The sequence below is a fragment of the Microcaecilia unicolor genome, chromosome 8 (genome assembly GCF_901765095.1).
Source record: "Microcaecilia unicolor chromosome 8, aMicUni1.1, whole genome shotgun sequence".
In the NCBI taxonomy this organism is placed as follows: domain Eukaryota; kingdom Metazoa; phylum Chordata; class Amphibia; order Gymnophiona; family Siphonopidae; genus Microcaecilia; species Microcaecilia unicolor.
In genome coordinates, this window is record NC_044038.1 from 211346217 (window position 1) to 211418305 (window position 72089).

At 41.6% G+C, this 72089-nt stretch overlaps 1 protein-coding gene across 1 annotated transcript; it reads left to right on the forward strand.

Moving 5' to 3' along the window:
- Nucleotides 1-21422: 21422 nt before the first annotated feature.
- On the forward strand, nt 21423-45969 carry CBLN4 (cerebellin 4 precursor). Its single transcript, XM_030213460.1, has 3 exons — nt 21423-21725; nt 26418-26534; nt 45772-45969. Exons 1-3 carry the CDS (start codon nt 21423-21425, stop codon nt 45967-45969), a joined length of 618 nt encoding a protein of 205 aa, XP_030069320.1.
- Nucleotides 45970-72089: the final 26120 nt, after the last annotated feature.

The window sequence follows — 72089 nt, forward strand, 5'->3', positions numbered from 1 at the left end:
CCATGCAAGGTTCCACGTTAGGAGTTACGGAACAAGAAAGGGATCCGGGTGTCGTCGTCGATAATACACTGAAACCTTCTGCTCAGTGTGCTGCTGTGGCTAGGAAAGCGAATAGAATGTTGGGTATTATTAGGAAAGGTATGGAAAACAGGTGTGAGGATGTTATAATGCCGTTGTATCGCTCCATGGTGCGACCGCACCTTGAGTATTGTGTTCAATTCTGGTCGCCACATCTCAAGAAAGATATAGTAGAATTGGAAAAGGTGCAGAGAAGGGCGACTAAAATGATAGCAGGGATGGGATGACTTCCCTATGAAGAAAGATTAAGGAGGCTAGGGCTATTCAGCTTGGAGAAGAGACGGCTGAGGGGAGACATGATAGAGGTATATAAAATAATGAGTGGAGTGGACCAGGTGGATGTGAAGCGTCTGTTCACGCTTTCCAAAAATACTAGGACTAGGGGGCATGCGATGAAACTACAGTGTAGTAAATTTAAAACAAATCGGAGAAAATGTTTCTTCACCCAACGTGTAATTAAACTCTGTAATTTGTTGCCGGAAAAAGTGGTGAAGGCGGTTAGCTTAGCAGAGTTTAAAAAGGGGTTGGACGGTTTCCTAAAGGACAAGTCCATAAACCGCTACTAAATGGACTTGGGAAAAATCCACAATTCCAGGAATAACATGTATAGAATGTTTGTACGTTTAGGAAGCTTGCCAGGTGCCCTTGGCCTGGATTGGCCGCTGTCGTGGACAGGATGCTGGGCTCGATGGACCCTTGGTCTTTTCCCAGTATGGCATTACTTATGTACTTATGACTAACTGAATACTTGTGGAGGTGAATTTCACTGGTGGATTCCTTCCACAACCTGATTAATAATTACAAAAACTGCCTTGTGCACTGACCTCTTTTGTTCCGGGCAAATTGTGTAGTTTAATGTAACTAAGCAGTGTGTATTATTTGTAATACTGAATTTTGATTAGTTATTAGGGGGGCAGCATTATTGCCATTTGCCCTTGGATTATACTTCCTATTAATTTTAGTATGTTTGTTGAATTTTAGTACTCAATACATCTGTTTATTATTAGTGAAACATATTTCATAGTTTGTCTATTATACCATTATCGTATAAGCAGAATTGAAAAGCAAAGAGCCGAATGTAATGGAGGATTTAAAGGATTGCTTTTCAACCATGCTTTGATCGATAATGAACTCTGAAATCTTCCGTCTTTGACCGAAAGTAACTTTTCTTGTAAAATAGATAAGACACAGCTCTAATTAATTTGGTATGTGAGGGAGGGTGGTGCTTTCTTTCGGAATTCAGCCTGGCCACCTGGACTTGGAAAGCATGTGACCACGTTCCCACAGTATGGCTTGTTTACCTAAATAGAGAAGCATTCTGTAATTTTCCTTAGCTCTGAACATGAGTTCTGAGCCTAATAAAAAGGGGAGTTTCTCTCAGTGAAATCGGGAGCTCATCTGTGAGTAATGTACGTACTGCGCAGAGGACTTGTTCCTGGTCTAAAAAGCTCCTGGCTTTCACTGTAACAGGCCCCCCCCCAGCTGATGATAAGAGCCTGGATGATGTAAGGACCAGTGATGCTGTATGTATAGTGTATTATTGCTTCTTTTCCTGGTCTAAGAACTCTTAGCATTGCTTAGATGTAGAGACCAGTGATGTAACGATTGTTTATATAGCTAATCATTCTGTGTATATAGCTAACCATTGTATATATATATTAATCATTGTAGATTTTAGCACCTCTAATAAAGGTTTCATTTATCTAATATGAATCCAAAAGAATCCACGGTAATTATTAAGTAGTCTGTGTCAGTGAGACAGGCTGTAAATCCATAGCAGTACAGCCACTCACTTTTTCATGCGTATATTTGTAAAATTGCTGCTTCCCTGGTGTGTGCTGACAAATATAAAAGCACCCTCTTGCACGTTATTATGCATAGTTTTCAAAAGGCTGTGCTGAAGGTGGAGCCCATTGTAAAATACCTTTGAAATTGAGCAATTCCAAGCGTAACATTCTACAGTGGGGGAAATAAGTATTTGATCCCTTGCTGATTTTGTAAGTTTGCCCACTGACAAAGACATGAGCAGCCCATAATTGAAGGGTAGGTTATTGGTAACAGTGAGAGATAGCACATCACAAATTAAATCCGGAAAATCACATTGTGGAAAGTATATGAATTTATTTGCATTCTGCAGAGGGAAATAAGTATTTGATCCCTCTGGCAAACAAGACCTAATACTTGGTGGCAAAACCCTTGTTGGCAAGCACAGCGGTCAGACGTCTTCTGTAGTTGATGATGAGGTTTGCACACATGTCAGGAGGAATTTTGGTCCACTCCTCTTTGCAGATCATCTCTAAATCATTAAGAGTTCTGGGCTGTCGCTTGGCAACTCGCAGCTTCAGCTCCCTCCATAAGTTTTCAATGGGATTAAGGTCTGGTGACTGGCTAGGCCACTCCATGACCCTAATGTGCTTCTTCCTGAGCCACTCCTTTGTTGCCTTGGCTGTATGTTTTGGGTCATTGTCGTGCTGGAAGACCCAGCCACGACCCATTTTTAAGGCCCTGGCGGAGGGAAGGAGGTTGTCACTCAGAATTGTACGGTACATGGCCCCATCCATTCTCCCATTGATGCGGTGAAGTAGTCCTGTGCCCTTAGCAGAGAAACACCCCCAAAACATAACATTTCCGCCTCCATGCTTGACAGTGGGGACGGTGTTCTTTGGGTCACAGGCAGCATTTCTCTTCCTCCAAACACGGCGAGTTGAGTTCATGCCAAAGAGCTCAATTTTTGTCTCATCTGACCACAGCACCTTCTCCCAATCACTCTCGGCATCATCCAGGTGTTCACTGGCAAACTTCAGACGGGCCGTCACATGTGCCTTCCGGAGCAGGGGGACCTTGCGGGCACTGCAGGATTGCAATCCGTTATGTCGTAATGTGTTACCAATGGTTTTCGTGGTGACAGTGGTCCCAGCTGCCTTGAGATCATTGACAAGTTCCCCCCTTGTAGTTGTAGGCTGATTTCTAACCTTCCTCATGATCAAGGATACCCCACGAGGTGAGATTTTGCGTGGAGCCCCAGATCTTTGTCGATTGACAGTCATTTTGTACTTCTTCCATTTTCTTACTATGGCACCAACAGTTGTCTCCTTCTCGCCCAGCGTCTTACTGATGGTTTTGTAGCCCATTCCAGCCTTGTGCAGGTGTATGATCTTGTCCCTGACATCCTTAGACAGCTCCTTGCTCTTGGCCATTTTGTAGAGGTTAGAGTCTGACTGATTCACTGAGTCTGTGGACAGGTGTCTTTCATACAGGTGACCATTGCCGACAGCTGTCTGTCATGCAGGTAACGAGTTGATTTGGAGCATCTACCTGGTCTGTAGGGGCCAGATCTCTTACTGGTTGGTGGGGGATCAAATACTTATTTCCCTCTGCAGAATGCAAATAAATTCATATACTTTCCACAATGTGATTTTCCGGATTTAATTTGTGATGTGCTATCTCTCACTGTTACCAATAACCTACCCTTCAATTATGGGCTGCTCATGTCTTTGTCAGTGGGCAAACTTACAAAATCAGCAAGGGATCAAATACTTATTTCCCCCACTGTATATGTAATTTAGAGCATCAATTTTCAGGCAGCTCATGAGCCTAACTCTCAAAGTTAGGAGCTTCTATCCTTTGAATAGTAATCCCTTTTTTTATTTATTTAATTTGCTCAATTTGTAACTCATTTAATTGTCTGTTGATATATGAGGTGAAGATCATCAGAATGTAAAATACAGTCATATGGCAGCACAATACCATTATCAGCCTTCTCAAACACCCTATTGAAATGAACATATAAACATACTTGTGTCATTGCCAGAAATAAATGAAAAATGCTTAAGCATGTGGACGAATCAGTGTTTGTAGGAATGATGACAGAGAAAATGCTCATTAGTGCATCTACGATGGCTTATGAAGAAAAGCATTACCATACCGGGACAGACCGAAGGTCCATCAAGCCCAGCATCCTGTTTCCAACAACGGCCAATCCATGTTACAAATACCTGGCAAGATCCCAGAACAGTACAAGCTTCTTCTCCTGTGTGCTCTGAACAGCTTTTCAGTCTTGGATAAATAATCATTTTTTGCGGAAATGCGACCCAAATGCTTGTTGTTATAACACACTAAACAGAACGTGTGTTAATTGATTCCGCTGTCATCATGTCAGACAAGTTCTTAGCTGCACGCATTTCGGAGGACTTTGAAAGCCCTGTAAATCACTATGTTTTGAATGCTGGTTTTAGGTTTCCATCCCACATACAACCATAATTAAGACAGAGAAAGGTCAAATTTTATTTCAGTCTGAAGTAGGGACTGAATGCTTATGAGATGTGAGTGGTTTGAAAGTAACATGATTTGAAGCCTTGACAATGAATTTATTGCTCATAAGGTTCAGATCTGTGCCAATGTGACTGCTTTTGAGCGTGCCCCATATAAGTCCATAGATGTCATGGAATTTTCTGTATACTGATTCAAATATGTAATTAATTCTGTCTATTTCAACATTTCTACTATAATAATTTCCACCGCCAACGTTCTGAAGCTGACTCCGTGGCTTCACTGAAGTGAAGGGTTCGTAAGGTTCGTTAGGTTCGTCAGTCTGTCACCATCTCTCTCTGTCCCGTCCTCGCGTCAAAATGTGATAATGTCGAGGGCGGAACAGTGAGAGGCAAGGCAACCAACCAACATGTTTCCCTGCTCCTTCCCCTGCCTGGGAATCAGCTGCCAGCGCGCCACTCCCTGCCACTTCGGAGCAAGTGGCAGGGAGCGGCGTACCAAAAAACAACAAGCGCGGCACCACAGAAATCCCCCCCTCGGCGCATCACCCAGCCCCCCCCAGCACATCAAACACCCCCTCCCACCCCACCCCCCAAAGCACATCAAACACCCCCTCCCCCCACCCGAAGCACATCAACACCCCCCCGGCGCATCAAACCCCCTCACCACCCGCACATGCCAGTAGTAATGCTGTCTGGCCGCTGCTGCTTATCCTGTTGAGCAGCAGCGGCTGCTACAAAAAGAAAAAAAGTGAAAAATGTTTTTAAACACAGCCCAAATCATTTGCAAATGCTCGAGTCTTAAAATGCCTGTCACGTCACTGCGCGCCTGCAGGGTCTTACTCCAGGGGCAGTGACGTGGAGGCAAGAGGAGGAGCGGCTGCAGAGACTGCATTTTAAGGGCATTTCCGAATGATTTGGCCTGGGTTTAAAAACATTTATCGCCTTTTTTCTTTTTGAAGTGGCCGCTGCTGCTCAACAGGAGAAGCAGCAGTGGCCGGATAGCGTTACCATTTGCAGCTGCGGGTAGAGATGGGGTTTGATGCGCCGGGGGGGGGGAGGGGAGGGTCGCTGGACATGGGGGGTGGGGAAAAGGGTCGCTGGACATGGGTACCTGCAGGGGGGTAGGGGGGGCAGGAGGAGAGGAGGGTCGCTGGACATGGATGGCTGGAGGGGGGGCAAGGGACAGGGAGGTGGGGAGGGGGTCCTGAGACCAGAGAGGTGGGGGTGGGAAGGGGGGCCATGCGAGAGGGGGATGGGGGCTCACACTCACTCACTCACTGTCTCTCACATACACTCTCTCTGACACACTCCCTGTCTATCACACTCTATCTCTCTGTCACATACAGACACTCTCACACACTCTCTCTCTCTCTCTCCCTCTCTCTCTCACAAACACACACACACGCTGTCTCTGTCTCATTCTCTCTATGACACACACACTCCATCTCTCACACACACTCTCTCTCTCAAACATACACACTCCAAGGAAAACCTTGCTAGCGCCCGTTTCATTTGTGTCAGAAACGGGCCTTTTTTACTAGTTAATATATAAGATTCTTCATTTCTTCAACACCAGTCTTTGATCAAACACTCTATTTTGCATAATAGTACCTTCAGAGAAGACATTACATTTCCAGCATATTAGGCTAGATTCTATAAAGGACGCCTAGGCGTATTCCGTAAAGTACACCTACATTTTATAGAATACACCTAAAGTTCCGCACGCTTTATAGAATACGCCCACTGTCCATATGCATGCCTAAATTTAGTCATGGCCAGTTATGCCAAGTAAAACTTGCTGTAAATACAGACATCTAAATTATGTTTAGATTGAGCATATTCTATAGCAATACGCATAGATTTTAGAAATGTCCACGGCACGCTCATGGCCGTGTCCCCTTTTCAACTATGGTCATCACATCACAGAATATACTTAGACAGTTGTGCATGTAAATTCTAATGACGCCAATTAGTGTCCATAATTGTTTATTAAGTAGCAATTATCAGTACTGATTGACTTGTTAACAAATTAAGTTGCGCATGGAAATCCAGAATACGATCAGATTTGCTCATACAATTTAAGTTGCCGTATACAGAATCCAGGAGATAATCCTTTGCTGTTTGATATTTGCCAACAATCAACGGTCCAAAACTTTTTGCTTTTTTACTTTTCAACCTCCCAACTTTTAAGATTTTTAAATTAGTGTCTCTACATTTCAAAACTGAAGTACATAAGTATTGCCATACTGGGACAGACCACAGGTCCATCAAGCCCAGGATCCTGTTTCCAACAGTGGCCAATCCAGGTCACAAATACCTCCTATCCCATGACTCTCCAATTTCCTCTAGAGTCTTTCATTGGCAACTAGAGACACTAAAACCCTAAGAGTTGGAAAGTTGGAAAGTAAAAACTTTTGGACCAATAACGATTGCTGGCAAATCGCATAGGGCAAAGGATTACATGTTGGAAATATGCCAACTTCTCTGAAGGTTATATTATACAAAATAGTGTGTTTGATCAATGATTGGTGCTGGAGATGTGAAGAATTGTATGTACTGAAATACACAGACTTAATTACATATACGAGTCAGATCGATGTGATTGTGGTTGAGTTAATGTGAATTTTCCCTGCATTTGTAGATTGGTCCAATTAAAGTAAATTTATGGAATTTTCTGTGTCATCTGTTGCTGGTGTTTTGCAATTCTAGAGGAAAGGAGGGTATACATATTACAGGATACCATCATGTAAACGCTTGAAAGGTTTTCAAATGCAAACAATATTTTTCAGAGATGGGAAAACAGTAGAACAAGGGTGGCAGACATAGGAGGAACTTCAGGAAATACTTTTTCTTTCATGGAGTAGGTGGTAGATGCTTGGAATACACTCTGTGGAGGTGGTGGGGACAAAATCCTTGACAGAATTAAAAAATGCATGGGATGAACACAGAGGATCCCAATATAATTAAAGGGCACAATAAAAGCAAAATAAAAAATATAAGCTTAAAGAAGGCTATAAGCAATATGGAGATGTTTGACCTATGATTAAATCGATTGCCCATTGAGTACTAAATTGTCTGTGTGTCGGCATTGAATACCTAAGACTTCTGAGGTCTTTTCCTCCTAATTTTTGAATTACCCTTATTTTACCATGGAAGTACTGGAACATAATAAGCACAGGATTAGTGTTGGAAAGACACAATAAAAGCAAGACATAAATGACACTTTGAACAGGACACAGAGGGGTCCAACCTGCAGAGAGAGGCAGGTGCAATTCTGGCTGCCTTGTTGGGCAGGTTAAATAGACTATATAGATCATTAACTGCCATCATTTACTATGTTACTGCATGATCTGCACTAATGATATATCTTATTCAATTATCTTCATTTAAATGGCATGAAAATCCAGTCTACATGAGGAATACTTAATGCACAATTAAAACTGCTGGTGCTTGTTCTGAATTCCTCCATCAGACAAGTCAAGAAAAAAAACTGATATATTTTCAAAGAACGCTTTTATCCTTGCCTAGTTTGCTGAACATACCTGGGTCTACTGACCTCATTCAACCATTTGTTTTATAAAACCATTTTGCTACAGCTGTATAATCTGTATTTTATTTTTTGTCCTGATAGTTTTCTCTTGCTGGGTTGGGCTTCCATGCTGGACTCTGATGCTATGAGCTTTCAGTGACAGCTACTTGGGATTTTTCTCTCCTATTTTACATCTCTACTAACCTGCCTTAGTTCGTTCATTGCAGCGACAGCTTTCAGGTGCCCACATCAGGACTCCTCCCCCCAAAACCTTGCCTATTCTAGTCCCTAACTCCGTCCGCTAGGTGTTGCTGTTGCACAGTGACTATGACTCCACTTCTGAGGGACTGTGAACACCTACTTCCTCAGTATTCGCAACTCTGACCCACCTGACCTGGGAATCAGATCCAGGTCGCTTTGCATGCCATTGCTTCTTTGACACTAGACAAAGCAGGAAAAATATAATTTTATAAGGCATTTTTTTGTGTTTGTCAGTATATCCACACAAACCCCCTCGTTTCTTAAATTTACACACTGACCCACCTGGGATTCTATATATGGTGCTTAAATTTCTGCATGGAAATCAAAGTGTATTCTATAACAATGCACATAACTTAATTGGTTAACTAGCTAATCAACGCTGTTAATTGTATGTTAACAAGCAATTATCAACAGTAATTGGCATTAATTGAGATTTATGTGCACAACTTGCTAAGGGCCCTATTTACTGAGGCGCGCTAACCATGTAGATGCCCATAGGAATATTATGTTACTTTGAATATACTCAACTTCACCTCAATTATATCCTCATTACAGCTAAACCAACAGAGGCACTATCATAGGATCATCAGATCAGCGTACCAGCCTCTATAATGGCTAAGAATTATTGTGAGCCAAGCATTTTTGAAGAGGCAGTATCGCAATCCTCATCAATCCCAATTTTAAATTTTTACTTATTTTTTCATTATAACATTCATTTATATCATTTCTGTTGAACTACAGGGAGCAATTCTGGATTTTTACTTTAAACTCTGTAGAGCCATTCGGCCTTTGGATGACACTCATCTGAATTAATAACATCTGTGTGCCTTTATCTAGTATCTATGTAATAAAGTATACGCCAGGTACACCTCTGATCAGCTGTTTGGCCCGGAAGTTTGATTGACGCTGGAGATGATGTATGGATACTGCGTCTACATAAGCATCCCGGCCATGTTAAAACCGCTGACAAGAAAATAGGGTAGATCAGTTCTCACATGATCGTACATCAGGGCGTTAAAATTTGAATACTAGTGAGTTCTAAATGTTCCTTTATGATTCATTCTGCAGGAGACTACCTTGAAACAGCATCTAGCGAAACATGGATCTATGTCGGTGATAATGGGTCTCCACCGTACATTATCTACTGTGGCTGAAAAGCTAAGTACTAATCTGGAATTTACAGATAATAATAACTTTTACTTTTCTCTACTAAGATGACAACTGATCTGATGATTATTTGTTATATGGTTATAGGTGCGGAGAAGGGCTAGTTTGTCCGGCTCCTTAAGAAGCTACGAGCGAAGCGGGAGCTCGCCGTTGGGCTTGGACTAGTAGAATTTGCCCTAGCACAAACCACAGCTAAGTATTATCTAAGTAATAGTTACACATCGAAGGAATATATGAAATTGATAGATCGATGTATTAGAGGTTTTTCTGACTGATGAGGATTCTCGCCAGCGTGAACTGAATGTCAGACACGCAGAGCAGAGCGGTCAGCTAGTTTAGTTTGAGTATAAACAGCTGTGACCGGGAGTCTGAAGTCTTTTCCTCTATAACCAAATTGCAGTTGCCTTATTAGAGTAAACACTTGTTCCCATCTATATTTAGATAATAATAACGGAAAAATTAGGACAAATGATATCAATACACTTAATAAACATAAACAGAACCTTAATCTTACTGATTGGCTTAGCAGGTTGCAAGATTGCTTGATAAAAGACATCAAGAATTGGACAACCATACCAGAGCAGAGATGCTCTTCCTGGTGAGCACCACTCCAATAACCACAGAGGAAATTAGTCTACAAAAACATATTTTTGACTTCCAAGGTGAACAGCATTATATATAGCTAGGGCTGAACCCACGACCTGGTCTTTGTCTGACAGTCTTAAAATGTTGCTTTAAATCAAAAGTCTAACATATTCAAATGTTCCAATCAATTTACCATCACATATTTAGTAATCTAAACTTAGGAGAGAACTATACAAAATGGAACCTGCAGTACACGATTCTTCAATTTCATTCAATGTTGAGACAAGTATATGAATAATTCATTCCATTTGTCTACTCTAGTCTTCATTTTTATATAGGGACAGTTCTTTCCTTCTGATTTGTTCCATAGTACAGAATGATCCTCTTATACTTTTCCACCTTCTTTGAAAAGCTATGAGAATTGAATTCCTCTCTACTACTACTTAACATTTCTAAAGCGCTACTAGGGTTACGCAGCGCTGTACACCACATACATACTCTATAACAGCCCTCTATCATTATTTCATACTTTCCCCCTTAAATGTCATGGGAAGTCCTTACAATTCCACACGAGTAGCATTTTTAGGTTACAGATCAAAAGGGAAAAAGTTCCCAATCAAAATTAAGCACCTGGAAGAGAAATGGCTTCTCGAAACCCTCTTTCTTCACTGATCTGCTTTGGTGTAGAACATGTGGCCTCTACCCACTAGCAAAGAGGGGCAGTGGCCTTATTACAGTCACCAAGTCAATGAACCTCCTTCTCAGAGAAAAATGTCAACAGGCTCCTTCACAGTCTGTGATTTAAAACTAAGGTTGAAGTCTGGACAAGTGGCTCTACTTCTTACTAACTCAACCCGTTCTCATCTCCACTTTAAATCTGAATTACAGCACTGAAAGTCAGTGAAAATAAGGCAAAGTGGTTGTTCATTTTTCTCCTCATTCAAGGGTCCTTTTATGAAGCTGCGGCAAAAGGGGACCTATGCTTAGCACAGCAAAAAATGGCGTATCACGGAGTGTACTGAGGCATCCTGTGGTAATTTTGCTGTGCCTACTTGCTACCCACATGCTAAAAAATAAGATTTATTTTTTTGGCACAGGGGGCATGTCTGGGGGCAGCGAGTAGGTGTGTACTGAGTTAATTGATTAGCTCAGCTACAATGCCACATGCTGATTAGCACAAGTTTAATGCATGAGTCCCTACCTCCTACAAAATAGGTGGCAGTAGGGATTCTAATGGCCATGAACTAAGTACATATTGCCATACTGGGACAGACTGAAGGTCCATCAAGTCTAGCATCCTGTTTCCAACAGTGGCCAATCCAGGTCACAAGTACCTGGCAAATCCCAAAACACTACAATATATTTTATGCTGCTTATCCTAGAAATAAGCAGTGGCTTTTCTCCATGTCCATTTTAATAACGGCTTGTGGAGTTTTCTTTTAGGAAACCATCCAAACCTTTTTTAAACCACGCTAATCTCATTGTTTTTAATACATTCTCTGGCAATGAATTCCAGACTTTAATTACATATTGAGTGAAGAAATATTTTCTCTGATTCGATTTAAATTTACTACTTTGTAGCTTCATTGCGTGCCTCCTAGTCCTAGTATTGTTGGAAAGAGTAAACAAGCGATTCACATCTACCCATTCCAATCCATTCATTATTTTATAGACCTCTATCGTATCTCCCCCTCGGATGTCTTTTCCCCACTATCTACCCTTCTCCATTGAGAATACTGACCATTTAACCCTACTCTCTATCTTTTAACCAGTTTTTAATTCTCAATAGAACACTACCTCCTATCCCTTGACTCATCATTTTCCTCTGGAGTCTTTCATGAGGTACTTTGTCAAATGCTTCTTGAAAATCCAATATCAACAAACTCATCTTTATCCATATGTTTGTTCACCCCTTCAAAGAAGTGTAATAGATTGGTGAGGCAAGATTTCCCTTTACTAAATTCATGTTGGCTTTGTCTCATTAATCCATGCTTTTGAATATGCTCTGAATTGTTGTTCTTTATAATAGTGTGTTGGCATTATTCAAAAATTCTGAAAATCAGCCATTTTATCCCACCAATGAAAATGGCTTTAGCACGTAGTAATGACTCGCGTAAGTGCGTGCTAAGGCTACCTTTTACTGCTGTTTGGTAAAGGGACCCCTTTGTAAATATTACAACATCACTGTACCATAAAAGTACTAGGATTATGACCCTAAGAGAATCATGGAGAATGAGAGGTTATGATCAAGTTGGAAATCCCCATTCTGACCAATCAAAAGCTATCTGCCAGATTCTAAATATTGCACCTAGCATTCTGCGCTGAAATCTAAGCGTATTCCGTAACAATGCATGTAACTTAATTGACTTAACAAGCTAATCAGTGTTGAAAACAGCACTTAACAAGCAGCAATGAGCACTAATTGCCAATAATTAGAATTTACGCGCACAACTTGCTAAGCGTATTCTGTAATGAACCGCACTTTAATTCTAAAGCACACAGTTCAAAAGGGGCTTGGCCTTACGAGAGGAAATAGGCATTTCACGGACAAATTTACGCACCTTGTTATAGTATATGGTTCAGTCTGTATAAATCTATGTGCAGGGATTTACACCAAGTTTTCATTGGTGTAAATGGAGGCATGCAGTTTTAGGCGTTGGGATATCAACTAAGCGTATTCTAAATACCGCACCTCAAACTTATAGAATGTGCTTAGGTGTAAATGTTTTCCACAAGATTATTTTGTGCTGGGATAGTGCCCCCTTTCATCCCTAAGGGCTAAGGTAGTGGTGTACAGTTGTGGGGAGTGGGTTTTGGGGGCCTCAGCACACAAGGTAAGGGAGCTATGTACCTAGGATCATTTTCTGAAGTCCACTGCAGTGCCCCCTAGGGTGCCCAGTTGGTGTCCTGGCATGTGAGGGGGACCAGTGCACTACAAATGCTGGCTCCTTCCACGACCAAATGCCTTGGAATTGGCCGGGTTTGAGATGGCCGCCATTAGTTTCCATTATCGGCAAAACCCAATGGCGGCCATCTCTAACGCCGGCCATCTCTAAGAGATTTGGCTGGCCCCGACCGTATTATCGAAATGAAAGATGGCCAGCCATCTTGTTTTGATAATACAGTCAGGTACGCCGCTTGATGGGGCCGGCGTTAGAGATGGCTGGCCCCGTTCGATTATGTAGGTATTTTGAAGTAGGTATTTTGAAGCACCTCAGAAAGGGGGTGTTTTCTTTGAACAAGGTAAGTCAGTGAGTAAATATATGCGCATAAATGCCTTTCTTTTTATTTTCTATAGAATTTCCTTTTCTTCTCATGGTACCTCTTCTTTAGGGGTCAGTGTATCCAAATGGGTTGTTTTTGCACGTAAAATCAAAATAATGCTTTTTTTCTCAAGATGACAATGAAAGAATATTGCCAGCTACCACATACAAAAAACATTTCAAACAAATGAAGCCTCAACTGCTTAGGAAGCCTACATAGATGTCATTCCAATATCGGCTTCTATCACAGGTTTCATAGGACACTCTAAAAAAAGCCACAATCGAAAACGAACTCCCTATTATGAAGGAAAAAAAACCTATCGTAACAGCGCTTAAGTGACCAAAAAAAACAGGGCAGACCTATATAACAACTAGCAGCATAGCAATGTTCTACCCAATTGAAGTCCTATATAGAAGCTGAAAAAACAACATACTGTGCACAGTATGGGGCTTGTGGAAATGGTTGGACCTAAATGTACACATGTTTTTGGCCAGTTACACTAGTATTCTATACAGAAGTATAGGCACCTACTTTTTTTTATCGAATAGGGCATGAAATAAGCACCTGCTTAATTCCTCATCCTAGGTACCCTGTTATAGAATTACCCCTTTGGAGGATAATTCTATAAAGGGAGCACCTATTCTTAGGCTCCACAAACATTTAGATCCTGTTTTGTAAAGAAAAGTAGGAGCCTACTTTTCTTTATAGAATACTAGTAAAACATGCCCGTTTGTGACACAAATGAAATGGGCACTAGCAAGGTTATCCTCTGAGTTCCAGCTTGGCCCCCTCCCCTCTGAGTTCCATGCCCCCTCCCTCCCTCTCCTCCCCTCTGAGTTACATGCCCCCTCTCTTCTTTGAGTTCCAGACTCCCGTGCCTCCCTCCCTCTCTCTCTCTCTCCTCCAAGTGGCAGCCCGACCTGCGTTGCCCGGCCTCTTCTCCCAATCCTCCGCCTGCCCCTCGCCTTTCTGCGTGCCGGCCTGAATTTAAACGTTCTTACCTCGGGGTCCAACGGAAGCAGTGAAAGTCGAGCAGGCACGGCACTTCAGCCTGCCTTCCCTTCTGTCTCAGCTCTGCCTCTGGTCTCGCCCTCATTTCCTGTTTCCAGAAGGGCGAACAACGCAGGTCGGGCTTGCACTCGGAGGGGAGAGAGAGAGAGAGAGAGAGGGAGGGAGGCGCAGGGGTCTGGAACTCGGAGGAGAGGGGGTATGAAACTCGTAGGGGAGGGGAGGAGAGGGAGGGAGGCGGACCTGGAACTTGGAGGAGAGGGGGGGCCTGGAACTCGGAGGACAGGGGGAGGGAGGGGGCGATTCTCCTGCGATTGTATCCTCACCTCCAATGTTCTGTGGCTGGCTGGTGCTGGTTTCCCTTCCCTCTCATTGATCCGCCCTCTGACGCCATTACGTTCAGACGTGAGGGCGGACCAATGGGAATTGTGTTACAAACCCAGGCATCCAGACGTAGAACGTTGGAGGTGCAAATTATTATATAGGATTAGTGTAGTAGATCATATTTGTGTCTATATTTTAAGCATAAGCACTTATACTGACCATAGAGCTGATTTAAATGCTAGCACCTAGATTGTTAAAGAATACGCATAAATTATTGTTTTGTTTTATAATATACACATGCAAATGTGTACCTTGCCTTTTTGCTTGCCCAAACTCTTCCCTGCAAATTGTGCACCATTGAATATTGGTTGTACCCACAGAATACCACTTAGTCATAAATTTTGGACTGGATTCAGTAAATGGCACCCAAAGATAGGTACCAGAAAGATATGCACCCAGCTTTGGCTGACCTATATAGAATTTGGAGGGAAAAGGTAATCTACATGTGTATATTTATTTATTAGGATTTATTTAACCACCTTTATGAAGAGAATCATGAAGGTGGTGAATCTCATGTATCTCATGTTCATTTAAAAAAATTATATACCGTACAATCCAAAATGTTCTCTGCGGTTAACAAAATATCCTATATAATAAAACGCACCTCCAATGTTCTGAACCTGACTGCGTGGACATAAGCCTTGAGGCATTCGTGCTTCTGTATCCATCTCCTGAAATGATGACGTCTCCCACTTCCAGGTGCGTCAGCAGCAACAGTGCCCAATCACAACATAGCAGCACGAGCCAACTCCGTCGCATACCTGTGCTGACAGGGGACCCCAACCCCCGACAGCTGAAGTCCTCTTCTTGGCTGCCGAGGCGTTGCTTGCTGAATGATCTGATAAAGTTTCTGTGCGTGCGTCTGACATCAGACGCACGCACAGAAACTTGATCAGACCATTCAGCAAGCAACGCCGGTCAGACGAGAAGAGGACTTCAGCTGTCGGGGGGTTGGGGTCCCCCATCAGCACAGGTATGTGACGGCAGTGGGGGAGGGTTTTCACCGGAAAGTGAGGGTCGAGAGGGTCTTGGCAGGGGGTCCAGGGGTCAGTAGCGTGGATGGGGGTGTTGAAATTGGAGGGAGGGGGAGTCTGTAACTTGGTGTGAGGGGCGTGAGGTGGCCTTGAACTGGAAGGGAGGGAGGGGGGTCTGGAATTCGGAAGGAAGGAAGGGAGAGAGGGAGGGAGGCGCAGGTCTTGGAGGGACAGAGCGAGACAGCGAGGGAGGGTGGGGGATTACCTTGCTAGCACCCGTTTCATTGCCTACCGAAACGGGCCTTTTTTACTAGTATATACATAAAAACATATAATGAACACAATATACTGTCAAATACAAAAACTTCAATAACTAAGGGGCCCTTTTACTAAGCTGTGGTAAAAGGGGCCCTGAGCTAGCGACAGCAGCCTTTTTTGCTGCATATCAGGGTCCTTTTAACGCAGTGGGTAAAAAGGCTGAAAAAGAAATGACCATGTGGTAAGTTTGCACTTGCCGTGTGACCAAGTTGAGGGGAGAGCACTTACCGCCACCCATTGAGGTGGCAGTAAGGGTTCCTTCACCAACCCGGTGGTAACCGGGCAACACACGACACTGCCCGATTACTGCCAGGCACCCCCCCTGCCAGAAATGGCATGCACTGGGGGTAGAACTACCAACAGCTCTCACGTTGGGCCGGCAGTAGTTATGGGTTGCTATGTGACAACCCTTTTGTAAAAGGGCCCCAAAGACATATACGGATCAAGTATTATTATCAGACCTAGAACTTCATAAGTACATAAGTAATGCCACACTGGGAAAAGACCAAGGGTCCATCGAGCCCAGCATCCTGTCCATGACAGCGGCCAATCCAGGCCAAGGGCACCTGGCAAGCTTCCCAAACGTACAAACATTCTATACATGTTATTCCCGGAATTGTGGATTTTTCCCAAGTCCATTTAGTAGTGGTTTATGGACTTGTCCTTTAGGAAACTGTCTAACCCCTTTTTAAACTCTGCCAAGCTAACCGCCTTCACCACGTTCTCTGGCAACGAATTCCAGAGTTTAATTACGCGTTGGGTGAAGAAATATTTTCTCCAATTTGTTTTAAATTTACTACACTGTAGTTTCATCGCATGCCCCCCAGTCCTAGTATTTTTGGAAAGCGTGAACAGAAGCTTCACATCCACCTGTTCCACTCTACTCATTATTTTATATACCTCTATCATGTCTCCCCTCAGCCGTCTCTTCTCCAAACTGAAAAGCCCTAGCCTCCTTAGTCTTTCTTTATAGGGAAGTCATCCCATCCCCGCTATCATTTTAGGCGCCCTTTGCTGCACCTTTTCCAATTCAATCAAATTGCTTCAGTTAAATTACTTCTGCCTATCTATTCTTAATCTTCACCTACTCCATATGCTTGTAAAAAGAGATAAGTTTTCAACTCTCACTTAAACTGGGTGCCAGAAGGCATCTGTAGGAAACAATTCTATAAAGGAACATAGGCACTTACTTTCCTTTATACAATATTAGTGAAACTGCTTAAATATGTACTTAAAAGTTGGGCACAAACCCTTATGCCAGCCATAAAGCTGGTGTGTTAGCAGCTAAATGCTGTAGATATAGCCCACTCTCCCTTTCCCCTCTCTTGGATAACCCATTGCTTTCAATCTGTCTGTCAGAATTCTAGAGGTGATCTTTGACTCTACCCTCACTTTCAAACCCCAGATTGATTCAGTAGTTTAGTCAGCTTTCTACTTCACTGCATCAAATCCGTTCGCCCCTTCCTTTTTCCCACTTCTATTCATGCCCTTATCTTGGCTTTGATAATGTCCCAAATCAACTGTTGTCATCCTCTGTATGCTGGTCTCCCACGTTACTTTATTAAAAGTTTGCAACTGATTCAGTCCACAGCTGTCAAATTAGTTCACCAGGCCCATTGTTTTGACCATGTTACACCCCTTCTTCGTCTTGAACACTGGCTTCCGGTATCTTCACACATCCATTATAAACTACTCTTGTTGGTCTTGAAATACCACTATCCTGCTCCCCCTGCTTACTTAAATAGACTCTTGATCCCTTACTCCTCCGCAAACACCCTCCACACTGCTCTGACAATCTTCTTTGTATTTCCTATCCTTCGGTTTTGCGATTATCCTCCACTCGAGAATCTGCATTCAGCTTCCTTGGCTCCAAGCTTTGGAACTCCCTCCCTTCCTCTCTCAGAACTCCTATGTCACTGCAAGCTTTCAAAATCTTGCTTAAAACCCTCCTTATCACCTCAGCCTTTGATCCCTCTTCCATTTAACCCTTTCCTCATCTTCTTACTTTCCCCCTTCCTTCTTGTTTCCTTTGCCTCCTGACCCTTCCATCTTTTCTCTTCCCACTCCCACCCCCCCCCACCCCCAACATTAGCTGCTTATTAGCTTTGGAGGAGAGGCCTAATGGTTAGTGCAGCAGGCTTTGATCCTGGCAACCTGGGTTCAAGTCCCACTGTAGCTCCTTGTGACCTTGGGCAAGACACTTAACCTTCTATTACCCCAGGTACAAAACTTTTAAATTATGAGCCCCCTAGGGACAGATAAAGCACCTGCATACAATGTGTACAGCACTGCATATGTCTAGAAGTGCTGTAGAAATGATTAGTAGTGGTATTGTTATAAACTGCTTAGCTGTCTGTAAAGGCTTACCTCCCTGTTTACTAAGCCACACTAGCAACTGCCATGCTCTAATTGCTGCATGGCTTAGTAAACAGGGGGTTTAATTTGTGGTATATTTATTTATTTATTTATTTTCAGCATTTGTATCCCACATTTTCCCACACACAAGCAGGCTCAATGTGGCTTACAAGTCAATAAGAAATATGGTCAGGTAAGGGAGGGGTACATGTGTAAAATAAGGTACAAAATAATAAGGAATAAAAAGGTCCTTTGAGGCAATATAATGTAGAATCTATTGAGTAGCATCAGTAGGGTAGGCCTTACAAAACAGATAGGTCTTTAAAGAGTGCCTAAAGTCTCGATGATCATGCAGCGTTTTCACACAGTTCGGTACTGCATTCCACATTTGCGTTCCTAAGTAGGAGAAATTAGACGCGCAGGTGGTTTTGTATTTAAGACCAATGCAACTGGGATAATGAAGATTCATAAAATTATGAGAGGATCTGTTTCTGTTCCTCACCGGAAGATCAAGTAAATCAATTATATAATCCGGGGCGTCACCATAGATTATTTTGTGGACCAGAGTACCAAGCTTGAAGATAATACGGTCCGTAATTGGGAGCCAGTGTAGTATCCGACGAAGAGATGTAACGCTATCATATCTCGTTTTATTGAATATCAATCTGGCAGCAGTGTTCTGGGCTGTCTGGAGTTTTTTTTCAGAAGCTGAACTTTACAACCCGCATATAATCCATTGCAATAATCTAAATGGCTTAATGCCAATGATTGCGACAAGTTACGGAATATATCCCTTGGAAAATAGGGTCTTATACGTTTTAGTTTCCACATCGAATAAAATATCTTCTTTATAATGGCCGTAACTTGACTCTCTAATGTATATCAAAATCCTGCAATAAATAAAAATTCTATAAGTTATGCATGTAAGTTTGAGTCCTTCCCATGCTTTGCTCCTCTCATGTGTATGCCCCCTTGCAAATATGCACTATGTAAGTCAAGTGGGTGTTCATAGAATAGCACTTAGGCAGACTTTTGGCAGTTATGTATGTATGCGAATATGCATAAATGTCATTGTTCTTACCTTGCATAATCAGCAAGTAGAAGTGTGTGGTTATGTTATAGAATTATCCCCTTAGTGACTTGAACTTTAGATGATACCTAAAAGGGGGAAAAAGCATTGGAAGGATTAAAATATAATAACAGGAAGAAAATTAGCATGTAAAGCATCTAGGAAATAAAACATTCTGAGAAGGAGTTCCTTATTATTATATTTTTTAATTTAGAATTTTCGAGTTACACTTCTAAACAGAAACTACAAGAATAATCAAAGACCACATTATGTGAAACAACAATTATTTTCAATAAATAAATCAAGAAATGAGAACATGAATAAATGACTACATATAAGTTCACTACCACAAAAACTTGTCATCACCTTCCTGAAGGTCCCCAATTTCTCCCCCAATGACAATTCTTTATAAGAAATGCTCAAGCTGAATAGGGACAAGCAATTTCTTGTAATGTTTTCAGAAACAAGTCAATGAATGAGATAGAGAAAAAGATTAAGAAATATTTCTTAGATTCTAAGCTGTGGAATTAACGGATCAGCTGGCTGGTGCAATTGGAATCAGGTTTGGTTCAAAACAGCAGATTTCAACTTCCATTGAGTCTGATCTGGAAACCAGTATTTAAGACTGAAAGAAGATACATGAACTTTAGTTATATTTTTGCACTTTGCTCATTAGACTTTAGACCTGATGCAAGAATTATGTCAAATTTGTGGGAATCTGGGGTGTCTGATAAAATGGTCTCTTCTCTCATGTCTCTATTTATTACTCATGTTGTCTCTGTCTTGTCTCCTTCTCTCTCCAGCTGTTTTATTTTCTCTTTTTGCCTCCAGTTCTTTTCTCTAGTCTCCTTCTCTTGCATCTCTTTTCCTGTTTTCTTTCCTCTGGACTTTTTCTTCTGCCTTTTTACTGTTGCTTTCCCTGTTACCCTTTCTCTGCCTGCTATTTTCTGTTCTCTTGCTATTTTTCTTCCCTTTTCTACTATTACTTCCACCATAGCCTTGCTTCTTTCTGCTCTTTTTATCTGCATCTCTTCCTTTTCTCAGCTCTTTTTTTCAGCTGTCTTTTTTTTTTCCTACTAGAGATGTCTCATTTGAATTTTGTCTGCCTCTCTCTATTCCTTTTCAATAGCTGTGTCAGAGTTTCCCAGCTGTAGAATGTGCCAGAACCTAGTCCTGTATTACATCTCTTATGTCGTTATTAGTATGAATTACATTGATTATTGTATATGGACTATTGTATAAAAAGATAAAAGGAAAAATAGAAAAAAGAGCCATCTTTCGTCAATAATGTTTTAAAAATATGATTAAATGCTTTTATCACAAAAGAAGAGCAGTGCCATGAATCATGCATAAATGATGTGTGCCTCTGTCTGTTTGTCTATCTATCTATCTATCTATCGATACAATGTCCAAAGATAATTGTAAGTTGATGTTATCTTTTAGTCAGTTACTTATGTGTGTGTGTGTGTGTGTGTGTGTGTGTTTATATATATAACTCTATTTTTACTTTTTATCTGTCAGAAAAGTTTTCTATTAGGGCAGAAGACTGCATTTTGAAGGGAGAAACTGTGTAAAACCAGCGCAGTATAAAGGGCTGCACTCGTTCAGATAGTTGTTAGCAGGGCTGGCTTATTATGACATAACGCTTTGGGGAATTGTGGCAAGAAACTACGATTTGCAACCACTCTTGGCAATGAAATCAGACACAAGATCTCAGCTCCTGGCAGGCTCATGCAGTTACCTCTGTAATCAATATAGCACTGCATCGAGACTCCAGCAGACGGGGACAATGGTCTGATTGGGAAAATCATGGCAACGTCAAATGTTTTGTTTTTTGGTCTCTTCCATCCATTCTAATAACTCACCTTAGGGCTTTTGGATGTGCTGTAGAAGAAGAAAAGGAGACCAGGAAGTGTGTGTGTGGGGTTGTTTTTTTTTTTTTTTGGGCGCTGAAAGAAATCCTTAAAGGACAAAAGGCAAAGAAGACTTTTGCTTGAAAAGAGAGAGAGAGGGAGACAGAGAGAAAGAGGGAGAGAGCGAGAGAGACAGAGAAAGAGAGCGAGAGCGAGAGAGAACTGGAATCGTGAAGCTGCACTGGTTCACTAAAAAAAAAAAAAGATCTGATCGCTGCTTAGTGTGGAGACTGGTGAGGCGGAAGCATGGTGCGACTGCTGGTAGGCTCGGGCAGGGTGCTGTCCATGGTCCTTACCGTATTCGGCACGCTGGCTCTCCGCACCTATCCCGTCTGGGCACAGAATGATACCGAGCCTATAGTTTTAGAAGGGAAATGCCTGGTCGTTTGCGATTCCAATCCTGCTTCTGATTCCAAAGGCTCCTCTTCGTCTCCCCTTGGGATCTCAGTTCGGGCTGCTAATTCTAAGGTTGCATTCTCTGCAGTCCGGAGCACAAACCATGAACCGTCCGAAATGAGCAACAAAACTAGGATAATCTACTTCGATCAGGTAAAAGGCAAGAACAAACAAACAAACGGTAACAAAGTATCGATTAATTGATCTAAAGGATCCTGGATGATCTGTGTTTTTTTCATTCGATACTAAATACTTTATTATCTCGTTCTTCAAAACTAGAAGCACACAGATTATATACATGCAAAGCAATTTTGCAGGGAATATTTTAGAACGTGACCAATTAGCAAATTGTAAGGGGGGCAAAACCCCCCCTAACAGTTAGATGCTTTTTAAAGGCAGTATTACTTCAAGTGGTGTCCTTAAATTTGTTTGGGGAATAAGAGAGCGTGAAAGACGCAGTGCTTTAGATTACCATAAATTTAAGGAATAGATTTCGCTCAGCTGCTCTTTAGTCTCTACCACTCATTGCTGTTTGCTAAATATTTAATGAATTGTCTTACACATCTCTGACTAAATTAAAATGTGCTGGTGCAGCTAATAAATATTGTTGGTACAGACCATATGCTGAAGTGTAAGTGTCTCTCAGGACTGAGAACCCCAGGCGTGTATATGAGCTCCAGACTATCTTAATTGTGAATGTTCATTGATATACTTACTGCTTGGCTTTAAAACTCTAACTCTAGTGGGGGACAGAATCAACAGCTTTCTTAATGGCAAGGGAGTTTCAAATGTTGGAAACAGGAAAAAAATTAAAATGTCTGTTTTCATGATGTGCAGGTAATTTTGGAAAAGTTTATTCAGTGTACTGTTAGCTGCTGATACCTAATGCTTCTATTATTACTATGGCACCTTAAAGCAGCAAGTGGATCTTTAGTATTAAAGCACACTGTGGTTGGTTGCCATGAAAAATACACATGAGAAAATGGGAAGACTGGCATGAGATTTGTGAACATGTGCACAGGCTTCTTTTGTTGGTATACTGAAAATCTGATGAATTCATGGAAGGTGACAAAGCAGAGATTTCCAGTTTTGAATTAACCATGTTTAATTACATATCTACTTTGATTCCCAAATTTAGGGTATATCACTTTAAATCCTTAATGGGATAATTGTCTTCATAACCAGAGAAATTAAACATTTTCATTGTTTCATTGCTTTTTGAATGGGGAAAAATGATAGGTTCAAAAGAAACACCATTATCCAGTGAACCTCAATTTTAGTTAATTGTCTAGTTAGGAAACCCATTTTCCTTTGTACAGAATGTGGAATTGTAAAGAGAACATAATTCATATGTACATAACTAAGATGCTAATTTCTAAATTATAGCTATCCTTTCTGGGAGGAGCTATATCCTTTGCGCTTCAAAGGCAGTCAGTCAACCCAGTGTACATTGCAGGAGGGAAATGGTTAACTGCTTCTAGACATTGGCAAATAAGGTTATTTACTTAAGCAGTTAATTCACTGAATAATATTTTTCTTTGGGAAAATGAAGAAGAGTGAACTATCTATTAAGGAACAGAATGGAATACTCAAATATATGATACAATAAAACTATAAGGGATAAATTGTATTAATAAGTTACAGGATAAATTATAGGCATAATTGATGTGCCCCTTATATTCTGTTTCTATGCTGTTGAATATCATCTGAGTTAGCATAACTGATTGAAACATGATTGATTCAGGAAGTGTAGACAATGTTTTTCATTTTTGTCATAGTTTCTGAAAAAAGTGTCAAAAAAACCTCATGATATTTATTTATTTATTGATATAGCGTTCCATTTCAATAAATTAAATTCCATGGAAGACAGTGACTATCAGATGCAAAAACACATTATTTTCAGAAATATAAGCATCTGTACACCTTCAATGCAGCTGACTGTGCCCATTCTCTGCAGCCCAATCACTAAAAAACTGTACTATACAGACATTATTAAGAGCCAGACACAGTAGTCATTTTTCCAATGGAAACATAATGGTAATTCTAGAACATGATGAGAAGTTCAAAAGGCGCTTATTTTAAGCCTACTTTATAAAAAACAACATAGGTGCCCATGTGCCTTTTATAAAGTAGTCTCCCAGAATACACTTCAATAGTGCACAAATGCCCACACACAGTTACAGCTGCTCCCAAAAAAAGAATAAATGCAGCTCTGTATGCTGTGTCTTCTATAAAATACAGATGCAAGTCTCAAATCTGCCTCCATTTTATCCAAACTATAGTCCTGTGAATGCAAATGTGCAGATTGTGTAAACGTAGGTGCATTCTCTGCATGGAGTGGAGGAGTAGCCTAGTGGTTAGTGCAGTGGATTTTGATCTTAGGGAGCTGAGTTTGATTCCCACTACAACTCCTTGTGACTCTGGGCAAGTCACTTAACCCTCCATTGCCCCTGGTACAAAATAAGTAAACTGCTTTGAATGTAGTTGCAAAAGCCTCAGAAAGGCAGTATATCAAGTCCCATTCCCCTCCTTAAGTGCCCACTTTTTGCATGTCTATGCAGCTGTGCAATGTTCTAAAAGCCATGTAAAACAGGGTTTACATGCAGAAAAAGATTTATTAAATTACCTTCTATATGAGAAAAATATTTTTCATGTATCTAGCCCAAAATGGAAGACCATTATTCTAAAAAATACTTTATATGTAGCCTGGAGTTGAGGCATAGTCTAGTAGGTCAAACAGATGGCTGAAAAGCAGGAAAGCTCTGGCTTTGCTTCTGCTGCTCTTACTTACACTCTGTGCTTGGGACAAGTCACATCATCATCCACGGTCTCAGGTACAACTTCATTTGTGAGCCCAGTCCCACAGGCAAATAACTTGTGTACTTGATTCTAATTTGTCTTGAGCTCAGACCTGGAAAAAAATGATGAAAGATATATATCAAGCTGAGTGGTACCCACACAATTTTCGGCTCCATCTGTTGATCACCCGGCAAGTGATTGGGCAGTCAGAGAAGATTTTGAGCAGCGTTATCAGGATAATGTCACTGAAACGTTTGGTATGGTCTTGGTGAGCAGCACGTACCTAAGAAGGAGCCACTCTCACCCATATACAGGGCTGGCCCAACCATCACCTAAAACTAGGTGGTCACTTAGGGAAGGAGCTTCAGGGGGTGGGGGGACAGCAAAAAGCATCTGCAGTCAAAGCAAAACAGTAGTCCTGACAGCTACACAAACGAAAAGCATGGGGTGGGGGGAGGGGATTTCCAAATTTACTCAGTTAAATGGCTTTTGTAAATTGCCCTCGTTAGGTATATAGTAAATAAAGTTGAATATTTCAATACACAATGTCCAATTAGGAAACTCCAAGGCATTAAGTTGATCATGATTGTTCAGTTTATCTGAATGTTAAAAGGGGATGTCACAGAGAAAAGATATAGTGGAATTAGAAAAGGCTCAAAGTTGAGTGATCAGAATGATAAAGGGGATGGAACTCCTCCCATATGAGGAAAGGCTAAAGGGGTTAAGGCTCTTCAGCTTGGAAAAGAGATGGCCCAGGGGGGATACAATTGAGGTCTACAAAATCCTGAGTGATGTAAAACAAAAATGAATCGATTTTTCACTTTTTCAAAAAGTACAAACAATAGGGGACACTCAATGAAATTATGTGGAAATACTTTTAGAACAAGTACGAGGAAATATTTTTTCATTCAAAGAACAGTTACGCTCTGGAACTCATTGCTGGAGGATGTGGCAACAATAGTAAGAGTATCTGGGTTTAAAAAAGGTTTGGACTAGTTCATGGAGGAAAAGTCCATAGTCTATTATTGAGGTGGACATGGGGGAAGCCACTGTTTGCTCTGGGATTGGGTTTCTGCCAGGTACTTGTGACCCTGTACTGGCCTCTGCTGGAAGCAGGATACCGGGTTAGATGGCCCATTGGTTTGACCCTGTATAGCTGTTCTTATATTCTAACTGAGAGGGACACAAGGCTGAAGATTCACCTAGGGCACATAATACCCTTGTACCAGCCCTGCCCATAAAAGTGCCACAAAATAACGGGCCCTACCTGATTAATCAATAGGTTGCAGGATCTCATTTAGAAGTTTTTCTAGCACATATTAGATGCACCTCTTTCAGGTGCCAGGTTTAATTGCATATTTTATTTATTTATTTATTTATTCGTTTTTTTCAGAACCATAATATTTTAAAGAAACTAGAATGGGAATTTCTGTCATTCCTATTGTACAGAGAGAATAATTTAATAACAGGTTGCATAGGTTGAGCAGGCAAATAGGCATCTATCATAAACCTGTTTGCACACGTGGAGGCCTACACATGTTTATTTATAAAATAGCTCTAGAATGATGCAGAAATTGTGGTTAAGTGAAGTCATATAGTATGTGCAAGATCATTTTTTAAAATAAAGTTTGCTCACAAATTGTAAATCCACCCATGCTGCACCCAAACTCTGCCCCTGAACAAGGCTACTTCAGAGTCCCGTATGCACATTCTTATCACCACATGCACTTTTACGCATGTATACTGACATATATGCCTGAAAATGCCTTTATAAAATTAACCCTCTCCCCCAATAAAATAAAATATGGATTTTAGAACAATTTGCCACCTTCCTTATACAATTCAAATTTGGATAATTTTAGAGGTTCACCAGAAAAGGTAAACATTATGGAGCAAAATTGTCTGTTTCAGTGTTGTGGAAAAACATGAGACTGGATATTACAGTGTACAGATGAGACAAACTTACCTGTTATGATTTTTTCTTAATACATTTTAAAGTGTGGATTAATGCTACTTATGGTAATGCTTCTGTTTTTTTTTTTTTAGATTTTGGTAAATGTGGGAAACTTTTTCACATTGGAATCTGTCTTTGTAGCACCAAGAAAAGGAATTTACAGCTTCAATTTCCATGTAATTAAAGTCTATCAAAGTCAAACTATCCAGGTGGGTCTTTTCAGTTGCTTATATCTTTAAAGGTAGGTGGAATTACATGAGAGCTAAAGCGTGCCATTGAATTCTACCTTCTGATACTTGGAGGACTGTGCACGATATGAAGGTTGTAAAGAAATTCTAAATAAACGTACGCACGTAAATAGAGTTGTCAGAGAATTAACATGATATGTAACAGAATTTATAACAATGGAGTAATCCTGTTCCTACCTGGACTGCTGAAAAGTACATGCCTACATTTGATTCTGCAAATTTTGCAAAATTTTCATAGTATATGTGTATTTCCTCTTTGAAAAGTAGCTCCGGAAAAGAATCCATATTCTTCATGCAGCTACTCCTGAGCAAAAAGTTGTGCATGCTTTTGAAAGTCAAACCCATTCCAAGACTGCCTGCCCCAACCACAGGTAAAAAAAATATGTATGAAATGGTAGGGCATGCATTCTTTTTACCCAAACATAGGGTGGGCAATTTAATAAAAACCCATTTCTGCCTGTAAGGCACTGTTTTATCCAGGAAAATGATTTGAAAATTACCATCATTGCATAATGATGAAGCTTCCAAGTCTATGTAGATGTGAAGCTTACTGAATGTTGACTAAAATTGACAATTTGATTTACACACACAAAAAAAGATTGGGCACAAGGTTCCTAATCTATGCAATGCTTTCCTTATAGATACACAACCTAAGTCAGTGACAGAGTGACTTTCCAAGCAGTGGCGTAGCTACGTGGGGCCTGGGCCCCCGTAGATTTGGCCCTGGACCCCCCTGCCGACGACCCTCTTGAGCCCCCCTTCCCACCGTTGCCTGCCTTTGCTGGCGGGGGACCCCAACCCCCACCAGCCGAGGTCCTCTTCTTTCCGCAAAAGGCTTCCTTCTGTTTCTGACGTCCTGCACGTTGTACGTGCAGGACGTCAGACTCACAGAATGAAGCCTTGCAGATCAGCTGATCTGTAAGGCTTTGTTCTGTGAGTCTGACGTCCTGCACGTACAACGTGCAGGACGTCAGAAACAGAAGGAAACCTTTTGCGGAAAGAAGAGGACCTCGGCTGGTGGGGGTTGGGGTCCCCCGCCAGCAAAGGTAGGCGACGGCAGGTTGGCGGTGGGAGGGGGTCCATAGGGTCATCAGCGGGGGGGGGAGGGACAAAATTGTTGGTGGTGACGGCGGCGGGGTCGGCAATGGCTGGGGGGTTGGCAGCGCCGGGGGGGGGGGCTAAAATGTGCCCCCTCACCTCGGCCTCTGGACCCCCCTCCCGCCGAAGTCTGGCTACGCCCCTGTTTCCAAGTGGCATTCAATAACTGACAAAGGGACCCTTTTACTAAGTCGTGTAGGTGCATATGTGCATCCAATATGTGTCAATTTTGAACTACCACTGAATGGCCTAGGTGGTAATTGAATTTTTTATGCACGTCCACTAGGCGCGGTGGAAATTTTCCAGCGCACAGCGCTAACCGGGCAGTAATCGGCATTTTACACGCATAGACAATTATCATCCAGTTAATGCGTGAGATTTTACCATTAGGTGAATGGGTGATGGTAAGGTCTCGGGTCCAAAATGGACATGTACTAATTTTTATTTTGCCACACGTCCATTTTCGGCCAAAAAAGGCCTTTTTTGCAGGCACGCTGAAAAATGGACCTGCACACATCCAATACATGCATCTACAGCAGCGCCGGCCATTTTTTAGTGCACCTTAGTAAAAGGATCCCAAAGAGATTGGGTCATTGTGGAAATACAAAGGCCTAATCTTCATTTAGAAGATTTTTAACAAAATATAAAATTTACAGCTATGATTTATGAACACTCAGGTATATTTTAATTGCACCAGCTATAGGAAAATTGACAATACAAGTGGCACCTTATAAACTAACCAATTTATTGAGGTACGAGCATTCGAGGATCAGAATTCACTTCTTCAGATACATCAGAATAGTAGCACTTAAAAGCGGGATTGGTGCCCTAATTGGCAAATATGTACATAAGTGCCAGGCGCTATTCTGCAAACATGGGAGCCCTTTTACTAGGCTGCGTAGGCGCCTAGGCGCATCCAACATGTATCTATTTTGAGTTACCACCTGGATACCATATGGCCCTTGCAGTACTTTCATTTTTGACACGCGTCCACTACACGCGCTGGCAAACATTCTAATTTTTGTTTTCCATTTTTGAAAATTGGTCTTCAGATGGCTCTGAGAAAAAAAAATAATGTTGGTCAATATTAATTGGAGCTGGATTCACACCTGTGACCTGAAAGTGTTCAGTTGAGTGACAGCCTTTGCTTTGATTACAAAAACAAAACAAACAACCTGTTGGCACCTCAGGCTATGGGATAGCCCCAGTAAGTCGCAACTAGCCAAGAAGCAACTGAGTTGGTATTAACAGACTGGTGGTACCCTGGTACTGTCCAGTAAGACCATGGGATTCTAGGAGACTCTGGGGTCGATATTCAGACTGAGAGAGTTAGACCGGATAACTCCCACGGTTGGCGCTGAGCCTGGATGTTCAATGCAGAGACGTTTCTAGTGATTGGCATTGAATATCTGGTTTATTTTTGGCCAGTTTAAAGATAACTGGCTAAGTCAGTATTCAGATTTAGCTGGTTATCTTTAAGCCGGCCAAAGATATCCCATGTTTTCACGCAGCCAAATATAGCTGCTAAACTAGCTGTAAAGATCAGAGTGGATAGCTGGTTATATCGGCCGATATAACTGGTGTACTGTTAGCTGCTAACCAGGGATATTCAGCAGGGGAAAGCCAGTTATCCCCTGCTGAATATCGGTAGATAACTGCTTAAATACTACTTAACCTCTCAGCAGCCATTTTGGCTGGTTAAATAGCTCTGAATATTGGGGGGTGGGGTTTGTTTAGTCAACAGCCTCATTAACTTTGATAGCTGTTTAGATTAGTCAGGTTATTACAAGGCTTGGTGATAAGATAAGGGCTGTCGGGGGGGGGGGGGGGTGGCGGGGCTGCAGCTGCTAGTAGTTGAGTAAGCTAAGGGATCATATATGGTAATCTATCTAGCATCATAGGGTGCCAGAGGAAATTAGAAAAACTCACTTGGTTAAAGAATAGAGGTATGCTTTTCTGAATGCACACATTACGAGACTGGGCATCTAAATGGCAGATGACGTTTAATGTGAGCAAGTGCAAAATAATACATGTGGGAAAGAGGAACCCGAATTATAGCTACGTCGTGCAAGGTTCCACGTTAGGAGTCAAGGACCAAGAAAGAGATCTAGGTGTTGTCGTTGATGACATTGAAACCTTCTGCTCAGTGTGCTGCGGCGGTTAAGAAAGCAAATAGAATGTTAGGTATTATTAGGAATGGAATGGAAAACAAAAATGAGGATGTTATAATGCCTTTGTATCGCTCCATGGTGCAACTGCACCTTGAATATTGTGTTCAATTCTGGTCGCTGCATCTCAAAAAAGATATAGTGGAATTAGAAAAGATGCAGAGAAGGGCGACGAAAATGATAAAGGGGATGGGACGACTTCCCTGTGAGGAAAGGCTAAAGCGGCTAGGGCTCTTCAGCTTGGAGAAAAGGCGGCTGAGGGGAGATATGTTAGAGGTCTATAAAATGAGTGGAGTTGAACGGGTGGATGTGAAGTGTCTGTTCACGCTTTCCAAAAATACTAGGACTAGGGGGCATGCGATGAAGCTACAATGTAGTAAATTTAAAACGAATCGGAGAAAATATTTCTTCACTCAACGTGTAATTAAACTCTGGAATTCGTTGCCAGAGAATGTGGTAAAGGTGGTTAGCTTAGCGGAGTTTAAAAAAGGTTTGGGCGGCTTCCTAAAGGAAAAGTCCATAGACCGTTATTAAATGGACTGGGGAAAATCCACTATTTCTGGGATAAGCAGTATAAAATGTTTTGTACTTTTTTGTGATCTTGCCAGGTATTTGTGACCTGGATTGGCCACTGTTGGAAACAGGAAGCTGGGCTCGATGGACCTTTGGTCTTTCCCAGTATGGCAATACTTATGTTTAATTTTGGTACCTGAAACTTTAAAATGTGCACAGAATGCTTGTACATCCATACACTAATGAAGTAATGCACACACAGTTGATGCATGTGTGTTTACGTCCTTGTGTGCATATGGTGTAGAGGGAATTCTATAAATAGCACTCAAAATTCAGCACCGGAAAAAAAGTGGCGCTAATTGCAATTCTGTAAAGGGCGTGAGCACTTTATAGAGTCGTGCCTAGCGCCGATTCCCATGCCTAACGTTAGGTGTAAAGGTTGGTGCCCAACTTAGATGCTCTGAGGCGGTATTCTATCACTACGCATGCAACCTTCTGAAATGCCCCTGACACGCACCCTTTTGACTTACACGCTAGTAGGGTTAAGTGCCATGCCTTATAGAATAGCGTGCAGCCAGATGCTAGTGCAAATTTTAATGAGTGCCAATTAACTTCAATAATTAGTTGTTAGCATCTAATTATTGATAGTTAAGGACTCATTACTCAATTAAATTGCACACTCGTCTTGGGCACATGCTTCTCAGTTCCAAATATATAAAATCCAGAGAGATGTGCCTAATGGTGAAGCTCCGGGGTATATGTCAGACCTCATGGGTCTACCAACCAGGAACTCTACTAGTTCATCACGTACGTTCCTGAATTTCTATTATCCCAACTGTAGGGGATTAAAATATAAGTTAACATATGCATCCAGTTTCTCCTATATAGGTACGCAAATATGGAATGAATTACCAAAATATATAAAAACAACCCACGACATAATTAATTTCCGTAAACTATTGAAACAACCTATTCACTAATCCATCCTAAATGCCAGCTAAAAAAATTTACACTTGGATCCACACAACACGTAACTTTTATTCCCTAATTGTCCATACTAATTTTGAAATGACTTGAATCTTAATATTACTGATTGTTCAAACAAATGTTTCACAATAGAAGATTGATCCAATTTCTCTTATTTGCTGTTATACAATGAATTTTAGTACATGAATACCTAATCCTCTCTGTCTACTATACTTCAACTATGTATTTATTTTTTTTCCGGAATTGGTACTCACCATTACGGAACAATGTAAGCCACATTGAGCCTGCAAATAGGTGGGAAAATGTGGGGTACAAATGCTACAAATAAATAATAAATAATAAAAAAACTGAATAGGTCAAATTAACATTAACAAATGCTCAAAATGTGAACAAAATCATTTTAAAAGAGCATAAACTGAATTTCATTTTGGCCATTAAAGAATGATGCCCAAATGTGGAAACTAGTATGTACAATGGCAATTCTAGGTCGGCTGCCACCTGGGGCGGATCACCGCTGCACCCCCCCCCCCCGGGTGCAGGTGCGGCCGTCCCCCCAGGGTGCAGCATGACACCCCCCAGCACAATGACACCCCCCCAGTGCATCAAGTCCCCCCTGGCACAATGATACCCCCCGGCACATCAAGCCCCCCCCCCCCCGGGTGCATTCTTGGCTGCTGGGAGCTGTCGGCTCCACTGGCTCCCTGCTCCCTCTGCCCCGGAACAGGAAGTAACCTGTTCCAGGGCAGAGGGAGCAGGGAACCAGCGGAGCCGACAGGTGCGTGGCTGCTCTCTGCACCCTCCAGCAGCGTGCACCCGGGGTGGACCGCCCCCACCGCCCCGCCCTTGGGACTCCACTGTGTAGCAAGCAGTTAAAGGACAGAATGAAAGCGGCAGCTGTTTCAGTTCTGCAGTCATTTGCTAAGGGGCCCTTTTACTAAGCTGCATTAAGCACCAATACATGCGTTCTCCCCCAGATTCTATATAGCGCACCTAGAATTACGTGCGATTCTGTGCACAAGGCGTATTTTATAACTATGCGCGTAGATTAATTGTTTTAACAAGGTGTTAAGCATTGTTAAAAGCTCTTAACAAGCTATAGCGAGCACTAATTGGCAAAAATTGGAATTTACGTGCGTACATTGCTAGGCATATTCTGTAATGTACTGCGCCTCAATTCTAATGCGCACAGGCACAAAGGGGCATGCTTAGGGGTGTGGAAATGGGCATTTTATGGGCGTTCCAAAATCTACATGCGTTGTTACAAAATATGGGCCAGTGCGCATAAATCTACGTGCGGGGATTTATTCCAGCTTTTAGTTGGAGTAAATGGATGCCCATATTCAGTTGCCTAAGCGTATTCTATATACTGTGTGTAAATTTATGAGTGGTATTTAGAATATGCTTAGGTGTAGTTGGCCTAACGCACATTAATTTTAGATGCCATATATAGAATTGGGCCCACTATGGGCCGCACTCAGGTTTCCTCTGGTGCCTGTCAAATATGCACATTTTAAAAAATACTTTTTTTGAGCGGGCATGTCAGAGGGCAGAGAGTGGGCATTCCTGCACTAACCAGTTAGCACAGCTACATTGCCATGCACTAATTAGTGCATGAACCCTTAACACCTATAACATGGGTAGCGGTAAGTGCAATTTGACAAAATAGTTGCAAGCTAATCGCAACATTAGCACATGGCCACTAATAACTGTGATAAAAAATGGCCTTGGTGCAAAGACACTAAGGCCACTTTTTACTGCACCTTAGTAAAAGGACCCCTAAGTTAAGGAGAAGCAGCACCTTTCAGAGGGGTCCTTTTACTAAGGTGCGCTGAAAAATGGGCTGCACTAGTATAGCCACGTGTTTTGGGTGTGCGCACATCCATTTTTTAGCGTGCCTATAAAAAAGGCCTTTTTTAAAATTTTTGCAGAAAACGGACGTGTGGCAAAATAAAAATTGGCGTGCATCCATTTTGGGTCTGAGACCTTACTGCCACCCATTGACTCAGCGGTAAGGTCTCATGCGTTAACCGTGTGGTAATCGTCTAGGCATGTAGAATGACAGTTACCGCCTGGTTTCCGCTGCATTGCCGGAAAATAAAAATTATTTTCCGGCGTGCATAGTGGACACGTGTAAAAATCAAAGTTACCGCCGGGGCTACGTGATAGCTGGGCTGTAACTCCGAATTGACGCACGTTGGGCATGTGTAGACACCTACACGGCTTAGTAAAAGGGCCCCTGAGTTAACCCACCGAGTGCCTTATCCCTACTGAAGCTAATATTAAATATTTTATGGACAGAAGATTATAGGAAAATCCCTGTAGTCATTTTGAAAGCTAAATTTGAATAAATTGCATTGGAAATGAGCAAAACTTTTGTATCATTTGTCAAATAGCATACTGTAATAGCATCCCCCACAGTTATTAAACAGCGAGCTGCTAGAAGAGAATTTTTCTCTTTACGATAAATTGCTTTGAGAGATATTACATTTCTCCTAGATAAATATCTGATATAAAAGGAAATTTAAATGTACTAAATAGTATATTTACTCGGCTCCTAACTTGTGCATTTCACAGCGTGGTTCTGAAATGCATCTGAGCATTGTTGTGGATGATTTAAAGGCAACAGGCGCACATAGTGCATCTTATTAATTTCTCTCCTTTCCCTGGATCAGCTAAATGGGTGTATATGGGGAGGATAGCACATGACCCTACTAAAGTGTATTATTTATGTATGAGTAACTCATTACTGAGAACTGGAAAAGAAAACTCATAAGGACCGTATAAAAAGTCATCATTAACACAAGGAAGTAAATTGCACGTTCTTGGTTATTGACAGTATCAAATGGTGCCTATACAAGTTTATATATCTTTTCTGACACTCTAGCTTATTCCTCTTCTAGTGTCTCAAAAAAATTCTTGTTTTTTTTCCATAACATCTCTCTATTATTCGAAATCCTCTGTAGCAAAGATGTTGCTTGTTTTTCTATTGCAAGGCTGCTCTAGAGTCGACAACTATCAGTCAAAGAGAGAACAGTACTGGACATTTCCTGCAATGTCTCTAGCCTTAGTCTTAGCCATCTGAGTGCAGGTCTTGGGAGCATTACTCACTGACCATCTAAGTTCCTCCCCCCCCCCTTCCACCCCAGCACTTTCTTCCTCTGACGCCTGAAATTTAATTTATATTACTCAACTGGAATCACCCAGCCCTTCCTCCAGCCCTGATTCAAAGCGTGGTCAACATTTAAAGCAGGGGCATAGCCAGACCGGTGGGAGAGGGGTCCAGAGCCAGGCCCCCGTGGCTCCATACTGGCTATGCCACTGATTTAAAGGCAAGGAGGGGATTTTCGATATGACGTCTAAATCCAACTTTGGACCTTTTTTGCAAAAGGTCCAAAAATGCAGTACTGAACATGACCATTTTAAAACCAGAAAAATGTCCAACTGTTTGTTTTGAAAATGGCTAGACATTTTTGTGCTCAGTGCATCTATCTTTTTGGACCATTCTTGCAAAAAATAAATGCCCAAAGAAATAACGCACAAAAACAAGCCATTGTGATGTATGGAGGGCCAGCATTCTTAGTAGACAGCCACTTAGACATCCCTGCAGAGCAGTGGGGCACACTAGGGGACACTGCAGTAGACTTCACATAAAAGATCCCACGTCCACATCTCACTACTACCCCCTAATATTGTATGGTGAGCCCTCTAAAACCCACCCCGATAACTTTCTGTAACCAACTGTACACCACCTCAATAGCCCTTATGCCTGAAGGTGTCACTAATATGTAGGTATAGTAGGTATTTAGTGTTTTTTTGGAGGGCTCACCACAAGTGTACCAGTTAAGGTGGGATATGGGCCTGGGTCACTTTGAGGGGCATAATCGAACGTTGCCGGCGATCTATTTTGGCGGCGACGCAACAGCTGGCTGGAACCATATTATCGAAAAAGATGGCCGGCCATCTTTTCTTTCGATAATACGGTTTGGCCCAGCCAAATGCCAGAATTCGCCGGGTTTGAGATTGCCAGTTTTGTTTTTCAGTGATAATGGAAAAAAATGCTGGCCATCTCAAGCCCGGCGAAATCCAAGGCATTTGGTCATGGGAGGAGCCAGCATTTGTAGTGCACTGGTCCCCTTAACATGCCAGGACACCAACCGGGCACCCTAGGGGGCACTTCTAAAAATTAAAAAAAAATACACAAATAGCTCCCAGGTGCATAGCTCCCTTACCTTGGGTGCTGAGCCCCCCAAACCCACTCCCCACAACTCTACACCACTACCATAGCCCTTATGGGTGAAGGGGGGCACCTACATGTGGGTACATGGGTTTTGGGGGGGGGGGTTGGAGGGCTTAACACTTAGCACCACAAGTGTAACAGGTAGGGGGGGACCTGGGTCTGCCTGCCTGAAGTGCACTGCACCCATTAAAAACTGCTCCAGGGACATGCATACTTCTGTCAGGGAGCTGGGTATGACATTTGAGGCTGGCATACAGGCTGGCAAAAGAGTTTTTTATTTTTTTAGTGTGGGAGGGGGTTGGTGACCACATGTAGGTGCCCACTTCACCCCTTAGGGCTATGGTAGTGTTGTACAGTTGTGGGGAGTGGGTTTTGGGGGGATTTGGGGGCTCAGCACACAAGGTAAGGGAGCTATGCACCTGGGAGCAATTTTTGAAGTCCACTGCAGTGCCCCCTAGGGTGCCCGGTTGGTGTCCTGGCATGTGAGGTGGACCAGTGCACTATAAATGCTGGCTCCTCTTACGGCCAAATGCCTTGGATTTGGCCGGGTTTGAGATGGCCTCCATTAGTTTCCATTATCGGCAAAAACCAATGGCGGCCATCTCTAACGCCGGCCCAAATGTTGAGATTTGGCCGGCCCTGACCGTATTATCGAAACGAAAGATGGCTGGCCATCTTGTTTCGATTATACAGTCGGGTATGCCGCTTTCCAGGGCCGGCCTTAGAGATGGCTGCCCATATAGATGGCCAGCCCCGTTCGATTATGCCCCTCTATATGTATCACTGTACTTCAGTTAGGACCCCTGATGAAGGTGATTTCTTGCCAAAACACTGCAGTATTGGGTTTTCCTCATCCTAAGGTACCTGCTGTACATTAATTCTTATGTGCTCCTGTTTTGGAGGAAGGAAGGGAAGAGAAGGAACAGATATTGACCAGTGGGGGAAGGGAGAGAGAAACGGGGCTGTGCCACAGTGCGGGAGGCAGAGGGATGCCAGACAATCAGCATAGAAGCCTGTGCATTTGACTTGAGAGGCCAGAGCTATGATTAGGGGGGCCTGGACCCCCGAGGCCCCCCCCAGTAGCTACGCCTCTGCCTTTACCACATTCTCTGGCAATGAATTCCAGAGTTTAATTACTCGTTGAGTGAAGAAATTGCCGAAATATTTTCTCTGATTTGTTTTAAATTTGCTACTTAGTAGCTTCATTGTGTGTCCCCCAGTCCTAGTATTTTTGGAAAAAGTAAACAAACATTTCACGTCTACCTTCTCCATTTGGAAAAACTGTGGAGCAAAATGTCTGAAATCGGGGTGCCAAAAATCACCACTTTGACATTTTTGAGAGAAAAACATTCTTTTGCCACCTTATGATGTTTTATGGACGTTTTTTGTTTTCAAAATGAGCCCCATAGTAATCAAGAAGGGCTACCATTAAGGGGGGAAGTTATCAACATGGGCCACCATTAAGATGTGTTATTTTACCACTAACTCATATTATTTTAATATAGTTCCAGTTAATAATAACAGTAAACTAACAACTTAACACTACCCCATGTTTGTAACTGCCCCTCTTAATCTTGAAATCACCGGATGAGAGTGGAAAAAAAGGCAATATTTGAGAGTTTCTAGGTCATGATTTACAGATCACAGGTTTTGGTTCTCATTTAAACGATACTTTAGGGTCAAGCTCAACACAAGTTTAACAATCAGAGTTTGGTGGTTGTAATCCTGAATATGACCTCTAAACCATTCACCCGTGAGCAACACGAAACCCTAGAGTGTTTACAGGCTTGTGGCACCTTTCTTTAGATCAATTAGTCTTTCTTGACTGTTTACCATCTGGGACAGTCACTAGGGTGGGTTTTGAGTTTGAACTGGGCATATAGGTTATGAATCCTCCATTGCTGAGTATGCCGTTTGGCTTTTCCTTTCTCTTTTATGCTTGTTGGCTAAATATTACCCCAAAACTATTTAACTATAAATAAATTCATATTCGTTGCTGAATATCATGGCTCTAAAATCAAACTATCATTTTTAGATTTAGTATTATTACTAAGCCAGGATAATTTCATACTGTGCAGGTTACCCAGGTGGTTTAGTCACACCAGTTGATAACATCGATATCTGGGGATGGACATATAGGGCAAAAGGGCAGAAAGCATTTGCAGTTTAGAAATGGGAAGAATTTTTTTCCATTATCAACTTCATACCTAGCTCCTTTTTAAACCAGGCTCTTAGAACCACACCCAAAAGTGTGTAAATTGAAATGCATGAATGTCCAACAGTTATGAAGTTGGAATAAATGTGTGCATTCTGTAAGTCATGCCCGTGCTAAGTAGAGAACAAAATGAGAGTTGGCAGAGATCTGTAATCTTTAAGCTCCATTACAGGAGCACTAGGGGTCATATTGGTTTTTTTTTGTTGCATTTGTACCCTGCACTTTCCCACTCATGGCAGGCTCAATGCGGCTTACATGGGGCAATAGAGGGTTAAGTGACTTGCCCAAAGTCAGAAGGAGCTGCCTGTGCCTGAAGTGGGAATGGAACTCAGTTCCTCAGGACCAAAGTCCACCACCCTAACCACTAGGCCACTCCTCCACTGTTGCTACTATTTGAGATTCTACATGGAATGTTGCTATTCCATTAGCAACATTCCATGTAGAAGTCGGCCCTTGCAGATCACCAATGTGGCCGCGCAGGCTTCTGCTTCTGTGAGTCTGACGTCCTGCACGTACGTGCAGGACATCAGACTCACAGAAACAGAAGCCTGTGCCTTCTACATGGAATGTTGCTAGTGGAATAGCAACATTCCATGTAGAATCTCCAATAGTATCTATTTTATTTTTGTTACATTTGTACCCTGCACTTTCCCACTCATGGCAGGCTCAATGCAGCTTACATGGGGCAATGGAGGGTTAAGTGACTTGCCCAGAGTCACAAGGAGCTGCCTGTGCCTGAGGTAGGAATCAAACTCAGTTCCTCAGTTCCCCAGGACCAAAGTCCACCATCCTAACCACTAGACCAGTCCTCCCTTCCTGTGCTTTAACCAAAGCAGTTTACATTTATTGCATGCAGGTACTTTCTCTGTCCCTAGTGGGCTTGCAATCTAAGTTTTGTACCTGGGGCGATGGAGGGTTAAGTGACTTACCCAAGGTCACAAGCAGCCACAAGTTCTTAGTCCATTGCACTAACCATTAGGCGACTCCTTCTGGTTTTTGTACAAACTCTGAGAAATGAAATGTGGCCTATCTGTTATTTCTAGGCAAAATGATAGAACAGGCAGTAACTTGGAGAATGGTGATTTTTCAGTCTGGATGATTTGAAGAAGAAGTTGGACGGAGGTTGCAATTCAGTGGCCTATAGTACCAAGGACCATCATATTCTTTTGAAATGTTTCCAGGCATTTGGTATCAGAGGCACAGTGCTGACATGGTTTGAATTATTTTGATTAATAAGGTACAGTGGGAACACATAAAGAACAGAAGGTCTAGGGCTTGGGTATTGCCATGTGGTGCTCCACAAGCATTGATATTACCTTCTTTGCTTTTTAGTATTTATTTGACACCATTATGTGCAGTAATTAGACAATGGGGACTCCATTCCAGGTGTGTGCTGATGATGTGCAAATTTGCTGCATACTGGGTAAGCTAAAGAAAGAAACCGGGGTATACTACAGCAGTGCTTTAAAACGGTGAGTGGGTGGTTGGGATAGAACAGGCTACAAATGAAAGTCCAAAAATTGAAGTTCTTTGAGTCCATAAGCCAAAGGCACTGGACCCAACCCTACTTGTTTCTGGAAGGGTTGTTACTGAAGGAAGAAGCAGACATTTTGGGAACAGTTATTGATCAGAAGTTAACAGTATATAAACAAATATCTTGTGTGTTATGATCTGCCTTTTTGAAATTATGGATAGTCAATTCTTCATTTGTATATCTAGAATTGAGGGATTTACATACAGCAGTATTTTCAGAAGGGGGCTCAAGGTTGGACTATGGCAATGACCTCTATATAGGGTTTCCTAAGTGTCAGGTCAACAGGTCACAGCTAATTCAAAATATGGCTGCAAAGGTGGTGAAGGATCTGAAGGGCCGTGATCATGTGACCTTGGTGTTTGTGCAACCGCATTGGCTGTCTGGATCTATAGGGTACAGTTTAAGACCCTATATATGAAGCTACATACCTCACATTGAACGTGGCTTTTAAATGTGCATTTTAATGATGTGAAAGTAACATGGACAAGTAATGCCTCCTGTGGAAGTGATGTTAATTTTATCATGCTAAGTGCAGGTCGTTTGCCATAGCGCATGTTAAGCTGTTGCATGTTACTAGTCAGACCTTGGTTCCGCCCTGACTCCACCCCTTTCTCTGCCCTATTCTATCAACATATCCTTTTAGCATGATTTTCTTTTTAATGTGTGCGAATTGTCCTAACATATTCTTACCACAGCTTAAAGGGGCTTACCGCGGGACGCATTGAGGCATCCCACGGCAAGTTCCAAATGTGCACCTGCAAACCACATGCTAAAAATATTTTTTAATTTTTCAGGGCGGGGCATGTCTGTGGAGGAAGAGAGCGAGCATTTCTCTGTTAATTGTTTATCGTATCTATATGGTCGTGTGCTAACTGAATAGCACAGCATTAGAATGTGAGTCCTTACTACCTATAAAATAGGTGGTGGTAAGGGATCACGCACTAATTTTTGGTAATGGTCACACGTTAATGGCACTGTATACAGGAGCAACATACTTTTGAATCTTTGCGGTGCCTTGTATTGGATCAGTCGTGCAGTTGGGGACACCGCGGCAATTTCTTAGATGTCTGAGACAAAAAGAACAGAAGTGGATATATTTTTTCAATTCAGTGGAACCCTGAGGACTTAATATAAAGAACAACTGGGTAGCATTTTTTTCTGATTGAGGTTTATACAGTCGGGATCTTTTGCGTCACCATTGGCTGTTTTGGTAGGAGGGATTGCATGATGCAATTCATTTAAATGTTGCTACTGCGGGGCTTTCAGCACCATTTTGAAAGGTGTAGTGGTCGAGGAACAGTGGAGTTCCCCTGATGCAGTAGTCAGTGAAACAGGAGTTCCCTGTCGGGAGTGGATTTCAACTCTTTGAATAAGAAGGTTCTAACATCGGATATAAGAATATCTGATTATTGATGGCTGAGTGGATTTGAGCTAAATACTAGTGATTCCTCTGCAATATTAAGAGATAGTAGAGAATTTCAGACATTGATATGGAACTGTTCATTTTTGGTGTATGCAAATACCTAGCCAACAATAATTGATAATACAGAGAATGCAAATTATTTTTTTAATGTTCTGTATTTTTAAGTGGAGTCTTTTTCAGATCAATGATGGTGTGATTGGTGCTCCGTTTTGAATATTTGGAGCTTGAATAAAGAATCTGAGATACTTTTTCTCCGCTGTTTGGAACTGATTTACTACAATATTATTATTGTTGAGTTGTCTTGCATATCTTATAGAAACATTCTTTTGCTTTTCTGATTTTCTAACAGTAGCACATGGCCATTACTTTGAAAAATGGAAAATCAGCCTCTTTCTGGATGTGGTAAAAAGGCCTTATCACATGGGAAAAACCCACACAAGGGTGTGCTAAGGCCACATTCTACCACAGCTTTGTAAAATGACCCCTTAATGACATTATATATGGTTATGAGTGTTTTTAGGTCATCCCAGGTTCTGCGTTCACACCTTGAGTATTGCGTTCAGTTCTGGTCGCCGTATCTCAAAAAAGATATAGCGTAATTAGAAAAGGTTCAAAGAAGAGTGACTAAAATGATAAAGGGGATGGAACTCCTCTCATATGAGGAAAGGCTAAAGAGGTTAGGGCTCTTCAGCTTGGAAACGAGACAGATAGGGGAGATATGATTGAGGTTCATGAAATGCTGAGTGGTGTAGAATGAGTAGAAGTAAATCGATTTTTACTCATTCCAAAAGTACAAAGACTAGGAGATGCTTGAGGAAGTTACATGGAAATACTTTTAAAACAAATAGGAGGAAATATTTTTCCACTCAACGAATAGTTAAGCTCTGGAACTCCTTGCTGGAGGATGTGGTAACAGCGGTTAGCGTATCTGGGTTTAAAAAAGGTTTGGACAAATTCCTGGAGGAAAAGTCCATAGTCTGCTATTGAGACAGACATGGAAAGCAACGGCTTGTCCTGGGATTTGTACCATGGAATGTTGCTAATCTTTAGGGTTCCAGAATCTTGCTTCTCTTTGAGATTCTTCATGGAATTTTGCTATTCGTTGTGATTCCGGAATCTTGTTTCTGTTTGGGTTCTGGAATGTTGCCACGATTTGGGTTTCTGCCAGGTACTTGTGACCTGGCTTGGCCAATGTTTGGAAAACAGGATACTGGGCTAGATGGACCATTGGTCTGACCCAGTGTGGCTACTCATTTGTTCTTATGTGTTTAAATATATTAAACCTGATATTCAGTGATATTTAACCGTCCAGGAATGACTTCCCGTTGGATAAATAGTGCTTAGCCAGCTAAGCGCTAATATTCAGTGCAAGATAGCCAGTTATCTCTACTGAACATTAGCACATAGTAGCTAGTTGATAACTGACTATATCACGTGACTTAGCCGGTTATCCACAAATATTCAGGCTCTAAGTTTAGTGGGCAAATCGGACCACATAAATAGCAGCCCTATCTTGGTCTGCTGTTAATTTAACTGGCCAGCACTGAATATTCTCATAGCTGGTTAAGTTAGAACCAGCCGAAGAAACCCTGAATATTCAATTCCGGTCACCAGAAACGAGCTGGCATTGAATATCTGGGATCACCGCCTGTAGTGGCATCTAACTGTGCTGCCTGCAACCAGCTGAATATCAAGAGGATTATCTTTAAGGGGGTTGAAATGAGCAGTTACTTGGAAGAAAGCTTTTTCTTGTAATGGACCAGTCCTGTGGAATACTATCCTTATCCTACTTGCGGCTTAAGGAGTCATATGTGAATTTTTGGGAACAATGCAATGCCTTGTCAGCCGCTCCTCCCGGCCGCGTAATTGTCTCTCTCACTTATCCGTGCTGTCTGCTTCCGACTCCACACTCGTCCGTGCAGTTCGCTCTCACTGCCACACAGTTCGGCTAGCCAGGCCTTCCCCCACCGCCTTCTTCAGCAAGGCCTCAAAACAGTTCAACTTAGCTAGGCTTTAAACACAGCCCAGCTTAGCCAGGCTTTCTCTCCAAAGTTCAGCTAGCCCCGCTTTCAAACACCGCCCTCTTCAGCAAGGCCTCAAACAGTTCAGCTTAGCTAGGCTTTAAAGATCCACCACCCTCATTTGTCAACACTTTACCTCTTGACATCCACCCGCTGGATCTCTCCGGACTATTATTCTTTTCTTGATACTTTTGGGCTCCTCTAGAAGTCACTCTTCTTCTCCAGCCACTTCCTCTCCCACCTCCATTTCCTCTTCCACACCTTCTCCTCCTACCTGCTCCAACTCCTCCCATTCCATCCCCCCATTCTCCACCCCCTCCCTCAGGTGTTCCACCCTCTCCTCAGCTGATTCCATCTCCCAATCAGCCCCCACTCCTTTCCTCTCCTGCAGCTCAGGTACTCGTTTGTCCTCCTCTCTCCTATTCTTCCAGGCAGTCTGAAATCTGTGTTCTCTACGCTCCTGCCTCCTCCCCTCCCGCAATGCATTCTGGGATCTGTAGTTTTTCCACTCTGGCTTTTCTCTCTTCCCCCCTGCATTCTGGGCTCTGTGGCTTCTCTGATTCTCACAGCCTGTTTTTTTTTAACCAGGGGCCCCTTTTACCAAGCTGCGGCAAAAGGGGGTCTGCACTGGCGTCAGCGCGTGTTTTTGACGTTCGCTGAGGCCCCTTTTTACTGCAGTTGTTAAAAGGGACATCTTTCTTTTTTTCAGGGAATGGCCAGGTAATACATTTCCACCAGAACTACAAAAGATGTAACCATTAATTTCCTGATTGTTTCAAACTAATCTATTCACGATTGAAGTGTATTATTTCTGACTGTTCAAGCTGATTTATCACGATTGAAGTTTAATCTTATACCTTTTATTTCTCATCACGAAAATGAACTTTCTTCACCTGGATATCTAACCCATTCTGTCATCTCCAGCTTGACTATGTATTTCTCTATTCCGGAATTGGTGATCACCATTACGGAACAATGTAAGCCACATTGAGCCTGCAAATAGGTGGGAAAATGTGGGATACAAATGCTACAAATAAATAAATAATTTAAACTGTAATAATTTTGAATAGCTTCAGGCTCTGTTGGATTTATTGCCTTAATTTCAGTTATTTCATTTATCCATTTGTAACCCACCTATCACATACACTACTAGGTGAGGCGCAGTACATTTAATCTGATCCTGGCTATAGATTCATAGCTTAAAGCAAGGCCCATTACAGAGGTATTTTTATAAAAGGTTTTTTTCTGTATGTAAAAAGTATTTTATAAAAATGTGCTGCCATTTATGTGTAGGCCCTCCTAAGCCATGTTGGTTTGGTGGAGGAGTGGCCTAGTGGTTAGGGTGGTGGACTTTGGTCCTGGGGAACTGAGGAACTGAGTTGGATTCCCACTTCAGGCACAGGCAGCTCCTTGTGACTCTGGGCAAGTCACTTAACCCTCCATTGCCCCATGTAAGCCGCATTGAGCCTGCCTTGAGTGGGAAAGCGCGGGGTACAAATGTAAGAAAAATAAAATAGATACTATTGGAGATTCTACATGGAATGTTGCTACTCTTTGAGATTCTACATGGAATGTTGCTAGTGGAATAGCAACATTCCATGTAGAATCTCAAATAGTAGCAACAGTGGAGGAGTGGCCTAGTGGTTAGGGTGGTGGACTTTGGTCCTGAGGAACTGAGTTCAATTCCCACTTCAGGCACAGGCAGCTCCTTGTGACTCTGGGCAAGTCACTTAACCCTCCATTTCCCCATGTAAGCTGCATTGAGCCTGCCATGAGTGGGAAAGCGCGGGGTACAAATGTAACAAAAATAAAATAGATACTATTGGAGATTCTACATGGAATGTTGCTACTCTTTGAGATTCTACATGGAATGTTGCTAGTGGAATAGCAACATTCCATGTAGAATCTCAAATAGTAGCAACAGTGGAGGAGTGGCCTAGTGGTTAGGGTGGTGGACTTTGGTCCTGAGGAACTGAGTTCAATTCCCACGTCAGGCACAGGCAGCTCCTTGTGACTCTGGGCAAGTCACTTAACCCTCCATTGCCCCATGTAAGCTGCATTGAGCCTGCCATGAGTGGGAAAGTGCAGGGTACAAATGTAACAAAAAAAGACCGTAGGCAGTCCCACTTATGGCAGCTTAATGGCTGGTGTGTTTGGTGTAGCTAAGTGCACCATGCAATTCGCCTATAAGTGCACACCCTCATAGGTACTGACAAAGCAACTTTGGTGCATACTTTATAGATTAGTACCTAGCATTTATGCACAAAACTGCCAATTATGGGCAACTCTAATGTGAATAAGTGCTACCATTTATAAAGTATGAATGACCATGGTGCCTAATAGTAGGCAAAACCAAGGGACCGCGGTGGTGCTCCAGGAAAGGAGGAAGAAACCAAGAGTACATAAAAAGTACTTATTGAAGATGGACCCTACTCGGCTGAGTTAAGGCATCAAACTTCCTTAGGAGCCAATGAAATCTTCAAAGTGGACTCAGTGTGGTAAAAGTCCAAACACATCCGTTATTCAAATAATGGTCCAACACTGCAGCAACATGGAAGCTCATTCTTTGATTAAGAAGATTGTGATTGTGTTTGGACTTTCAACACTGAGTCCACTTTGAAGATTTCATTGACCCACGAGGAAGGCTGATGCCGAAACTTGACTGAGTAGGGTCCATCTTCAATAAATATTTTTTTACGTACCCTTGGTTTCTTCCTCCTTTCCTGGACCACCACTGCTGTCTCCTGGTCTGGTGACTGATTTTGTAGAGGTTTTCTCCTCTTCGCCTAACGGTAGGCACCAAGTTATAGAATAAGGAGGTAACCAGATAACTCTCATTAAAGCACATGAATATGCCTTAATGTCTACTAACCAAATAACACACATTAATAAATCTAGTCCATGCTTTGGGAAAGATGGGATGAAACCTGAATAATCTTAAAGTTTTCAGCAGATTGATGCAAACTTTTCACTAGCATTTTCTGGTGACTTTCTTCTTCTAGGTCAATTTGATGTTGAATGGAAAACCTGTTATCTCTGCCTTTGCTGGGGACAAAGATGTCACTCGTGAAGCTGCTACCAATGGCGTGCTTCTCTATCTCGATAAAGAGGATAAGGTTTACTTGAAACTGGAGAAAGGTAACCTGGTTGGAGGATGGCAGTATTCTACGTTTTCTGGCTTCTTGGTTTTCCCACTGTAAAGTCTGATTTACCTGTGACCTCTTTTGGGTGCGACCAGCCATCACGCTGTTATCTGAAGATCATTTTTCCCATCAATGGATTGATGTTTCTTTATTGGTCTCTTGTGGGTGAACATGGATTCTATTCAAAGCTTCCAGTCCTCTCTGAACTACTCTGACATTTCAAAAGAGAAGTATTTTATTTTTGCGTGTTTAAGTATATTTGGATTCAGACTCAAAGCAGATGCTAAAATATCTATGCCTAATGTCAGAGTTTAAAGTTGCCTGCAAGATTTACAATATTCGGTTTTCCTGTATTGGATCTATGTGGTTCTGCTGACCATATAGGACAAGCGGATTTGCTTGAGTGTAGTAAGACTGGCAACCAGGTTTATAATTTAGCAAATCTGGGTTGCAGACTTCAATCAAGAGTTAGTACATTGCTGCTAGAGACCTGTGTATTGCATATTATTTTCAGTTCGTCATAATGTGGGTTCATTGGAGTCTATTTGCACACATTGTTTTTCCCTTGGGAATTATTAATGAATAAATAGATGAGCTGATTTCTTTTCTACATGTAGTGCAGCCTTATGACATGGGGTGTTCTAACCACTAAGAAAACTACCCTGAATGAAAACCAAAAAAGCAAATGAAATTTAAACCATTAAAGTGTGTTAATTGTTAATGCAAAGAGGTTCATATTTTTCAAACAGAATGTAAAAATATAAGAACAAAAATGGATCGTAGTGTTGACCAAAAAAAAAAGCTACAACAACAACAAAGAAAATAAAACAAAATAAAAACAAACAAAAAAATTGAAAATCAGGACTGCCCTGTAATAAATTTATACACTTATTTTGTTTAACTTCAATGAACATTCTTAATAATAACCACTTCATGAAAAACCCAGGGAAGTTTTTCCTTTGTTCACAGAGCCACTCCATCACCTAAAGATGAGATCCCTTTTCTTTTCTGGTTATACACATGTTTTCAGACATCCCCTTTCGTTAGAGAGAAGGATTGTACCAAGCTATAGTTGCACCCTATGAGACTTGTCCACTCACACACCCCTGCCCCGCCTACTTCACCACCACCAATGAGAGGAGACAGTAGGCTGGGTGCAATTCCTGCACCCTTCCATGTCTGCACCCCGTGCAGCTGCTCTGCTTGCACAGCCCTTGGTACAGGGCTTCTTAGAGATTTTCTGGAGGAATTTTTTGCCTTAACTTCCAAATGTATGTATCTAAAGATCATCTGCTGTGTGAAGATTAAATCCAAATACTGTTATCTAAACTTGGTGCAATATATTTTTTGTCCCTTGTACAGGCCTCATAAAGTCATACATTTATTTTTCATGCCACTGTTCTACAATAAAGGTTAATAAATGTTAGCTGAATTTGTGCTCTTTGGATTTTGGAAACGTACACTGCATGATTTGCTGTCTACTTATTATTTTTATATCATAGAGAAGTGTGTCTCTCATTGATTTGCATGAGATAAATATGATTTTAGCCACATTGACAGAGCCAGGTGGCAAAATGTGTTCTGTCTTAAACTTTCAGGACCTCAAAAACTCATGACTCAATAAACTGGTTAGTCTATAAGGTGCCACTTGCCTCTGTCAATGTATTTAATATCAAGTACACCAATACATAGACCATTGAGAGAGACCTACATGGGCTAATGTTCATATACATGAAGCGTCCCAATGGGGTAAAACATTGAAACTATTTGGATACCATGTAGGGTGATAATCTACTATAGGTAATTAAGATTAAGCTGTGGTGCATGGCAATTAAAGCAGAATGGTCACTTCACAACCCCTGGAAGCAGGCTGAAAAGCATTTGTAAGACAAACATTCAAGTTCCTTTATTGTCAGTATTCTGAATGAAGCAATATGCTTAAATACAGAGAAATGAAGATTAGCAAACAGGTTACAGGTGCTTTTTTTTCATGGCAAAACTTGCTTTTAATTTGATTTGATTCATTTTACTTGATATACTGCAATTACGCCAAAAGGCACCAAAGCAGTTTATAATGCAACAATTGTAATACAATATACAAAGGTCTGTTATAAAAAGTAGACCAATACACATATATAAAAACAAAGAAATAATGTATTCAAACCAAGATAAAAGCAGTACCCGACGTGGCCACGTTTCGCCCTCAGGCTGCGTCAGGGGTAAAACTACAAATAAAAACATAAAAATAGTGATAACATCATCTCAAGTTATATATATATATAAAGTCATAACAACAAATGATAAAATAAAGTACAATAAATGCATTACACATTCAAAAGTAAAATGGAGGAGGAGATAAGACAAGCCACTTTCCAAACATATAAAGGTGTATAAAACGTTGGATGGATTTAATCAAATCCAATAATGTATCAATACATACCTAAAAATCAGGGGTGATCAACATACCCCTTCAAAAAAAGCCTAAAACAAAATTAAAAAGATATACATTAATCCCATCTTGATCAGCCCATGTATCACAAACTCTACATCTTACCAGTCAGCTCAATTAAAATTCTCTTCATATCAACAATTGACTATATTTCATGGTGTAAAGCATTCAATTACTCACTGTTATAAATCTTCTACAAATAGACCACCTTGAATCCTAAAACTTTATCAGCCTTTACTATATAACATCATCAAAAGACATGGCTGCATAAATGAAACTAACTTTCAAAAGACCATAACTCATTCTATAGTAAATATACTTATACATCTCCTTTACTCCATGCTGCCATCTCCCATAACATCACATAGATTAAAGCTGACTACTTGTCAGCAGACACTGCTCTGGATCAAACTGCAACAGCAATACTATCTGTGCTGTGGCTTCCCTTTTTTTTTTTTTAAAGAGAAAACACTCTATTTCTCCCTCAATCACCACACAAGCTCATTCTTACTAGATATACTTGTACATCTACTTTACTCCATGCTACCATCTCACAAACATCACATAGATTCAAGCCAGCTACTTACTGTGCTTGTTAACAGACACTGCTCTGGATCAAAGTGCAACAGCATTGCCATCTGTGCTGTGGCTTGCTATTTTAAAACCTCATATCCAGGTCAAAGGTCATTACTTACTAAAAAAAGTCAAAAACTAATACCTTCACATCATTAAATTCTCAACACATACCTATTGCATAAATAGTGACAAAAAGAATAATCTATCTTAATAAACAAACTTTTAATCACTGCCAAACTGATAACATCATGACATCATAATGACAGACGTCAAGATAGGTTGTCACCTTTAACTCAAGCTTAGCTTCACTCTCACAATAGCACAATATGTAATGACCACAAGCTATGCTTCCAACATGGTAATGCTTATATATCAAATTGGTGTCTGAAACACTTTTAATCCAAAAAATGTGATGAATTGGACCATTTCCTTGATCCATAAATAATATATTAAAAATTTGTCTATAAAAATACTGTGTAGTCATTCTCCTGATTCAGTCCAAAGGGTTTCACTGTGTTGAATTTAAAAATCATTCTTTGCTCTGCTTGTAATAGTTGCCTGTCTGTATCTTCACCTCTCCAAAATGTTTTAATTTTTAATAATACAAGGAACTTTAATTCTTCAAAAGAGTGCTTCAAGTCATATATATGTTCAACTAGTGGTTTCTCCTGTATATTTCTCGTTATAGCACTTTTATGCTCAGCAATGCGTTTGTTAAATGCTCTCATAGTTTTTCCAATATACACAAGTCCACATGGACAAATCACTGCATAGACCACCTGTGTAGTCTTACAGTTGGAGTATTGCTTCAATTCATATCTCTCTCCTGTCATGGGGTGAATAAACCATTTAGTTTTCAAATTAACATTACAAAATGAGCAATTCAAACATGGAAAATGTCCCCACATTGGGTCATCTCTTATTAGTACAGGTAGAGCCGATGGTGCAAGACAATCCTTCAAATTCCTATTCCTTTTGAATGCTATTAATAATTCTTTATCAGAAAAGTATGGAATACTCTGTATCAATGACCAATGCTTCCTAAATATTTTAATTAAATCAGATGACATGTGGTCATAATATAATGTACATACAATCTTATCGTCTTTTTTCTTTTTCAAATCAATAGTAGTATGGAAGAGATCGTTTGTTTTTGTGACATTCTAAACAGCCCTTCTTCAATGTATTTCCTTGGGTACCCTCTTTGTATAAATCTGTTAGCCATTACCTTCATTTGTTTTCTGCATTCGTCATTATCTGAACACAGTTTCTTTACTCTCAAAAACTGAGTATAGGGCAGGATCCACAGAAGCTTAGCTGAAATTGGGTGGTGGGGTGAAGAGGGGTTGGTGGTTGAGAGGCTAGGATAGGGGAGGGCAGACTTATACGGGGTCTGTGCCGGAGCCGGTGATGGGAGGCGGGACTGGTGGTTGGGAGGCGGGAAATACTGCTGCACAGACTTATACGGTCTGTGCCCTGAAAAAGACAGGTACAAATCAAGGTAAGGTATACACATATGAGTTTATCGTGGGCAGACTAGATGGACCGTGCTGGTCTTTTTCTGCCGTCATCTACTATGTTACTATGTATGTTACTATGTTACGCTTCAGTGGATGGCTATGACAGCTACCATATTGTAACAATTTATTTCGGTCTGTGGGTTTTCTATATAATGTCGTCACAAATTTACCATATCTAAATTGAATTAATATATCTAAAGAAGGTATCTCCTTTCTGCTATAATTCATTTGAAACTTCAAATTTTTATCCCTTTTATTCAACCATTCAAAGAACTCTTTTAATAATGATTCATCTCCTTCCCATATCACCAAAATGTCATCAATAAATCTCCTCCATACCATGATATGTCTATTATACGGATTCTCTCGTATATATTTCTCTTCAAAATGTGCCATATAAAGATTGGCTACAGAGGGGGCTACCGTTGCCCCCATAGCTGTCCCCTTCACCTGTTTATAATATTGGCCTTCAAAAACAAAAAAAAAATTTCTTTTAGGGCTAATGTAATCAATTGCATGATAAATTCGGTAGGTACTCTTCTAAACATAGTCCTATGAACCAGTGCTTGCTTAATCACTAACAAGGCTTCATCTTGCGGGATGTTAGTGTATAGGAATTCAACATCAAATGTAACTAATAATATATTATTGTTGGTAACTTTTATCTCATCAAGTATATTAATAATATGTGTTGAGTCCCTGACGTAGGAAGGAATGAGGGGAATCAAAGGTCGGAGGAACATGTCTGTGAATTTAGAAAGAGGTTCCAACAGAGAGCCTATCCCTGAAACAATAGGTCTGCCTGGAGGATCCTTCAGAGATTTGTATATCTTGGGTAATATATAAATCACAGGTATCCGTGGGTGATCTACTTTCAAAAATTCGACTTCCCTTGGTGTCCAAAATCCTGCTTGTGATCCCAGAGAAATAAGTGAGTCAATTTTCGATTTCAAAGCTGATGTTGGGTCCCCTGGTAGTGGTAAATAAAATCTTTATCACTTAGTTGTTTCCTAACTTCATTAATATATTGTTCTTTTTCTATTATCACTACTGCTCCCCCCTTGTCTGCTTGTTTGATGACTATACTGTTATCATTCCTTAATTCTTCAATAGCTTTCCTCTCTTCCTTAGTAATATTGTGATATGGAATAGTTTCCATTTTTTCTACAACATCTATATCTTTTAGGACCATCCTTTCAAAAGCTAGAATCATCGGGTTTACTTGAACATGAGGTACACTCTCTGTAGTGAATGTGTTCTTATTAGAAAAAAACTCCAAAATACGTAATTTTCTCGTGAGTCTAAATAAATCTATTCTTGTGTTCAAAGCATTGTATCGTGGTGTTGGTATGAAAGATAATCCTTTATTCAGGATAGAAAGTTCATTTGAATTTAATTCTCTTTTAGATAGATTTATAACATTATGTGATTTTTGACACCCTTCTACTGATAATTTATTTGAATCTTTGCTCATTACTTCCAATAATCTTCTATTGGTTTTGTGTGTGGAAAAACACTTCTGTTGTTGGGTTGTCTGTTTATAGATTGCCTGTTCATTGAATTTCCTCTTCCTCTTCTTCCACCCCTCCCCCTCCCTCTCCCTGTGTGCCATATAAAGATAGGATTCAAGGTGGTAAATTTGTAGAAGATTTATAACAGTGAGTAATTGAATGCTTTACACCATGAAATATAGTCAATTGTTGATATGATGAGAATTTTAATTGAGCTGACTGGTGAGATGTAGAGTTTGTGATACATGGGCTGATCAAGATGGGATTAATGTATATCTTTTTAATTTTGTTTTAGGCTTTTTTTGAAGGGGTATGTTGATCACCCCTGATTTTTAGGTATGTATTGATACATTATTGGATTTGATTAAATCCATCCAACGTTTTATACACCTTTATATGTTTGGAAAGTGGCTTGTCTTATCTCCTCCTCCATTTTACTTTTGAATGTGTAATGCATTTATTGTACTTTATTTTATCATTTGCTGTTATGACTTTTTATATATATATGCACATAACTTGAGATGATGTTATCACTATTTTTATGTTTTTATTTGTAGTTTTACCCCTGACACAGCCTGAGGGCGAAACGTGGCCACGTCGGGTACTGCTTTTATCTTGGTTTGAATAAATTATTTCTTTGTTTTTATATATGTGTATCGGTCTACTTTTTATAACAGACTTTTATGTAGCAAGTAGACTGTTGCCTTTTTTGTTTTTCTTTTTATACAATATACAAATAAATAATGGTCAGGCAGTTTAAAATACTACAATTACAGTACAATACATAGACCAAAGAATAAGTTAAAGCCAGGTTTTCACAGCCGTACAAAATTGTAAATAATTACTCAGTAAAGGGCCAAGTTGACAAAAGGCCCATCTTATAGTAGTGGTCAATTCAGCAAGTCACTGCAAAATGGGCAGCGGAAGATGTTACTTGAGTGTTCAAGCATTCAATGTTATGAAACATTTGACAAGGTCATGCTTGATTTCAGCAGAAAACATTTTCTTACTGGCAACCTTTTTTTTTATTCTGTAGGGCAAGCTACAAGCTACAAAAGTGTATAGAAATATTGAAAATACAGACCACAAGTTTTTACCAGTTCCAGCCTTTCCTGATATAGTACTGTGCAGCCTCACTGATCCCAATCATTCCCTTCTTTTCCCCGCCATTAAAGATCTGAACTTGCCCCATTAGGAGGTTTACCTATATATCCCCCCCCACCCGTTCTGTGAAGAAATGTTTCTTTTTGCTATTTATGCGTTCACTGTGCTTGAGCCTCATATCATGAACCCTTTGTTTCCACTGAAAAATGTTCATTTGCTGTGCGTTGTCAATGGCTCTGGGATATTTGGCATACAGAAGACGAGAAACACCTTCCAAACCATTTACTAGATTTTCTCATTCTATGAATTAAGCAGGAAATGCAGAGAAAAATGCCTGTGAAACAACTTACCATAGATAAGTATATTTTCTCTGAGCAAAACCTAGTTCTATGGTCTCAGCTAGTTTCTAGTTTGAAAATGACCCTATTTGAATGTACTCAGTGTCACGTGTACTATATATATTTCCTGCAACATGTGTGCAGAGCTTGTATGGGTACATTCAGTGATGTGCTGGTAAATTGTTAACAACAGGCTCTCTCCTTGGGTATAGCCAGCCCTGCAATTTGGGGGACAGGGTGCAGAGGTAGACTGGGGGGTCCCAGTCCACCTCTGCACCCCCACATATTGCAAAGCTGGCTATACCCGTGGAGAGAGCCGGGGGGGGGGGGGGGGGGGGGCAATGCATTACTCTCTCCGGGAAATAAAAAAAGATTTAAATGCTCCCAGTTCCAATCTAATTCATGTTAATGTGGGATAAAATGCCATAAATAAGTAAATAAATAGATAGAAACTCTGAATGTTGAGCACCTGATTCTCATAACATGATGTCTGTTTTAGAAGCCCTTTACCAGGAGAGAAAAAAAATCTCTTCACCAATATAACAGGGTTAGGGGGTCCCTATAACCAGCCCCTCCAAATGACACACTGATTACGATTTATAACAAATTACTACTCTACCTATGAAAAGTTATTCCCTTATTATACTTCCTCTGTGTACATCCGTATGCACAAGCCGACATGTTTGAAAATACAACTTTTTTTTTACAGTTTCCTCCCCACCCAGCTATTCCAGACCTTCTCTCTGCTCCCCCGGTCCCTTGAGCCGCAGGGTCCCAGCATATACCTGAGGTCTGCCACCTTGGTGGTTTAGTAGATTCTTTGGAGCAGGAAAGCTCTCCAGTCTTTCCTGCCCGCTGCTGGTGCTGACCCTCATCCCGCTGCATCGCTCTTTAAAATGGCTGCCGAGACTTACAAGGGCGGCCTCGCAAGACTTCAGCGGAAGTCTCGCAAGGCCGCCACTGGAAGTCTCAACAGTCATTTTTAAAAAGTGATGCGGGAGGGTCAGTGGGAGGATCAGTGCCGGCAGCGTGTAGGAAACATTGGGGATCTTTCCTGCCCCGAAGAATCCACTAGACCACCAGGGTGGCTCCCTTCAGGTATGTGTTGGGACCCTGCGGCTCAGGGGGAGGAGAGGCAAACCGTCTCGACCTGCCTGAACAACCGGCTCGCAAAATGCTACAAAACCGGTGCGAGCCTGCTCCAGCACAGCAAGGAAGTGCATACATACTTTTCACTAAAGAAATACAGCTGGTATGTGCACATTTTTACTTTCAAAATTTCCTCTGGACATCTACGTGCACAGTTCCCTTTCATTGGGTGCATATAATTTTTCTGAGGTAAAATATGTATATAACTTTGAAAACAAAATCTATAAATATGGATGACATTTCAAACCTTTCCCTAAAATTCTCAGAATGCTTCCTCGACCTTCAAGTAAAGCTATACAATTATGGGCTCAGTGCATATAACTTTTTTCACACAGAGTATGGGCAATTTTATAGAAGTCCATTTCTGCAGGTAAATCACTGCTTTATCTGCAGAAATAGCTTTGGAAATGACCATAGAAGAGACTAATTTGATAACAAGCTTCCCAGTTTGTGGAGCACATCATAAATTATGCCTATTTCCTCACAGCAAAAGTTTTGCAAAATTAATATGATGCACCATCAAATAAATCTTATGGACTTGACATTTAAAATAAGACGAGCTTCTCAATTTATGCTCCAAATCTATGTCCTATTTTCATCCAAATTGAGAAGCATAAATTTTCAGCTGAAAATCCGTCTTAATTTAGAAGCTTAAAAGTTTAGGCCTGCCATTCATTTGTGTAGATTTATGAGCCTAGTTCTGAAAATAAGTGCTAAGCTACTAATTTTTCCCCACCCTAAATCCACCTCTGTTGTCTCCCACTTTTTATGCTCCTAAATTTAAGTTTAGTGAAAAATTGAATAGAAAGTTATACATTCAGCCCTAGATTTTCAAAGAGGCTGATTCAGGTATGGAGGAGGGAATGCCATAAATTGTGCTTAAAAAGTGTCACTAGAAAAAAATTGATGCTAAGCATGATTTTATAACGGGTGTGTGTCATTTATAGAATCACAATTGGCACTGATTCCCACACCTAACTTTTGTTGGCAAACTTACACCTGCTGAAACCTTGTGTAAATACTGGCACCCAAGTAAGGTTCGCTAAGGCAGTATTCTGTAAGTGTGTATATATTTCTTAAGCGTACCTGACATGCTCATGCCTCCCATGGCCACACCCATTTTGAGTTACACACTATGGGGGCTTTTTACTAAGGGACACCTAAAAGTGGCCTGTGCTGGTGTAGGCGTGTGTTTTGGACGCGCTCAGGTCCATTTTCTCAGCGCGCTTGGAAAAAAGGTATTTTTTTTGTGGCCGAAAATGGACATGCAGCAAAATTAAAACCAGCCTGCATCTATTTTTGGCCTGAGACCTTACTGCCACCCATTGACTTAGCGGTAAGGTCTCATGCGCTAACCAGGCAGTAAGCGGCCAACGCGCGTAAACTGTTGATTACTGCCAGGTAAGCGCCATGTAGTAGAAAATATTTTCTACTATGGAATTACTGCCCGGGGCATGCGGTAGCCAGGCAGTAGTTCCAATTTGATGCGCATTGGACATGAGTAGACGCCTACGCACCTTAGTAAAAGGGCACCTATTAGAGGTGAGTGCCATGCTTTATAGAATAGTCAACAATGGCACCCTTATAATTTCAAATAGTGAAGGGAGCATTCAATTACTCTTTATATATATGCTCAACTTCTCTGCTAATTTATCTCTAATGTATTCAGGTCTATATAATCAGACAATCATAATAGGATCATCAGATCAACGTATCCACCTCTTAGATGGCTAATACATTTCTTCATGAGCCAAGCATTTTTATAGAGGGGAAACCGTAATCCTCATTAATCCCATTCATATATATTTTTATTTATTTATTTATTTAAATTTTTTCCATTTACAAGTTACACTTATAAAACAGAAAACTGGCGAATAATACATTTACATATTAATTTTGACAAAGAAAAAGAAAAGCAATAAAGCTTTCTTAAGCCTTCTTAGACCACAATACAAAACAAGGGGGCGAAGAACTCATACTAGGAGTATATTTAGAAAACATGAACAAAAATCATAGCAAATGGCCTGACCTTAACCTGACAATTTAAACTCCGTCTTTAATATGCAGTCTATTTAATAATTTTCTTAGCTTCTATAAATGATCTCAAATGGCTTGGGTAAAAAAAAACATATTTTTTACCCTGATATTTCACACAACATTTACAGGGATTCGCCAGTAAAAATGAGGCTCCCATTGCCCTGACCTCCTCTCTAAAAGCCAAAAAGGCTTTACGTCGTTCCTGAGTAGTCTTTACAACATCTGGAAATACCCAAATCTTCTGTCCACAAAAAGTTTTTGAAGAGTTTTTGAAGTATACTTTCATTAGAGAATTTAAGTCCTGTTCGAAGACAAAAGAGATGAGCAAAGTTCGACGTTCCTTAACCTCTGACAATGAATCTTCTAGAAGCTCTGAAATATTCAAAGTGTCCATTTCTTGAGAAACTCTGTTATCGGTTGGTTTTGAAGCAGGAAGATAATATATTTTATTGACCGGTGGGATTGCAGCTTGTGGATATTTAAGAATTTCAACCAAGTATTTTTTGAAAAGATCAAGAGCCGATATCCCTCTGGCGAACGGAAAATTTAACATTCTTAACTTCAGTCTCCTATTGAAGTTTTCAAATTGTTCTATTTTGCGAGCAATCATGGTTTTATCTTTAATCAACATCTCTGTAGTAGATTTTAAAGTTTGATGTTCAGCTTGAATTTGTGTTACTCGAGTCAGCATATCTTGCTTTACATCTTCAAGAGCTAAGGTTAGAGAGTCTACTTTGTTTACTAGTATTGTAGTTTCTTGTGATACATTTGTGACTGTAGCCATTAAATTTTGTAATATAGTCCAAATAGACTGCAAAGTTACCTCCCTGGGAGCTTCCACGTCTGCTTCCATGATTGTATCGCCTGCGTTCCGAGGTGAGGAGCTGCCGATCAAGGCTAAACCGCTACCGACTTCCGGTGCTGTTAGCCATTGTATCTCATCTCGGGAAGACGCAGGGCAGGGCAGGGAGGTATGGTGGATTCCGGCGGAGAGAGTGATATCTCATTCCCAAGTGAGGCTGTTGCTCCTCCGGCAGCCTGAACAGCAGGACTCAACGCTCCGGTATTGGTCCGGGAGTCGGAGGCATAACGAAGGATCGTCTGTTGGACTGGCGACAAGGTTCTTGCCGGCAGCAGCACGGCCTTCACCACTGCCTTTCTTTTTGTATGTGTCATTAAACTTTCTTGAGGTAAAGCGATTACGCTACAAAACGAAGGATCCAGTCCTCACAGCCCTCTCACACGCACTCCGACTCAGGTCGCCATCTTGACTCCACCCCATTCATATTTTTTATATTTTTAAACTTATTTAAGTGTAATTTTAATCTATCAACTGCCTTCATAAACATTTCCAAACTTATTCTTAATCATGGTTCATTCCATTCCGTATATATCGAACTTATGCAGGACGTCAGACTCACAGAAACAGAAGCCTGTGCGGCTGCGTTGCTGATCTACAAGGGCAGGCTTCTAGATGGAATGTTGCTAGTGGAGGAGTAGCCTAGTGGTTAGTGCAGTGGAACATGGAATGTTGTTATTTGAGATTCTGGAATGTTGCTATTACTTGAGATTCTACATGGAATGTTGCTACTATTGGAGATTCTGTTGCTACTATTTGAGATTCTACATGGAATGTTGCTATTCCACTAGCAACACTCCACTTTTAGATTGTGAGCTCTTTGAGCAGGGACTGTCTTTTTTGTGTATGGTGTACAGCACTGCATATGCCTTATAGCACTATAGAAATGATAAGTAGTAGTAGTAGTGCCTACATTTTATAGTATGCAACTCCAAAGATGCCATGGCCATAGGAGGGGCATGGGCAGGTCAGCAGATTTCCCAGAAATTAGTGGGCCCTTTTATAAAGGGTTGGCGTGCGACAATAGGCTTGCTGTGTGTCAATCCGGAACTACCGCCAGGCTACCGCAGAAGCCCAGTGGTAGTTCCCACCCCCCAGCATGCGCTATTTCTGGTGCTTCAAAAATATTTACTATTTTAGTAGCACCAGTGCTTACCCGGCAATAATTGGGCAGCGCTGCCCACTTACCACTGGGTTAGCGCAGGAGCCCTTACCACCACCTCAATGGGTGGTGGTAAGTGCTCCCCCCAAAATTGCTGCACTGCAAATGATTCATTTACTGCATGGCCATTTCTTTTTGAGAAAAAAAGGCAGTCTTTTACCTACTGCAGTTAAAGGGGGTCTCAGTGTACGTCAAAAGATGTGTTGTCGCCAAGACCCTGAAGCAGCAACAGCACGAAACGCTGGCCACTGTCGGCTTGGGGGTGTTAAAGAGTGAAGACAGCTTGACACAGCACAAGAAATTCCAGTGCTGTTAATAAGAATCACTGATCCAGGAAGTTTTGGAAAGATAAGTGCCTGTATCTTAGTACCCGATAGTTCGGCATGCTAGTGCAGTCCTTTAGTTTCAGTCTGTGTGGAGTTAAGTTATTGCATATAAGATACCTTAGTAGCATATGAGCACTATGAGCATCGACAAGCAAGGAAAGAAAAATAATGAAAAAAAATATATATATCCTATATAATAAAATGCACCTCCAACATTCTGAAGCTGACTGCATGGCTGAAGCATTCCTGCTCTCTTTATCCATCTCCTGAATTGACATCACGTACTTCCAGGTTCGTCACAAGCAGAAGTGACCAACCACATGAGGTTTCTCGGCTTCAGAATGTTGGAGGTGCATTCTATTAAATAGGATTGGTCAGTTCCTTGAAGCACAGCCAGAGCTCAGCGTCCTGCACAGTAACGCTCAGACACCAGATAGAGAGAGGGGGGCCTGACATCAGAGAGAGGGAGGGAGGGGGGCCTGACACCAGAGAGGGGGGGGGGGAGGTATCTCTGTCATACCCACACTCTCTCTCTCTCTCACACACACACACACACACACACACAAACACACACTCTCTCTCTCTCTCTCTCTCTCTCACAGTCAATGTCTTTCTCTCTCTCACTCTCACACACTGTCTCTCACACATTCTATGTCTCACACTGTATCACATTCACTCTCTATGTGTCACACAGTCACTCATACACTCTCTTGGTCTCATACACTCAGTCTCACAGAGAGTCTGTGTCTTACACACACTCTCTCGCACACACTGTATCTGTGTGAAACACACTCTCTCTCACACTGTGTCTCACATACGCACTTGCACACACTCTCATTCTCACACAAACACTCTCTCTCTCACAGACACACTCGCACCCAGACTCACTCTCTCTCTCACACACACACTCGCACATTCACTCTCTCTCTCTCTCTCTCTCTCTCACATACAGTCACTCTCACATACACTCTCTTAAACATACACACTCCGAGGAAAACCTTGCTAGCACCCGTTTCATTTGTGTCAGAAACGGGCCTTTTTTTACTAGTATATACATAAACACCACACAGCTAAATAACCTAGTGGAAACCTGGAAGGTTTTTTGGTGGCCAATGATGAAGAGTTGATCAAATTGATCTATTTAGCTCTATAGGATTTGTATTATCCTGGAGCTTTTTGAGGCCTTTTTCCTTCTAGCCTTAAGCAGTTTTGTTGGGACTGACACATTGAGCCAAACCAATATTTTTGTTTGTGAGAATTGTTTTTTGGATGTTTCATACTCTAGCGATTTGTTATTTCCACACCCTATTTGATTAAATTTGTAGTGGATTCTACTTTATTTAAATTATTATACATATTCTGGCTTGGATACTATTTAGGTGATTCTAAAGAATTTCCAGGCTCTCTTGGGCATGATAAAGATGTAACGTTTTAATCAAACTTGTGCCGTTCAGAAGCTAGATTCTGTGAGAAAGGAACCTGCAAAGACTGTTTTCAAGCATAAGTACTGGCGTGCTTATAGTTAGTAGGGAAATGATATTATAATGAAATTAAGTTTATATATTAGAAAATAATTTTAGAAATGTATTGCTCTTGATGGTAACTTTTTCAGAGAATAAGGTTCTCACATTCAGTGAGATCAATGTGCTTTTTTTTTCTGGATTGTGCATCAGGCAGGTATAATATATGCAGTATAGGCCAGTGTCTGAACTCCTTTATCATATTTTAGTACAGATTTATATCATGCTTGCCCTTAATCAGTTTTATAATTAAATACAAAACAGGACCCATCTCAATGCTACTTTCTCTTGTTACTTGTGCACAGTTTGGGTACACATAAAAAGCTGGTAATCGTGATTTTTTTTTTTTACACATTCTCACAAAGTTGCTGTTTCAGAGGATATTAAACTATATCTGTATTGACTTGGGAATCAAAATGTGCCAGACTACTTGAGAAGTCCTTGTTAAAATGTCTCTCCTGGGTCGTCAGCCTGTGCTTGTAGTTCCTGGACTGGAGAGTAATAATCTGTGGTTTTAGCAGAGGCCTGCCAACTGCAAATCTCTGACAATCCCCAGTGGGCCTCATTGGTTCACATTCACAGGTCCAATCTTTCATTTTTGGTTTTGATTTCAGCTTCAGCTAAAACCAGGTGATAAGTTTCGGCTGTGGTTTTAGTTTCAGTCAAAAATGGTTAGACAGTTTCAGTTGCAGTTTTGATTTTGGACTTTGATTCTGGGGAACTAGGTTCAAGTCTCACTGCAGCTCCTTGTAGACACGTGTTTTGGGTGCGCACAGAATCATTTTTCAGCACACCTGCAAAAAAATGCCTTTTTAAAATTTTTGCCGAAAATGGACGTGCAGCAAAATGAAAATTGTTGTGCGTCCATTTTGGGTCTGAGACCTTACTACCAGCTATTGCCATAGTGGTAAAGTCTCATGCGGTAACCGGGCGGTAATGACCTACACATGCCAAATGCCACTTGGTGCGTGTAGCTGACGTGTGCCAGAAAATAAAAAAAATTGGTGGTGGGGGGGGGGGGGGACGCACATAGCGGACAGGCGCCAAAAATAAAACTACTGCAAGGGCCACGTGGTAGCCATGCAGTAACTCCATTTTGGCGCACGTTGAGCACACGTGGAGTGGACTCTCCATTACCCCAGGTACAAATAAGTACCTGTATATACTATGTAAACCGCTTTGAATGTGGTTGTAAAAACCACAAAAAGGTATATTGTCCCATTCCCTTTCCCCTAAAAAAATTGGCACTGAAATGAAAAGGCCTAAGTGTATTCTATAAAATATGGCTAAATTTGGGCATATATTATGGAATAATCCTAACTTTCAGCACAGTTTATAGAATACACTGAGCACCCATTGATGTGACTAAATCTGGACGCCTAAATTACATGTGAAGTGAGTGTATTCTATAACAACTTGCATACATTTTAGAAGTGCCCATGACCTGCCTATTCAACACCCCCTTTTCAACCATTTGACTTATAATTTAGATGTATATAGTACGTAAATAATTGCTTGTTAATTGGCAATTATCAGCCCTGATTGACTTGTTAACTAATTAAGTTGCATGTGCAAATTCAGAATATAGAACTTTAGTCGCACTATATAGAATCCAGGGGAAAATGCAAAATAAGCTAGTATTCTGTGAAGAGTGCCCTCTACAGAATTCTAGCTTACAGTCCATTTTACTAAGCTGCGGAAAAAGGAACCCTGCGCTAACGGTGGCGACCATTTTAGCCATGCACCAGGGCCCCTTTTACTTCAGTGGGTGAAAATAACCAAAAATGAAATGGCCATACAGTAAGTACGCACTTGCCGAATGGCCATTTTGGGGAGGGGGAGAGCACTTTACTGCCACCCAATGAGGTGGCGGTAAGGGCTCCCGCGCTAACCTGGCAGTAACCAGGCAGTGCACAATGCTGCCCAATTACTGTCGGGTAACCCCTGCAGAAACATTTTTTCAGTAATTCAGCTAGCACCGGAAATGGCATATGCTGGGGATGGAACTACCACCGGCACCTACGTTGGGCTGGTGGTAGTTCTGAGTTGCCGCACAGCAACCATTTAGTAAAAGGGCCCCTTATTGAGCACCATTTGTTGAATTTCCACCCTAAATCTTTGTAATATTCAGGAATCTTGTTTAAACTATAAGCTACTAATCACATTCTAGTGAATGGACATGCAAAAAATTAAATTAGTAAATAAAAAGAAAGAAAGAAAGAAAGAAAGAAAGAAAGAAAGAAAGAAATTTAATCGCAGGTTACTGAATGGAAGGTTTCCTGAATGATTGAAATACTATGTGGGAATATTGGTATGATTTGTATTTTGATTCCCTGACATGGGTTCTCCAGAATAAGTCCAGAAGACCTGCCACTTGGTTTATTTATCAGTGATACTGAAAATTCCCAAAACAATGCTGGGCTCATGAACTGTAAGTTACAGGACAGGAATGTTATTAATCCATAGGTTGATGGATCGTGTCTTTTAAGCAGGGACTGTCTTTCTTCTAGGTTTGTGCAGCGCTACGTATGCCTTGTAGCGCTATAGAAATGCTAAATAGTAGTAGTAGTAGTAGTTTTAGACTGGTCTATCTTTAGCTTAAGAGTAATTTAGATGTGTTTCTGAAGGGCAGAAAGATAATTGAGTATGATACTCTATTACGGCCTCATATTCAGTGGTATTAAGGGGGGGGGGGTGAGTTATCAATGTGGGCTACTGTTAAGACATGTTATTTTACCACTTACTCATGCTATTTTAGCCAGGTCCCATTTTATGCAATGAGATCTAGTTACTAATAATTGGGGTTAACAGTAAAATAACACATCTTAACTGTTGCCCATGTTAAAAGAAAAGTAAATGTCATTGAAAATAAAAATCACTTCTATACTGTATCTAATAAAAGTGAGCCAAGTATAGGTCAATTAAGTCATTGTGACATCACTGATGAGGTTGACTCTTAGGCACTGGCAGAAAGAGGCATTATAACATCACAATATCAACTCTGATTACCAGAGACTGAAACTCTTCACACTAAGGAGGGAAGTTATCAATGTGGGCTACTGTTAAGATGGGTTATTTATCTACTAATTCATACTATTTTACCATAGGTTCTATGTTATGCAATTAGACCCTGTATAAAAATAACCTGACTTATGGTAAAACAAGCCAATAACCCAAAAGTAGTAGTCCACATTAGGGTTGCCGACTAGATCCAGATTCGCCAGACAGATTTGGCCTTACCCCATTGCCTGCATGGACGTAGTTCTGATTTCCCCATTGGATTCCCTAAGAAAAGCAAGGCTACAAGTCCCTGCATGCATTGGAGTAAGCACAGGACTGGAACAACCCTGTTGGGCAAATCTGGATCTAGTTGGCAACCCTAGCCACATTGATAATTTCCCCTCTTATTTGGTTATCAATAGAAATCAAACAAAATAAAACATGGAAAAGAAAATAAGATGATACCTTTTTTATTGGACATAACTTAATACATTTCTTGATTAGCTTTCGAAGGTTGCCCTTCTTCGTCAGATCGGAAATAAGCAAATGTGTTAGTTGATAGTATATATAAGTGAAGCTTCAAAGCATTTCAATGACAGTCTAGCAAGGTGGGGGTTGGGTACATCAAAGCATTTCATTTCATTGATAGTCTAACAGGATGGGTGTGGGTAGTTGAGAGGAGACTTATTTGCTTATTTCCGATCTGACGAAGAAGGGCAACCTTCGAAAGCTAATCAAGAAATGTATTAAGTTATGTCCAATAAAAAAGGTATTGTCTTATTTTCTTTTCCATGTTTTATTTTGTTTGATTTCTATTGATAACCTTTAAGAGTGGACTAACACGGCTACCACACCTCTTATTTGGGAAACAGATAAGTGCTGCTGATGTAGACAATACCCAGATTTTCAGTGGCATTAACTGAATACATATTCCTAGTGCATATCCTGAAAATGAGACCAAAGAGCTCAAGGAATGGACTGATAATCAGAATTTTAAGCTAACTACTCACTTCCTAAGCCTGCTTTCAGAAATTCATTCGATAATATATATATATATATATATATACATGGCTCTTTTAATGTATGAAATGCTATTAGAAATGGTCTGCTTACTAGACTTATAACTTCTGATTTCATCAGAGTAGGAAACAATTGATGTAAGGAGTCTAGGTAATTACGAAAATATAGACACGTGCAGGCATGAAATGTTTTCTGAAGCAGCTCAGAATTTAAATTGCTTGATTCTTCATGTAAGCAGGCAAGATCTGTAAAAATAGGGGGAAAAAAGCCACCCAGAAATGAATCCAAGTTTAGAGCTCATGGTTATAACCCATTCAAAACAAAGTCTGTCCTTATGATCTCTAAACCTGACTATCATTGAAAAGTCTCAGAATAAATTGAAAATTCACTTAGCACATAAAGGTACAGTTTTTGTTTTCAGAACATGGGTAGTAGAAGATCAATGTTTTGGAATTAACTGATTAGAGATTAGGGAGCTGACCCAGCTGACTAGGCGGTCAGGTGTACAAAAGGGCAGTGACCCAGCACGGATAGTGGGTCATGTCCTGGAAGGGGAGGGGGACTGGGGGCTTGGGTGGACTCGCAAGTAGAGGCAAGCAGGATGGATTAGGGTAGCAAAGGGGTAGTAGTAAAGGTTAAGGCGGAAAGGGGCTGTCCGCTGGAGACAGGAAGAGAGAGGTGACAATCACCATTTTGACCTCTCTTGCAGACTGCTCCAGCTGTTCATCTGTCCCACCCGCCCCAACTGTAGGGAGCTAGGGGTCATGTCGCAGCATCCACTGTGGGTCATAGCTTGATAGAGCACATAGCAGTATATTTCAAACCAAAGCAAGCTTCAGTATTTGCCACATGTGAAGTGGTTGTCACATGCTAGCAGTGACATGGATAAAGTCAGAAACAGGGGCAGTCCCCCTCTTGTACGGAGGGAGGCCGATGCCAGAGTAACAGAAAGTCGGTGGTGCCTACCTCATACTTTGACATATGGGGAGGCTGAAGTCATCAAGAGACAGTCAACAGTTGAGAAGGGGAAGGCTTTTACAGCAACCCTTCCTCAAGGAAGTGATGGTAGCGCCCCGGTATATGCCACAGGTGGTGCGGGAACAGATTTTGTGAGTAAGGAGAAAGCAGAGGGAGCTGTATAACTCTAAAGGCTTACAACCTACCCAAATGCTCTATATAGAAGCAGATTCATGTACTTAATTGTTTGATGTTGTAAGATGTTGAATGTAATTGCACAATACTGTAATTGAATATACAGATGTAAGTATTTGAATGCTGCGGCCATAATAAATTCCACTCATTCTCAAATAATTTGTCAAGTGTTGCTACATCCAATAGTTCGTAGGGATGAATGAAGAGTGCCAAGTGCCACCTGCCCTGTTTGTGCACTTGGCCAACAGTTAGAATGCAGGTCTGAATGTCTTCCCCAAAGGCTGAAGTATTACAAAGTATCATAAAACAAGGGATGGAGAACATAGCACACTACACCAAGAAAGTAAAAGGATTCACACCTGAAGATGGAAGAGAGTCTCAGCTGGTACAGGAAATGCTGATACTAATCTATCAGGAGAAAAGGTAACACCACACAGGAGATTACCCCCCCCCCCCCCCCCCATGTCAGATGTTGCTCTCCTTCCCCTCTCCAGGTTGATTGATTAACAAAAGGAAAAGGAAACTGGCACTGCCAATTAAAGGTTAATATTCAAAGCAATTTAACCCAGCCAAAATCGGCTCCTGGAGGGTTAAATCGCTTGTGCAGAGCTATTCACTGATATTCAGCAGTACTTAACTGGTTAATGCCACTGAGTATCACCACAGACTGCTAAATTGGGAGTCAGCTATTTTGTGGGTAGTCCAGGGGGGCAGAGTCTGCATATCAGTGGTGTAGCTACGTGGGGCCAGGGGGGCCTGTGCCCCCATAGATTTGGCCCTGGACCACCTTGCCGACGACATGCTGACCCCCCTCCCGCTGCCAACCCGCCGTCGCCTGCCTTTGCTGGCAGAGGACCCCAACCCCCACCAGCCGAGGTCCTCTTCTTCTCGCAAAAGGCTTCCTTCTGTTTCTGATGTCCTGCACCCACCAGCAAAGGTAGGCGATGGCGGATTGGTGGCGGGGGGGGGGGGGCAAAGTCGGCAATGGCAAGAGGGGGTGGGTGTCGGCATTGGTGGGGGGGTCAGTGGTGCCGGGGGGGGGGGGCTAAAATGTGCCCCCTTATCTCAGGCTCTGGACCCCCCTCCTGCTGAAGTCTGGCTACGCCCCTGCTGCACATGCAGTTAAAGGCCGATATTCAGTGCTTAGGGGTCCTTTTACCAAGCTCCGGTAAAAAGGGCTCTGCAGTAGCAGCAGTGGTTGTTGTTGCTGCACGCCATTTTTACCGCAGCGGGTAAAAAGCCTGAAAAAACACAAGATCATGTGGAAAGCTTGCATTTACTGTAGGGCCATTTGGGGGAGCACTTACCACAACCCATTGAGGTTGCAGTAAGGGTTCCCACGCTACCCCGGCTGTAACCCCCCAGTGGTATATATTTTTTAAAAATCCAGCAGCGCCAGAAATTGGACTGCATACAAGTCAGCGCTGTCTTTGTGCAGTGTTACTTAGGCAGTTAATTGCTGAATATCACACCTAACGGCATAAGAGTTAACTGGCCCCATAAACCTGGATGTTCAATGCCATGTGCAGACATGGCCTGATATAGAATATCCAGGAATAATGTATGTATTTGTTACATTTGTATCCCACATTTTCCCACCTATTTGCCGGCTCAATGTGGGTTACATTGTACCGTAGAGGCGTTCGCCATCTCCGGTAGAGGAACAAATACAAGGAGTTAGTGTGGTCGGATAAGGTTCATGTGTGAGAGACGCATTGGGAATCATAGGGAGGAAGAGTTATGTATAGTCCATTACAAGTTTTGGTATCGTTATGTTGCAGGGTTTAGGCACTTAAGTTGGGTCGATGGGGTATGCCTTTTTTAACAGGTTGGTTTTTAGTGATTTCCGGAAGTTTAGGCGGTCGTACATTGTTTTCACGGCTTTTGGTAGTGCATTCCACAGTTGTGTGCTTATGTAGGAGAAACTGGATGCATAAGTTGATTTGTATTTGAGTCCTTTGCAGCTTGGGTAGTGGAGATTTAGGTATGTTCGTGATGGTCCGATTTTGTTTCTTGTTGGTAGGTTTATGAGATCTGTCATGTATTCCGGGGCTTCGCCATAGATAATTTTATGAACCAGGGTGCAAATTTTGAAAGTAATACGTTCTTTGATTGGTAGCCAATGTAGTTTTTCTCGGAGTGCTTTGGCGCTTTCGAATCACGTTTTTCCAAATATAAGCCTGGCTGCTGTGTTTTGAGCGGTCTGAAGTTTCTTTATGAGTTGTTCTTTGCATCCCGCGTAGATTCCATTGCAGTAGTCTGCATGGCTTTGTACCATTGAATGTATCAAGCTACGGAATGTTTCCCTCGGGAAGAATGGTTTCACTCGTTCGAGCTTCCACATTGATTGGAACATTTTCTTAGTTGTAAGGTTAACTTAGCTCTCAAGTGTAAGGTTACGGTTGATAGTAACCTTAATAATGCCAGCTGCACCTAAAAAAATCACTCACCACTACTGGCTGAATATCTCCCCCCCCCCCCCCCCCCCACCAAAAAAAAAAAAAAATTCCTTTGCATATCCCTAACTGTTTCTGTACTCTGACTGACCTGGGAACCCAACCCAGGTTCTCAACGATGTAATGGACAGCTCTTGTCATTGGACCCCCATTTTGAAATGTTATTTTTGCAGTATGAGCAGCCTTTATGTTCTCATTCACCCTTTTCTCTCCCCCTATTGCACCTGGATATTTCTTTGCAGGTGTCGTGATAAGATTTTCATTAGCATGTGAAAGTTGCAAAACATTTGCACAAGAGCACTTATCACTTCATATTTAGGAGGTGCTGTGCTCCCACGTTAACCTTGCATTGACCAGTTAGCATGCACTATCGGAACGCATTAGGGGGATATTTTACTAAGCCACGTAAGCGCCTATGCGCGCCAATTCTGAGTTACCATCCGGCTACCGCGTGGCCCTTGCGGTAATTTCATTTTTGGCACACATCTGCTATGCATGTCTGAAAAATATTTTATTTTCTGGCACGCATCAGCTACTTGTGTCAAGTGGCATTTGATGTGTGTAGGTCTTTAGTGGAGTGGAGGAGTGGAGGAGTAGCAGCCTAGTGGTTAGTGCAGTGGCCTTTGATCCCGGGGAACTGAGTTCAATTCCCACTGCAGCTCCTTGTGCCTCTGGGCAAGGCACTTAACCCTCCATTGCCCCTGGTACAAAATAAGTACCTGAATATATGTAAACCGCTTTGGATGTAGTTGCAAAAACCTCAGAAAGGCAGTATATCAAGTCCCATTTCCCTTTCCCTATTTGAGATTCTACATGAAATGTTGCTACTATTGGAGATGGAATGTTGCTCTATTGAGATTCTGTTGCTACTATTTGAGATTCTACATGGAATGTTGCTATTCCACTAGCAACATTCCATGTAGAAGCCTGCCCTTACAGATCAGCAATGCAGTCGCGCAGGCTTCTGTTTCTGTGAGTCTGACGTCCTGCACATATGTGCAGGACATCAGACTCACAGAAACAGAAGCCTGCGCGGCCGCATTGCTGATCTGCAAGGGCAGGCTCCTACATGGACTGTTGCTAGTGGAGGAGTAGCCTAGTGGTTAGTGCAGTGGACCTTGATCCTGGGGAACTGAGTTCAATTCCCACTGCAGCTCCTTGTGCCTCTGGGCAAGGCACTTAACCCTCCATTGCCCCTGGTACAAAATAAGTACCTGAATATATGTAAACCGCTTTGGATGTAGTTGCAAAAACCTCAGAAAGGCAGTTATCAAGTCCCATTTCCCATTACCATCCAGCTACCATACACAATTTTATCACTAGGTCAATGGCTGGCAGTAAGGTCTCAGACCCAAAATGGATATGTGGCAATTTTCATTTTGCTGCACGTCCATTTTCGGCAAAAATTTAAAAAAGGCATTTTTTACAGCTGCGCTAAAAATGATTCTGCGCGTTGCCCAAAACATGTGTCTACACTACAGCAGTATATCTCTACAATATCTCCTAAGCTATACTCTGTAGAAAGTTGTTGTGAAGGAGGAAAAAGCCTCAACAGACTCCTGAAACTTAGCTCAAGGCTTAACAACATACCAGGGGCGTAGCCAGACAACAGATTTTGGGTGGGCCTAGGCAAGAATTGGGTGGGCACCAAGTGTTCTCCCCCTCCCCCCAAAAAATCTCAGCATGCGCAGGTGCCGGTGTTGTGGAGAGTAGCGTTTTCATTACCATCAGGGGGAAATCTTCAGCTGGTGGCGCTTGGGATTTCCACCAGTTACCACTAAACATGTGCTACTGTTGGGTGGGCCTGAGCCATAAATGGGTGGGCCCTGGCCCACCCAAGCCCACCTGTGGCTACGCCACTGCAACATACTACAGAGTATAGCTTAGGAGATATTGTAGAGATATACTAAGTAACTGATCCTGGGCAACGCTACTTTTTTGAATAAATAGATAGACTACAGTAGGCCATTTTTCAGCGCACCTTAGTAAAAGGACCCCTAGCTGAATAAAAATGTCATGTCCATGACACAATCCCTCTCCAAAAAATTACAAAAACATAAATAACACATGATTAGCATTTGCTGACAGGCAAATTACCACAAAATCCGCTTTATGGTAAACCTTTATTTCCCTGCATTAAGCACACATTACCACTTAAGACTAGGTTCTATATATGGTGCCTAAAAAATCAGCACCAAAAAACGCTTAAGCGGTATTCTATAACCTGCACCTAAAGTTCAGCATGGTTTATAGAAGTAACACTTAAGTGGGGAGGTCATGAAAATGTGGTGCAAACGTCCACACCTAAATTTACGTGCGGAGCACAATTATTCTATAATTATATGCGTAACTTACAACCATGCCCTGATCTGCCCCCAAACACCCATGAACCTCCCATTTCTGTGCCCCCTTTTTTGGGCTGGGCATAAATTTTAGGCATGGATTCCGTGCCTAAATTTACACGCGTGCGTCTCAGTTAAATATAATTAGTGCCAATTACTGATTGTTAAAAAGCCAATTATTGGCACTAATTGGCTCATTATTCTATTAAATTGCACACGCAAATTGGGGATGTGCATAAATTTGCATGTGTAATTTTTGATGACTTTTATAGAATCAGGGCGGACGATTAATGTGATTTAGTAAAAGGACCCCTTAATTCACAGTTTAGCATTTCAACTGCTAGCACACAACTGGGTTAACAGGTTTTGCATTGTTTTAGCAGCAGGGCTTTTTTTGAGGGGGTATTTGGGGGTACTGAGTACTGGCACCTTTTTCATTGTCTGCTAAAATTGACCCATGGTCCTCAAGTTTTAATGAAAGAGCTCAGGCTCTACACACCAATTCTGCCTTCTCATAAATTCTGTGACTGGTTGCAGGGGGCCTGGCTGTTAGGGGGTGCATCCCTCAGTGATCACCCTACCCCTGAAGTGTGGCCTGGCATTTGAGTACCGGTACCTTTTTCGCTAGAAAACATGCACTGTTTAGCAGTTACGATGCAGTAAACCATGTATTAAGTGCTGTTTGTGTTAAGGAGCAGGGGATGGGTGGAGAATGGGAATTTCTAGCATATTGTAGGTAGTACGCAGCAAATACTGCACGCTAACTGGCAGAAATACAGCAAGGGCCCACCTACCGTCTCCTAAATAAGAGGCGCTAACCCCCAGATTCTATATAGCAGGAGCGTAGCTACATGGGGCCATGGGGGCATGGGCCCCCACAGATTACGCCCTGGCCCCCTCTACATTTGACCCCCCACCACCACCTGCCCGCCCCGCATCATGTACCTCGACTCCAGCACCTTCATTGTGTGATCATCTGTTTCTGATGCCTTACATCCTGCACGGGGCTACATGCATGGTGCAAGACGTAAGGCGTCAAAAACAGATGATCACACAACGAAGGCGCCAGAGTCCACTGGCACTGACGAAGACTCTTCGGCTGGTGGGGATTGGGGACCCCCCACTAGCAAACAAGGTACCTGATGTGGTGGCGGGGCAGGGTGCAGGCGGACGGCGGTGGTGGTGGCGGGCAAAGTGGCGGGGGCGGTGGTGGCAGGGGGAGGTGACTAAACAGTACCCCCCACCTCGGGTTCTGGCCCCCCTCCCACCGAGGTCTGGCTACGCCCCTGCTATATAGTAAGACTGCATTGTTCCCGCTAAGCTGAGCATAAGTCATCCACCTACAGTCCTGCCAGTAGGTGGTGCAGTTTCATTACCACATTTTCAATAGTACAGGACAAGCAAGATCTGCAGGACTCTATGGAACCTGCCTGCCCCTAGTAATTGAAAACACAGTATTGAAGCACCACCTCCCACTGGCAGCAATGCAGTTGGATGACTCCCGCTTAGCTTAGAGGAAGAAGTGACCATGCTCTATCTGGTTAGTGCAGATTAACGTGTAATTAAACCCTGGAATTCATTGAAAGAGAATGTGGTAAAGGCGGTTAGCTTAGCGGGGTTTAAAAAAGGTTTAGACGACTTCCTAAAGGAAATGTC

What these genes read in the sequence shown, in the direction of transcription:
- CBLN4 (XM_030213460.1), top strand. Translation starts at nt 21,423, where the DNA reads ATGGTGCGACTGCTGGTAGGCTCGGGCAGGGTGCTGTCCATGGTCCTT. An exon ending in GGATAATCTACTTCGATCAG is followed by an intron (nt 21,726 to 26,417) that starts GTAAAAGGCAAG and finishes TTTTTTTTTTAG; the next exon opens with ATTTTGGTAAATGTGGGAAA. An exon ending in ATCAAAGTCAAACTATCCAG is followed by an intron (nt 26,535 to 45,771) that starts GTGGGTCTTTTC and finishes TTCTTCTTCTAG; the next exon opens with GTCAATTTGATGTTGAATGG.